Below are 68,854 nucleotides of genomic sequence, written 5' to 3'. Positions count from 1 at the left end.
ATTTCTCTTCTTGTCTCATTCTTCAGTGACCGTTCTTGTTTACTAATATTTTTCTCTTGTACAATATATTTTTTAAGAATAATGTTATACTTTTAACCTTTTTATGAATAAAGTCCAACCAAATTAAATAATAAGACTTGAAATAATATTAATTATAATTAATTTTTGTTATGTTAGACTAACTTGGCTGAACTTAGTTAACAAAAAGCTTTAAATATGTAACATTATAAAAAATATTAAATAAAATAGACAATATTTTTAATCTCTTGAAAATTTTTAACCAATCAATTATTCTCTGCTTAATTAATATTTAGAAGGAATAGATAATATTACCTCTATTTTGTAATGTTATCTTTCAATCAGATTTATGTAATAAAAAATTGAGCATTATAAATTATTTTAGAAAATATACCTAAATGAGTAAACTACTTATTATTTATCTCTCATATATTATTGATCAACTTAAAAATAGTAGTATATGAAGATTTTGTTTTGTATAAAATTTTACTAGCAATAATTAACGAGTTGAAAATTAAACACATAATTTGTGGCATTTTAGGATTATAACCTAAATAGTTACACCCTAAAATGACTTATGTGTTAAACGTGTTAAAATTTTAACACAAATTGTAAAATCTTAGGACTATTATATATAGGTGAATTCTACCCAACCTCCTCTAAAATAACATGTAAGTTACCCTTTATGATGTGTCACATTTTAATTGGTCATTACTTAACTATAGTTGGGTTATTTTGTAATTTATTATTTGAGATGGGTAATTGTATAATTTCTTAAAATATTAAAATTCTACCCCATTAATTGAAGCACATTCTCACGCAATCTCTTTCTACAATGCATCATTTCTTAACGGGTCGTTGAATTCCCATGACTCGTAACTTCCCTGTTCTTCCCAGTATAGCCAACGCAGACTTCATTGCTATCTCTTGTCCTCTCACTCAATCCCCCCCCCCTTTTTTTTTTTTTTTTTTTGCCATGAATCACTCTTTACCAACATCAACATCATTATTGGTTAGTTCGGTTATTAAATTTTTTTATTAAAAAAATATATATTTATTTAATTACAAGATGGAATATATATTCATATTTAAAATATAATATAATAAAATAAATCTATTTAAAATACTTGAAAGTATAATTAAAATCATGAATATATAAATATAATAATAAAATTTGTACTCTAAACAAGTAAACATATTTTTTATCATACATAAATTATTTAAAAAATAAATATAATATTAAAATTAATAATACAAATTTAAAATAATAAAATCCAATTTTTTACTGTATTTGTTATAATATTTTTATTCTTTTAATTTACAATTTATTAGTACTTTATTATTTAATTAATGATTAAACAAATTATTTTTATAAAAAATTATGTTTTGTATTATTTTATAGAAGAGACCAATATAGTAGTTTAAAAAATAAAGTAAAAATGAAATTTTAAATAAAAAATATTTAATATTAAAATTTTTAAATATAAAAATAATTTGTATAAATATTTAAAAGATAAATATAAAATATATGCATAAAATAAATAAAACAGATAAAATGGAAGTACTCATGAGAAATAAATAATTATTTTTGTCTCCTTTATTTATTTTAAACATGTATTTTATATTTATATCTTGAATATCTATATAATTTGCTTTTGTATTTAAAAATTTTAATATTAACTATTTTTTATTTAAAATATCATTTTTATATTAATTTTTAAATTGGTATATTGGTCTCTTCTTTAAGAGTATACAAAAAATATTTCTCATGAAAATAATTTGTTTAATCATTAATTAAATAATAAAATATTAATAAATTAAAAATTAAAAGAATAAAAATACTATAAAAATTACTTGTAAGAAAGTTGAATTTTATCATTTTAAATTTGTGTTATTAATTTTAACAATTTATATTTTTTTTAAATAATTTATGTATGATAAAAGATATGTTTACTTGTTTAGAGTACAAATTTTATTATTATATTTATATATTTCTGATTTTAATTATACTTTTAAGTACTCTTAATAAATTTATTTTATTATATTATATTATATTTTACATATGAATATATATTCCATATATTATTTTTAATGAAAAAAATTTAATAACCAAACTAACCATTAATTATATTGGTAAGGAATGATCCATGGTAAAAAAAAAAAAAAAAAGATTGAGTGAGAGGACATGAGATAGCAATGAAGTCGTGCTGACTATACTGGAAGTCGGTGCTGACTATACTGGGAATAACGAAGAAGTTACAAGCCATGGAAATTCAACGACTCGTTAAGAAATGATGCATTGTATAAAGAGATTGCGTGAGAACGTGCTTCAATTAATGTGGTAGAATTTTAATATTTTAAGAAATTATACAATTACCCATCTCAAATAATAAATTACAAAATAACCCAACTATAGTTAAGTAATGACCAATTAAAATGTGACACATCATGAAAAGTAACTTACATATTATTTTAGAGGGGGTAAGGTAGAATTCACCTTATATATAACTACACTCCATGATGATTTATTTGTTAAATGAGTTAAAATTTTAACAGATAAATTGTGTCATTCTAGAAAAACAATTTATGTATCAGCCAAATTGACATAATCATAGGATGATTATTTATACTATATTAAAAAGAGGACATTTTCATATAATTAATTTTGTTTCAGAAGATTCTAGTAATTTGGATTTATTTTAGTTTATTTATGCAACAAAGTCTAAAATTACTTGCACTAAAAAAATATAGTTGTCTGATAACAAAAACTAATCATATCATTATTTATACTAGAACAAAAATATTTAAATAATACTTGACTTATCTAACGCTAAATTTTAAATATATATATATATATATATATATATATATATATATATATATATATATATATATTAGAGTTATTCTTAAAACAGCAACAAATAAAAATATTATAACTATATTAAATATGTAAAATTTGTACGAATTCATACTATATTTTATTTTAAATATACTTCATTATCAGTTATTCATGAATACGAAAAACTGTAATAACTATCACATTAAGAAATTATGTTTACCTTTATGCCGCTTACCGAAAGATCATTTTCTCGGTTCTTTAATACACATAAGAAGGTTATTATAATGCACAATACGTATGAAATAAAGAGACATTATATAATGATATACAATGTTAATATCTATATTTAAAAAATTTAAAATAAGACATATAAAAAAGGTAGTATAAAACCCCTATTTCTAGTGAACTTCCTATATATATTCCAATGCAATTAGATAGTAGATACGATTCGATAGTGAAGAGAGACTTGTTCCACAGCTAGGCTTTGTGTATATTTTGATGTAGGTATTAATCTTTGACTAGATAAAAAAGAAGTCTCCATATTTCATAGTTTGCATAGTTCAGAGAGGATATCTTATCGAACAATATATGAGTGAAATTTGTAAATAGTTTGGCATAAGGTTTAGAGTGAGAGTAAGAAAGTGAGAAGAGATAATGATTTTTCTTATAATAAAGTGAAAAAAGTATATGAATGACAATTTATAGAGATAATAAAATATAGAAAAGATAGGTTATCTAGAACGTTTTGTATAAAAAAGATGAAACAGAATGAAAAAAGAAAAGACTCAAATAGCTCTTAGGTATGTACAGATTACATTAGAAAAATATAATTAGGTGGAATCTCCAATATAAATCCTCACTTTGCAAGTCCTATAAAATTTTTGCCCAAACACTTGTCCCGTTAAAAATCCGTTTCGAACAGGTTAAAGGGATGAATACCCACAAATTTAAATAGTGTTGTTACTTCTATCTATTTTATTCACTGCTAGTTACTATAGTACTATCAACTATGTGATATATTCAATCTATGCAAAAATGTTACTTCTGTATTAAATCTAGCGATAAAAATTAGTTATTAGCATAAAATATATATTAAAAATAAATTAAATTATATATTTTTATATATAAATATATAATAATTAATTTTAATGTATACTAATTAATATAGTTGCATCCAGAGTTCTTTTTTGGCATAGAAAATAAACCTTACATGTTAACATAATGCGACTAATTTTTTTGGTTATGGAAGAGGGGCAGGTGTTATGTCGGGTTATGGAATGAGGGGGTGCTACACCTAAATGTGGGACAGTTTTTGGTTCGGATTTAGTAGGAAGAAATCGGACCGTCCGAGTTCTTTGTTTTGAAAATTTTGTAAGCAAATCAGAGGATCCGTTTTGCTTGTAGTATACGAAATTCACGTAGAAGAAATCGGACTGTGCGAGATGTCCTCACTAAAACGGATGGTCCGTTTTCTTTGTTGGTTTTTTTTTATTTGGTTATACTAGTCCCTGGGTCCGATTTGTGCTTGAGAGAATTTTTTTTAATTTACAGTAGATGAAATCGCAGGGTTATACTAGTCTTTGGGTCCGAGTTCCCATCAGCAACTCGCAGGGTCCGATTACTATGTTCCTGATACCACAATCTGGTAAAGCTTCCTTCATCTCCATATCCGCGTCTTACACTAACGTTGCCTCCATAATAAAATTAATGTGCGACATAATGCAGTGTGTTAAATTGTTAAATGGAGCCGTCATGCTAGGAAGCAGGAACAAATTCAACGGAAAAATGTAGGTTTTCTCCTCTTCCGTTTTTTTTTTTTTTTTAAATATGAGAGATAACAAATTCAGACTCTATATTGAATAGTGTCACTACATTTTTTTAACGGCTTTGGTTTTCGGTAACGAATCTCTTTTTTTTTTGTCATGGGTCACCAATCTGAATTACCTTTGTTAACAGACCCAAAAAGGCCCTAAAGCCTTGTATTCAAACTAAGCGTAGCATAGCTTTAAACTTTTTTGTTAGTTCAATTAGTTGCAGTTTACTCTCTTGCTCTGTTGGGCCTCCAAGCCCATTATCACTTTAAAAGTGTGATGCACAGTAAAAATTCTTTAGTGCCTCAATTTTTTCACCGATATTTCTATACAAATAATTGATGGTTGGATTAACAGAATAGAGATATAATTGGTAATAATTGGTGACATTTATTCTTCATATTTTTCTCGAAATTTTTTATTTATTTATTTGGTAAATTAATTCCAAATATTATATAAAATTAATGTCATTGCCTAACTTATTTATTTATTTATATACACACTTAAACATTCTTTTAGTTACCGAACATAAGAGTTAACAAGGCCAAAAAACATCATCCCATTTTGCCTTCTAGAACCCTTCGTTTTCTTTCTGATCGATCACATCATGTTAGGTGGTTTAATTAACGTATTGATAGAACGATGCTATAAATTATAAGTTATTATAGTATAATCGGGGTTAGTTTGTGTTGTTTTTTCAACCCTTAATTTAGTTGCACGTACTCTAATTATTTTTTTCCTCGAAAAACTGAATGTGAAAAATGCCCTGATCAACACGTTAAAAAATTCAATGAAATCAAATAAAATAATGATGAATGTTAGAATGTTATCAAAATTTATTATTTTTATTATCAATTAGTTATTAATTTTTTAAAATATGAAATAAAATATGTTGTTAAATTATTAAATTAAAAGAATTAAATTAAACGAATTGAGTTGATGGTTAAATAATAATTTTTTTTAAATAATTTTAAAATGCAAGCTTAAACGTTATTATTGTGAATCACAAATTTTATATTATATATCGATGTAACATACGTTTTTTAATAGTCAATAATCTAGATACATGAAAGATGTATACATACATATTGACTAGACCAAAGTCGTAATGCATATATAATATTTAGATAAACAACAAAATATGTCATCTATATTTATGATTCGTGAGAGAATATAGTGATTCTTGCAATGCACGCTATAGCAGAAAATAATTAATAATCCTTCACTTTAATTTTGTAATCTAACTCTAAACAAAAACACCAAAGCTGCGTTTGTTTTTAAGAACAGGGCAGAATAAGACATTGAGAATAGGACAGGACAGAATACTGATGAACAGAACACAAAATTTTATATTTTTATATTCTGTTTGGTGATAAACTATAACAAATTATGAAAATTTAATTTATTTTTATTTTTTTTATTTAACAAATTTGAGATGAAAAATATAACAATAAAAAATATAATTATGAAAAATTAACAAGAATAATGAAAAAAAAATAAAAAATAAGTTATGTCCTTTGTTAATGTCTCCGTGTCCTTCCTGTTAGGAAAGACACAAAATATACTAATTTAGTGTCTCTGGATATATTGTGTTCCTGTCTTAGTGTCCTGTCTCTATAAACAAACGCAGCCTAATACTAAAAGAGACTCACCAATAGCTCCTCTATCGCAAAAATCAATTGTGTTTCACACCAATATGAAAAAATTAAATTTATCAGAATAATTATTAAACGGGAAAACGAGTTGTCTGGCCGATTATAGTAGTAACTATGTAATAATTAAACAACAATCTGATAATTACCGCTCAGGGGAGGGCACAAAACTCACCATCCAATTTTCATTGAATGATATGGTTTGGTCATATGAGAATATGGAATTAAATTATAACGCATAATGTGATGGTCCAAGAAAGGCAACTGGAGTTTGACATTCACATTCCCATTGTGAGAGTACGTTGACATGATGACCTAGCTATAATTTAATTAATTTATTTGTTTGATAAAATCAACTAAAAAACAAAATAGAAAATGAATCATCCCTAAGTGTGCTACAGCTCCTTATTACGCGCAATTAACTAAGGTCTAAGACTACTGAAAATGGAAGCATCTAAAGCCTCGGATCGGAGCTCCTATACCTCATCATATATACTCCATTTGTCCATTCATATTGTTTTCAACGCTCAACTCATCTACATAAATTCTCTTTTATGATGTGTAATAATGTTATTTATACAATTTAACACTACAAAAAAATCAACAGATAGCGGTGGATATTTAGTGACGATTTTTTTTAATCGCTGCTAAATAGAATCTGCCAGCAGTTCTTATGACGAATTTAGAGAGGACTACTAATAAGATAAAAAGATGAATATTAATATTCGACAAAAAAAAGTTCAATTATATATTGATTCTTTCTTTTTTCATCATCAGTTATAAAGCTAGCATTCTCCTTTTATGATAAAGAATTTTGCAGCTATTCCTATTTTTTTTTCAGAGGTGACGAGCTTATGAAATTTAAAAATTTTAACTTGAGTAACGTTGATATTAAATTGGGAGGATTACTTGTAAAGATATCCTGATGTTTAAGTTAGTAATGGTTAAAATGATAAAGTGAATCCTAAATAATATGTTAGTTGTTCTGAGTTTTTTTTTTTTTTTTCATTTTATCGGTGTAACGTTATTAAGTATTTATTGTATTTAATATATATTTTTAATGCCATAAATTAACACCTATACAGATTAATGACTTATTCGTCTTAATAACATATCTATTAGTCTTTATTGAGATTGTAATATAGTATTTTCATTTACTCAAAATTTTAATATGCTATCCTAATCCAAAACAGTAGTCTCGTCAACAAATGTTATATAAAAAAAGGTTTATTAATTTTTTTTTTAAGTTTTTTCAATTCAATTGTCATCTAGCTATCTCAAACTATTGTTCACAACTAAATTCTAAAACAAGTTTTTATATCATCTTATATAATAATATACTATTCCTTAAAATATATTATTCCATAAGGTAGCTATTATTAATTACGTTTTTGAGTAATTAATGTTTATTTACATGATTTATTATTCAATTTAATTGTAAATATAAAATTTATAAATTTCTCTTAAGAAAAAATTATTTATGTATTGAATGATTATTGGTAATTTAGGTAATTAGTATCTAGAAGAAATAATATTTTTTTAAGATATGGATGATTCATGAGTTCAAGAGAAAGCAATTCATAATTGATCGTATGTATTTATTTAATTATTCAATCACGTTAATTTTACATGTCATGTATAACATTCTAATTTATATTGGAGATTGATTTAAGTAGAAGAACAAATTAAAAAAAATCATATTTCTACTGTTATGTATGTATCAAATTGTCAACTTTTATGATTAATGAATATGATTTAAGAAATAATTGAAATTTTGATAAATTAATAATGTAAAATATTTTACAAAATTATTATTTAAATTTTTTTGTATAATTATTTGTTAAGTAATTAGTTAACAAATAATTATTTTTAGGTAATTAGTTAACAAATAATCAAATATGAGACCACCTTTTATTCCTCACTTCTTCGAAATGCAAATCATGATCGTTTAAATTAAAGAAGGATAGGTAGCCTTCGTGGCAGTGTACACTTAATTTCCTATAAACTACTTCGTTGACTGTTGCTTTTGAGTTTTGACCGCTTAATTCCCTTACTTTTTTACTTGTTATAATTCTAACACAAGTAATTGTGTCACTTTTTAACTTAATGTGGGAGGAGGAATGATGTAGAATGCAAATATGAAGTGTAGAAGTGTTTTATGCAATTAAATTGTTCGATTTTTGGGTACACAAATTGGAGGGTTTGATTACCTTAATTTTTTTTATAAAGAAATTAGATGATCTAATTTTTTTATCTTTAATTCAAAAAAAATTATTCTCACATCCATGTCTAACACCCACATTTTCCACAATAATACACAACACACATACTTATCATGTCCCAAAAAATGAGCCTAATTGTGTATGTATGACAAATATAATATTATATTGTATTATATTTGGGAAAAAAAGTTTTGTAGCATTGGGTACTTATAAAAGAAATGGTAATTAATACTACAGAAATTGGATAATTGCATAAATAAAGATGAAGATTTTACCATCACATGCTAAATTAAATTAAGTTAAGCCCTTTATGACTTTTTGTTAATTTATTTGTAATGACACGCATTGACTTTTAGTGAGGAAACACCTCCCCATCCTTCCGCCAAAATCCGGTTCGGTGATTTGACCAAATTGTCCTCATTCCGCGCACTCGTTGATTTGCAGGAATCGTAGTTTGTTACGCACCGCGGTTTTCAATTCTATTCTAATTCGCCCACACTCAACACAACATTTAAGTCCAAATTATTTGGATCATATCAACTCATAACTCATTTTTTTTTCTATGCTATGGCATAGTTTTAGTTCCTCGGGGCTTATCCAATAACATTGAGATTTTTTTTAATAAAAATTTAATTTATTTACACGTTAGAATTAAAATATGTTAAAAAAACTAAATTTTATATATTATCTACAAAAACTTCTTTAATTATTAAGTTTAATATATATACTAAATTAAATCCTCTTCATAATAACAAATAATATTAATAATTAATATACTACAATCCAATCATGCGGCGGATCCCAACTACCTTCCCCGCCGCCGCACGGCGATGACTCATTTGACTCACACTCCTTCCTTCCCTCTCAAACCACATAGCATATGTAACCGACTTAATTCAATTCTACACAGCTGATTAGAATTATCTTTGATTTTTTTTAAAGGATAAGTTGGTTAAAATTAATTTCATAAATTCAGGTGGATCCATTAAAATCAAGCATCCTATTTATTACTTGCTGTCAACTTTTGTGGATTATGGTGTTTAACTTTTCTTCCGCACTATGTTCTATTTCTACTAACTACATACCAAACAATTTCTCAAATTATGTTTCACTTATACGAGGTGGTCACGAAATTAAAGATTCCGCTTGCTATGTATGTGGAGATGTTCCAAAAAAAAAAAGAGTAACTTGAATAATCTAAGTTTTTTATAAAAGGGCAATTGGCCATTAACGTGTTGCATAAATAATTCCTCCTTGTTTAAGTAATATTTTTCATCCAAACCACCTAACTCATTAGTTAAAACAATAATTAGTATTAAAATATAACACATGATTTTTTTTGTAAAAAATTAACGTAACTAAACATAAACTAATAATTAATAGTTCGTTGCCGTTGAACCGCAGGCATATAATTCAAGTTTCCAACTACTATGATTTTTTTTTTTATTTTATGTTGCTGTTTAATAAACATTGATGTTTTCTCTTGTATGTATATAGTGGAACGTAGAAACTAGAAACAAATTAAATTAAAATTTTCTATAAACTATAATCTAACAATGTTGCAAGAACATCGACTTTGCTTATTGTTCCATTTCTCTGTATCTGAAAGAAGAAACAAATTAAATCATGTTCACACATTGCTTGATCGAAGAGTCGCTCACTTAATCGTACTACGTCATCTGTCTGTCCCTTTGCTAGCTGCCATATATAGTGATGAAATAGATAATAAAAAAAAAGGGAGTTTTAGATAACAAAAAAAATATTGTGTTTAGAAAATACATATACACCGCACAAAGGCTAAAAAAATTTGGATATGGAAGTATGATGAGTGTTATGCCTTAACGTGATAATTTTTGGTGTTTTATAAAACTATGGAAGGTACACAATTTAAAAAATTAAAAAATTTTGGAGTCCGATTTGTGTACTCCAAATTTTTTAAATTTTTAAACACAAATCGAACGGTCCGATTTCTGTATAATAGATCATAATTTAAATCATCCCACATTTTAAAAAAATACTACAGTAGATCATAATTTAAAAAAACTCCACTGTTAATCCAATATTAAAAATAAAAATGTGCCGGAAAAAAAGGATGGCGGCGGCGTAAAGGCAATAAAAAATTTAGTTGAGATGGAGTTCTATTTTGCTATGATTTTTACATAATTATGGAATTTTTTTTTGAAACAAGATTGACTGAAAATATGAGTTGTTGTTAGAAGAAAATATATTTTTTTTTCTGGCAAAAATAAAATTGTAAGATTCATTTATTTACTTACAATTTATTATGTAGTATATTCCACTGTTGTAATAGCTTTTTAAAGCGCCACTTATATTATAGCATTTGAGTGTTATGAAATGAAAGCTAAGGAAACATTCCGGAAGATGGCATTCCTACTAAGAAGGTCCTTTAATGGGAGAAAGTCAAGGAGGGGTAGACATGTCATTTTACCTAAACCCAACATCTTAGACTTGAGAATAAGATATACTCGGTTCCCCATTAATCCAATTATTTAAATCACTTTCAAAGGGTTTGCCAAACACCACAACCACCGCACCCCCCTATAAATAAAGAAATGGCACATAGAAGAAGAATAATTCCATTGCGTACAGGAGCTACACAAATCAAAGAGAAAAATTCAACACAACCAACAAGTTCTGCTGCCTAAACACTTTGTAATTTGTATCTATATATGTCACCAATTCTCTAAGGTTCCTCAAGAAAAAACAAACATTATTATTCTTTAATTCTTTTGGTTAGATGAAGATGACATTGAGTTCCTTGTTCCTGAGTTGTTACAAGGGTGGTGATCATTCTGATTACCCACCACAGTCTCCTAAGAAATCAAACAACAAAGTGGTGGCAACCAAGGGTCATAGTAGCGGTACTAGTACTACTAGGAGCGGTTCTAACAGAGTTTCGGTTACCGATTTGAGTTTTCCAAGCGCTACCACGCTCTCTGAGGAGATCTCCATATCTCTAGCAGGGACCAACCTTTATGTGTTCACACTCGCCGAACTCAAGATCATTACTCAGAGCTTCTCATCAAGTAACTTTCTTGGTGAAGGAGGCTTCGGACCTGTCCACAAAGGCTTCATTGATGATAAGGTAAGGCCTGGTCTTAAGGCTCAGCCTGTTGCTGTTAAGCTTTTGGATTTGGATGGAACTCAGGGCCACAAGGAGTGGTTGGTAAGTCAAGTCCCTTAGCTTCTTCTTTTGATTCATTCTGGTTTGTTTAGTAGTTAATTAAACCTTACAATTGTTTGTTCTGGTTTATGATAGACTGAAGTTGTGTTTCTGGGTCAACTGAGTCACCCGCACCTTGTGAATTTGATTGGATACTGCTGTGAAGAGGAACATAGGCTTCTGGTGTATGAGTATTTACCACGAGGCAGCTTAGAGAATCAACTCTTTAGAAGTAAGTTGTTGGGTTAATTAGTTACTGTTTAATTTGTTTGACTATAATAATGTATTTAATATGCTAATGTGTGTTGTGTTTTAATGAAATTGCAGGATACTCTGCGTCATTGCCATGGTCAACAAGAATGAAGATTGCTGTTGGAGCAGCCAAAGGTCTATCCTTTCTTCATGAACAAAAGAAGCCAGTAATCTATAGAGATTTCAAGGCTTCAAACATCTTGTTAGACTCTGTGAGTGTCACAATAGCATTATTATTATTATTGTTGTTGTTATTGAATTAACTTTCTTCAGAAGTCTATAAAAAAGTTTAAGAATAAATTACCATTTGTACTCATAAAAAATATAGACGCTGACAAATGTATCCATATAAGAATAAAACAACAATTGTAACCACGGAAGATGACCTTCGTGTGCCAAGAGTACTCAGACGTTAGTTATGTAATTGGTCTGTTAGCATACTCTTGACACACAAAAGTCATCTTCTGTGATTACAATTGTCGTCTTTCGTGGATACAAATGGTAATTTATTCAAAGTTTAAAATTGAAAACTGATGATATGATAATGATGATCAGGATTACAATGCAAAGCTATCAGATTTCGGGTTGGCAAAAGACGGGCCTGAAGGAGATGACACACACGTGTCAACACGAGTGATGGGGACACAAGGATATGCAGTACCGGAATACGTGATGACAGGTCACTTGACAGCAATGAGTGACGTGTACAGCTTCGGAGTGGTGCTGTTGGAGATGCTGACAGGAAGAAGATCAGTGGACAAGGGGCGTCCATCAAGAGAACAGAATCTGGTGGAATGGGCGAGGCCTGCACTCAACGATTCAAGGAAGCTGGGGAGGATCATGGATCCAAGGCTGGAGGGACAGTACTCTGAGATGGGTGCAAAGAAAGCAGCAGCCTTGGCTTACCAGTGCCTCAGCCATAGGCCTAGGAACCGTCCTTCTATGCCCGCCGTGGTTAAGATCCTTGAGCCACTCCAGGACTATGATGATGTCCCCATTGGACCCTTTGTTTACACTGTTCCAAATCATGATGATACCAACACTACCACAGATGCTCAAACTCCCAAGGAGCGGAAGAGAACTCACCATCGTAGGCATCCTCTCAAGTCGCCAAAGTCTTCACCAGATTCACACAATCACAATGCCGATGACAAATCCAATTAATTAATTCAGCTCCAATATTATACTGTAAAATGTAAAGGGTAACGGAAATGTTTGGTAACAAAAGAAAATCAGCTAAAAAATAGCCAAAATTTGGCTTATTTAGCATTCATTAATTATTGCGATAATTAATGAAGGCTAAATAAGGCAAGTTCTTGCTGTTTTTTTTGTCTACCTAACATTACTTGGTAATGTTAGAGAGAAAAAAAAAAACAGTCATAACTTACTTTATTTAGCATTCATTAATTGTCCCAATCAATGAATACTAAATAAGGTAATTTATAGTTGTTTTTGGCTGATTTTTTTTTTGTTATCAAACATTTTCGAAATGTAAATAATACATACATATATAGTTAAGTAATTTTATGGTCACTGTAATGAGCCTTCAAGCCAAAAGGAAAGCAAAAATTAAAGGAGAGATTATTATTATTAAATTAGAGTGTAATGGGGGCGTTTTGAAATTTTGAAGTAGGAGAAGAGAAGAGAGACTAGTTCAGCAATTGGACAATTATTTACCAACTACGATTTGTTGTGTTTGAATGAGTGAATGAAGTTGAAAACATATCTTCAAAGAAAACGAGTACAGCTAGATTACATATATAGCTGACCGGTTTGACCGGAACACATACATGTGAATAATATACACAACAATTTGCCAATCAGATCATACCCCACTGCTGGACAGCACTAACACCTGCCCCTCCTATATAATTATTAATTTTTTTTTCTACTTTTGTATTCTTATGCCATATACATACACTTCAATTAGTACATGAATTAAATAATGAACACGATTCAACTCGTCAACTTATTAACTTGCTAGCTATCTAGCTATATATCTTGGTTTTTGATAAATTATTATTCATGCAAATGAAATTCCTTATAGTAATAATTTATTCCAGCCATGCTCAATCAATCAAATAAAATCATAGGTAATTGACGATAGTATCTTTGTATCGTGTACTGCTAGGCCGAGTGTTATTAATTTAAATATTGACTTGATATGTTTAACAAGCTTCATTATTTAACTAATTTATTGAACGCTGTCTTTACTGTAAAATTTATAGTAAAAATTGTTACATAATTTAATAAATTTAATTAAATTTTTATTTTATAATTTTTTTATTATTAGTTTTACATAAAAATAATTGAATGTGAATTTTTATTATCTAACTAATTTATTGAAAGAGTTGTGTCGGTTGAGACTTGGGAGTATTATGAAGAGACAAAATAATGGGAGAATCTTTAATTTCAATAAGGTTTAATTGCCATCATGTAAGGCAGTAAGACTCTGATTAACCGAGCGAATTATTAGTAGGAAAAAGTATAGGTAGATTATGAAAATACTAAATAATATGAATAATAAAAATATTGGATATTTAATTTATTAGATATGTAAATAGTATTCTAATATTAAGATTTAGGTGAGTAATTTGAGAGTGTAGTGTATTTTTATTTTATTAGAGTAATTTTAGAATTTATTGTTCATATTATTCACAAAAAATATTGTTTACCTAGTAAAATAAGATAAATTTATTTTTAGTAATACTAAAAAAAAATTCTAAATTTATTTTATTATTTATTAATTTTAACAATAATTAATAAATATTAAATAAGATAAATTTTGATTATTTTTTATTAATTTTGTTTGTTAGCAAATATTTCTGTAATATTATATAGTGTGAACAAGAAGAGGGTTTGTAGATGAGAAAGATATATACATACATTATACATATGCTCCCATCATATTATGTGGTCCTCATAGTCATAGAGAGTAGCAATAATAGATACAAGAAGATGAAACCGTGCATGTCTGAGTGACCGTGTGATGCGCAAAAGCCTGGAATTCATCAATTTAAATATTTAATAAATTTTAGACACAATGAATAATAATATAATATCATCAATTAGCCCCTCGTCCCTAGCTACCACAAGAATTTATGCGGATATTTTCCAAAATGGAAGACAATATTATACTAATATGAAAATTAGTAGCCGTTGTAGTTGACAAATTAACAAGGGCTGTCTCTGCAATTCTGTGGGTTTCGAGAATAATATTTTATTTTATTTTATTTTATCCACTTGGGTAATTCTCTATTCTTATTTCTTAAATACGACAAATTAAACGCTTGGGTGATTGTCAAAGATAGATATTTGTAGAATGACATAATCATTATTACCTACCACAAATATTTAAATTTGATTAAGAGGCCAAGCCAGCTAATTAACCAGAGACCAATTCCTTGGAAAATTATACAATATAAATAATGTACACAATACTTTTTACTACTTCATATTAAATATATCTTGAGAGCGCTCATGCAATGCTCCAGTAAGCCAAGAAATATGTTGGCGGTGGTGGCTGCTGTGATTTTTTGGTTTCAGTGAATTTTGAGTTACTGTGGTGGCTGCTATGCTTGAATTTGTTGGTAAAACTATATATATATTTATGCCACTATAGTTCTGATATAGATCTAGAATTTGTTCTCTCTGCACGCATATTATTGTTGCATTAGTGGCTTTCTAGCTAGCTAGTCATGATTTTATGGTTGACTTTTGTTAATTTTTAATCGTCTTTTTGTTGATCACATTTTTATTGTATTGAGTATTGACATGTATTAATTTATGATCGTAGCGAAGCAACTACCAATTTTAAAAGATTGTGTGTTAGTTGCTGTGTTATTTACTAGGTGGCTTAATTAATAATTATATTGGATGTTGGTTGATCACTCTGTTCTGATATCAAACATACCCTTGAGGTTGAGGGATTGATGTCTTACTTTATTCAAAACTAATCCAAACGTGACTCTTATCATCAAATTAAAGGAATCAGCGGCCTTCTTGAATCTTGACACTGCAGAGATTATAGTTGCCAGCCAGTTGTCATAAGTGATAATAATATAATAATGAGTAATACTATACATCTAAGTCTTTTTATAAACTAAGTTGAACAATAAAATTTAGAATAATACTAGTTATAATTGATTTTTGTTATGTTAGATCAATTTAATTAAACTTAGTTTAACAAAAAAAATTTAAATGTATAGTATTATTCTAATATAATATTCACAAATTCACTCAAGTGCAAGGGGAAAAAAAGGAGGTATTGGGGGCTTATTATTATTAATCCGGTGCATGATCATCATATCTAACATTAGATATATATTAAGTTCAACATCAAATTAACATGTGTATGATAATGTTTTTCTGGCGGAAAACATGTCTTAAAGCAAACCAATTATAAATTAGCATAGCAGTAAATTAAAGGAGTGGAAAAGGAGTTGGGATCTGTATATGTAGGCGCACATAATCAATCAAACAACAATATGTAAGTCAATAATAATGATGAAACTAAGGTTCATATTCAACCATCTTATATATCCCCCACCGCCACACATATCATTATCATGATTTAACTCATTGCTTTCTTATATATTAACTCGTTACATGATTGGGTTATGCCAGGTTTCTTGTTGTTACATAGGAGATTTTAATAAAATAGTACATGTGGAGAAAAGATAAAGTACTGTTATTTTATCTCGGTCTATGGATAACTTCAAGAATTGAATACAAGATATGCACTTAGTGGATTTGTCACTCACTGATCGTAAGTTCACATAGTTTCAGAGGCGTTTTTACAGTCGTATAGATAAAGCTCTGGTTAGCTTAGAGTGGCTAGAAGAGTTTTACGAGACCCGGTTACGAGGTGGACCTAGAGACTTATCAGATCATTGTCTTATTTTAGTGGAAGACAAGAAGTTGAGGGAAGGTCCAAGGCTATTCCGAAGCCTAGATTCTTGGTTTAGACATGAAGGCTTTCTCAGAATGGTGAGGGATAAGTGGAGAGGATTGGGGGAGATACAGTTCACGGATAAATCGAAGGCTTTGACGACTCCGATAAGGAGGTGGCACAAGGCCAACTTTGGTGACATGGACAAGAAGATTACAAAGTTTGAGGAATAAATTAAAAAGTAGTGTATGATGGAACGATGGAGGTTAGAAGAAAGGCGCTAGTTACTTGTTGTGAGAGGTGGTATATGAGAAAAGAAGTTCACTGGAAACAGATGTCTCGGTCTAGGCAAGCGAAGGATATGGACAAAAATACAAGATACTTTCACAATATAGATTCAGCAAGAAGGAAGAATAATAGGATTGATACACTATTAATCAACAGCAGACTGGTCAGGAATCAAGCTAGAATAAAAATTGCAATTACAGAGTTATATAAGGATTTATATCACCAGAAAGATTCTCCGATGGTGGGATTCAGGGACGGTCTGGTAGGTAGGATAGACCAGGAAGATTCTATGAATTTGGAGACGCTGCCATCGGCTGAGGAGATCAGAGAGGTTGTATGGGATTGCGAGTCTTCTAAGGCACCAGGCTGTGATGGATACAACATGAATTTAATTAGAGTAAAGTATCGTTTTTGTCCCCAACGTTTGGGGTAAGTCCTATTTGTGTTCCTAACGTTTAAATCGTCCTATTTGTATCCTTAACGTTTATAAAAGTGATTCAATGTTATCCTACTATCAATTATACTAATAAATCAGATTATATTTTTCAATTATTCTCACTTGAATGTATTCATTCTCAATTAGGTCTCACTTGGATGTGGTTGATTTTAATATTTTACCCACTATTTGTGTTTAGATTCACTTATGTCCTTAGAAAAGTGAATTATGTAAATGTTGTAGGAATTAGTTTCAACATTTGATGAGCTCTTTTTCGGAGTAGATCATCGATTCTATCCCAAACATTTATATTCTAACTTCAAGAAGAGATTTTTAAAACTCAAATTAAAGCGCTCATGATGTGTAACTGACGGCAGGATAACATTGAATCACTTTTACAAACGTTAAGGATACAAATAGGACGATTTAAACGTTAGGGACACAAATAGAATTTACCCCAAACGTTGGGGACAAAAACGATACTTTACTCATTTAATTAAGAGGTGTTGGGGCGAGATTGGATCTGAATTCACGGCAGCTGTGATGTGATTCTTTCAGATATCCAGGTTACCGGCTAATTCCAATGTCACCTGGGTAGCGCTGGCACCGAAGTTCATTGGTGCAAGGGAGATTAAGGACCTACGACCTATTAGTATGGTTGGGTGTGTATACAAGGTTATTTCCAAGGTACTAATTAGGAGGATGAGATCTATGATACCAGAGTTAGTAGGGGAGACTCAGAGCGCATTTGTAAAGGGAAGGAAAATACATAATGGGGCACTTATCGCGAGTGAAACTGTAAATTGGCTTAAACTGAGAAAAAAAGAGGCTGCAATAATCAAGATTGATTTTCAAAAAGCATATGATAGAGTCAAGTGGAGCTTTGTGGACACAGTAATGCAAAATGTGGGGTTTGGACATAGATGGAGATCGTGGGTTATGGAATGTGTGGCCACAACATCTATGTTGGTTTTGGTAAATGGTTTGCCGACTAAGCCGTTCAAAATGGAAAGAGGGCTTAGACAAGGTGACCCACTTTCTCCTTTCTTGTTTGTCCTGGTTGTGGATGTGCTGCATGGAATGGTTGGAGAGGCAGTGAGGAACGGCCGCATATCACCTTTGTTGGTTAGGAGAGATAGTATAGAGTTCTCACATCTACAGTTTGCTGATGATACAATTCTGTTTTGTCCACCAGAAGAGGAGACTATCAAGAATTACAAGCGACTCCTGAGATGCTTTGAGTTGATGTCAGGGTTCAGTATCAATTTTGATAAGTCGAGCTTGATTCCAATAAATTGTGACGAACAATGGATCCAGCGTATGTGCCGCTTGTTGGGTTGTAAGCGTGATTCCCTTCCAGTTAAATACCTTGGAATCCTCTTAGGAGCAAATCCGAGGTTGGTGAAGACCTGGAAGCCTATAATAGACAAAGTGGAGGAAAAGCTCAGCCTGTGGAAAGCTAAAGTACTGAACAAAGCTGGAAAATTAGTGCTGATCAAATCAGTTTTAAATAGTTTGCCAGTGTATTATTTGAGTTTGTTCAAGATGTCGAAAGCTGTTGCTGAGAAACTGATTTCACTGCAGAGAAGGTTCCTGTGGAGTAAGGAGGATGGTAGTAATGGGATGGCATTAGTAAGATGGAAAGTGGTGTAGGCTCCAAAGAAACTTGGTGGGTTGGGAGTGGGAGATGTTATGATTCATAACACAGCTATGTTGTTTAAGTGGTGGTGGCGATTTGCGAAGGAAGAGTGCCCGTTGTGGAAGAAAGTGGTATGCTCCTCCAATAATCTAAATCCTAATGAGCTTCTCTCAACTCAAGTGCTACCTACTAGAGGCGGGCCCTGGAAGGATATATGCCAGATGCAGATAATGAATCAACATATAAGGGAGAAGATGATTACTGGCTTATCTATGGAGATTGGTGATGGGCCACGTACTTGGTTTTAGGAGGATGTTTGGTTACTTGGTGGACCTTTGAAGGATCGGCTCCCCAGGCTTTTCTCTATTTCAAACCAATGTGGATTTGTTATAGGGGATTGCGGGTTCTGGAACGGGTTAGATCGGATTTAGAACTTCCAATGGCGGAGAGAGCTCTTTCAATGGGAGCTGGAACTTCCGAGTCAATTACATGAGGCATTGAGACCTGTGAAACTAGTAAATAACAAAAACGATAGAGTGATGTAGAAATATGATAGACAAGGTGTTTATTCAACTAACTCATTTGTGCAGGTTTTGCAGTAGGAAATTATCCCAGAAGAGGTTACCAGCTACAGCTTCACTAAGACTATCTTAAAAGGTTTAGTGCCACCAAGAGTGGAATTGTTTACTTGGTTCGTCTTGATAGGGAGGGTGAATACAAAAGAAAGGCTAAGCCGGTTTAGAATTATCAGTAAGGAAGATAATGTATGTGTTTTATGTAATAACGATGTGGAGCATGTCCACCACTTGTTTCTAAGCTGTGATTTTGTTTGGCAGGTGTAGAGTGCTTGGATATCGATGCTATGCCAACAGTGGTCCTTTCTGGATTCGATGAAAGAACATTTCCTATGTTGGACTGAGGAACCAAGGAGAAAGGTGGATCAAGAACAACGATTAAGGTGCTTCTGCGCAATCGTTTGGAACATCTGGCTAGAAAAAAATAGAAGAATATTTCAGAATAAAAGCAAAGATGTGGAAGAAATAATCAATATGACGGTGGTGAGCTTCAACGAGTGGAAAGGTGTGGATCCCGTTAGTTGTTGATAACTATGCCGGAAATGACATGAGGTCTCTTTTTGTGATGTCATGTACTTTCTCTAAGTGATTATTGTATTTTCTGACTCTGTTTACTCCACTGTATTATGTTAAACTCCTTGCTTCAAAAAAAAAAAAAACTCATTGCTTTCATATGCATTCTTTGAGCTTTAAATAGTTTATCAAAGGTAAGTATGTGTATTACACAATAATTATTGTGATTTCTTATTAGTTGCATGTGTTAGGCCGAAATCATTCTGGACGTAGAATATAATAAAAATCCTGATATCTCCTGCTGCTTTTGCACTAGAGAGGCTATATATATCTTTAACTGCAACACAAACAAAAGATGGTCCATTATTTCCCGTGCTTTTGCCAAAAATTTAGTGTAAGTAACTAACTCAACCCTTCCTATGAGTAAAAATTAAACAAACAGAAGAAAAATATAGAAATTTATATTTAAGAGACAAATATGTATGTCTTCATAAGAAATGATAAAGAATAACGACCTTAGATGCACATATTCGTGTGTGACTTGTAATTTACAAATTATGATCTGATGCTACGTTGAAGCTGATTGTATGATGAGGAGCCCAATGGGCCAAAGTCCCTATTGACTAATGATTTAGTTTGCAAAACAAGATCTCTTATTTTCACTTTGATTGCATTATTATATTAGCTGCAGATCAGAGGTTTGCGGGGCAAAATATAAAACACATCGTCGCCTGAGAGATTCGAACTCTCGCGGGGAAACCCCATGTACTTAGCAGGCACACGCCTTAACCACTCGGCCAAAGCGACTCTTGTTGAAGTTTCGAACATATTAATTTACAAGGTAACAAGATTCAAACCAAATTGAAACCATATATATAAAAGTAAGTTTAAGTTTACCTAAAAATTAGCATTAGCCATTAGGTATTAAAAAGAAACCCGTACTAGTTAGTACATCAGCAAATAAAAATGAATACACATTTTTGCTTGTTAAGTATCAACTTTCCTAGCTATGTATAATACTATGATTATGGTTATAATTATATAAATATTATGCTAAGAATAACATCATCTAATTGTTAGAATAAATACACACAGTATCATCTGTTTCACCAACCTTAGATGATACTCTAAATATACATATTCTTTTTCAAGAAATAATTAATTAATTACAAAGGTACTTGTTATTTAACCCTATTTTAGAGGAGTTGCAATTAATTAATATCATTTTTGCTTTTGATATTCATGGGCCATGTATCCATGCATGCATCTCTTTTATTCAGCTGAACCCGTGAATTTGTGTCAGACAAAGAACACGATGACGTTTTATAGATATTTTACACAAGGGGACAAACCACTGAATGGGGAGATTACAATGCAGTGAATCAGTGATGAGGTACCCAGGTTTTTTAATTACACATAATTCAAATGGATTTTCCCCCTTAAACTAAATCAATAAGGCACAAATACACATATAATATATAATATATAATACACATAAATACAAAGTTATGCAGTGTATGTCTGTATTGTGTATAGTTCATCAAAGTTGTGGAGGCACACGTGCAATGTGTAGCTTTATGAACCACTTTCAGGTTGATTTTCATTAACATATCCATACATATTATTTAGTAGTAGATGAATCACATGCCCGCAAATTAATGTTTTGAATTAAATAATTACAATTACCGATGGCTAAAATTAAAGGAGTATATCTATCTATCTATGCATGTGCAACCTCAGAAAGAGTCAAAAACAAATGCAGGCACGGAACATTCTGATTTGTACCAATACCTACCCTGCCTGATCCTATCCTTCATCAGTTGAAACGAAAGCACTTATTTTTGCATTTCTAACTTGTTATCTGCAAGAATTCCATTCCATGCAGATGACAGATATAATTTAATTTATGATTTTTCAAGTTCAATAAAATAAAATAAACACGGGAATTGAAGATAGTTTAAAACCAGATAAACTTTAATAATTTTTCTCACTATGCTTCCTTTTATTTTGATTTTAACCGCATGAATCTGTTACCAATAAGCCAATAATGGCACAGCTTTCTCTGATGAGGAATAAATTGTATGAAACCAAAACACTTGTTCGTTCATTCAGTCATAATTATATGACTGCTGCATAGTGCATCATACTGTGGTCTGTCATTTCTTTTTACTAAAATTCTTGCTTCCACCACAATCCATAGTGCTGTACTTCCTTTCGAATATACTATGATTAGATTTCTAAGAGATTTTCTTTTTTAGAAAAGAAATAACTCTCATCCAAACACTGTTGAGCTTATGAGTGGGGCAAATTAATAAAGCATGCACGTACAACAAAATATCTCCTTGTCTATCTTATAACTCCTGCTCCCGTTTTGTATTATTTTTTTATTACAGTTGCCAAGTCCGTGAATGGAGAGGACAAATTAAAAACCCAATATTCAATATTTTATCACCAGCAAGAGTGTTTTTATATTTAGTTTGGAATTTGGATCAATGAAGTGTTAAAAAACAAAAAGGTTTGCTTTAATTTCATCCATGCATATCATAACGATTGAAGGGTATAATATTCGGCAGGCATGAGCGTATCAAAAGAAGAGATTTGGTTGAACAACGATTTGCGCTAATAAAACATGGTCTTGCATCACCAAAGAATGGCTAAGATTGGTGGACCCTCAACCATGACGCGTTTACAGCTGTTTTTGTTTAACCCATGCATAGTGAAGACAAAAAATTACTCTGAATTCTGAAATCTATCCCATGCACTACAAAACCATATATTTTCACGCTAATTATGAAATTGATGTAAGAAGGAAATGCAATGCAACATATAATAATTTGGACTCTTTTGAGCGCTAGTCAAAGTGATGTCAAAGACATGGCTACTTATTAGCAAGTAGTTATAACTTATAAGTGTATGCAGTAGTTGCATGAGGCATCATTGCAATGCAGAGCAATTAAATCACACCACTACCTTACAAAATTAATAATAGAAAACTTAGCCCTCATTGGCTAAGCTGCTTGCATTGTATATATATATATATATGACTGGGGAGAAGTGAGTTAATTAGCAAGAAAAAAGCAACAAGGCAGGCAGGGCATGGCCTCAACGTGTTCCATCTCCATGGTTATGATAGCGATGATGCTACAATGTCTATTATGTGAAGCGATGGCCACCAGCACAAAGAAAACTTACATAGTTCACATGAAACACAAACATCACAACCCTTCCAAGCGAGACTGGTACACAGCAACACTTGAATATCATAACTCCCACTCCGATTCCCTGCTCTACTCATACGAAACCGCTTATAATGGCTTTGCCGCTTCCCTCAGCAAGGACCAGGCACAGTTACTACGCCGTTCCGATTCGGTGCTTGCGGTTTACGAGGACACACGCTACACCCTCCACACAACAAGGACACCGGAGTTCTTGGGCCTCCAGAAGGCTTCAAACTTGTGGGAAGGCCACACCATTCAGGATCTCGACCATGCTTCCAACGACATTATCATCGGAATCCTCGACACCGGGGTGTGGCCGGAGACAAACAGCTTCGACGATTCCGGCATGCCTCCGGTTCCCACAAGGTGGCGCGGACAATGCGAGCCAGCTCCGGATTTCGATCCTTCCCTATGTAACAGAAAGCTCATTGGCGCCAGGACTTTCTCCAAGGGCTACTTATTGTCCTCCGGTGGCGGTTACATGGTTAGGGAGAAGGACCAAGTGTCTCCACGCGACCGTGAAGGACATGGAACCCATACTGCTACTACTGCTGCAGGCTCCGCCGTCCCCAACGCCACTTTACTTGGTTACGCCACTGGAACGGCGCGTGGTATGGCACCACAGGCGCGCATCGCGGCGTACAAGGTCTGCTGGACAGGCGGCTGCTATGCCTCCGACATTCTCGCGGGGATTGATCAAGCGATCCAGGACGGCGTCGACGTGCTCTCGCTCTCTCTCGGAGGCTCCTCCACCGCCTACCACCGGGACACCATTGCCATTGGAACCTTCGCGGCGGTGCAGAAAGGAATCTTCGTGGCCTGCTCGGCAGGGAACAATGGTCCTCGTCAGGGATCTGTCGCCAATGTGGCTCCCTGGGTGATGACCGTCGGAGCCGGAACCCTAGATCGGGATTTCCCAGCTTATGTTAAAATCGGAAATGGAAAACGATTCAGCGGTGTTTCTCTTTACGGTGGAGAAGGTTTAGGAGACGAACCGGTCGGATTGGTTTATTTCACCGATAAATCCAATTCGTCGAGCAGCGTTTGCTTGCCCGGTTCGCTGGAACCGTCGCTTGTGCGAGGGAAGGTGGTGGTTTGCGACAGAGGGCTCAATGCGCGGGCGGAGAAGAGTGCGGTGGTGAGAGAAGCTGGAGGTGTGGGGATGATACTGGCGAACACGGCGGCGAGCGGCGAGGAAGTGGTGGCGGACAGCCATCTTGTACCGGCCGTAGCTGTGGGGAGAAGCGCGGGAGATGAGATCAGAGAGTACGCTTCGTTGGATCCTAATCCAACGGCTGTGCTTAGCTTCGGTGGAACTGTTCTGAACGTGAGGCCTTCGCCAGTTGTGGCCGCGTTCAGTTCCCGTGGGCCCAATGGAGTTACGCCTCAGATTCTTAAGCCCGATATTATTGGGCCTGGTGTTAACATTTTGGCGGGATGGTCCGAGGCTGTTGGCCCGTCTGGGTTAACGAAGGATACTCGCAAAACCCAATTCAATATCATGTCAGGTACTTACTAGTTAGTTAATTTTGATCACGTGAGATGTCATTATTATTATAATTTGACCTGGGAATTGAATTATAGGTACGTCAATGTCATGTCCACACATAAGCGGATTGGGTGCGTTGTTGAAAGCAGCCCATCCAGATTGGAGTCCAAGTGCCATCAAATCGGCACTCATGACAACTGCTTCTACACACGACAACACCAACTCCCCTTTTAAGGATGCTGCCGGAGGAGACTTTTCAACCCCCTGGGCTCATGGTGCCGGGTATGTGAACCCACAAAAGGCATTCTCTCCAGGGCTTGTGTACGACGCAACCACCGATGATTACGTTGCCTTCTTGTGCTCCTTGGACTACTATACGCCTGAGACTATACAGCTTATTGTTAAGAATCCCAACGTGAATTGTTCCGTGAGATTTGATGAGGCGGGGCAGTTGAACTACCCGTCGTTTTCGGTTGTGTTTGGGACCAAGAAGAGGGCTGTTGCGTACACTCGGACGTTGACCAATGTTGGGGCAGCAGGATCCGTGTATGATGTGGATGTTGATGGACCATCCGTCGTGGCAATAACGGTGAAGCCCACAAGGCTTGTGTTCGCCCAAGTTGGGGAAAAGCAATCTTACACGGTCACCTTTGTGTCCAACAAGAGTGCTGATGATTACTCGCTTCTTTCCAAATTCGGTAGCATTGTGTGGAGCAATCAAGTGCACCAAGTTAGGAGCCCAGTTGCTTTTGCATGGACTGATGATTCGTGAACTTAATTATTCCTTCTATACCCAGTACTAAAAAGCTAACGTAGCAAACACAGAGTCCTTGCTATATATGTATGTAATAATATTATGATGTTCAATATAATGCTCCAACGAGTATTATATGCAGCTTATTATGCCTGTTTTTGTTCCCTCATGCCTAGCTAGCTAGTTTCAGATTTTGTTTTAATTTTTAAAAATGCTGTGTGTGTGTGTGCAATGTGCATATATATTTAGCCACTTCACAAATATGGAAACATAGCAATGACAGTTCTGTGGTCTGAACACCACCCTCGTGTGTAATCACTGTTTTCATTGGATATTTTAGCATTCTAGTTCTAGTTCTACCGCAGTAGATCTCTATAATAGGCACACAAAAGGGGGTCATTTTCTGAGTGAAAACTTACTCTGAATTGAATTTCTAATTTCTATATTCTTTTTTCCGAAATGTCTCATTCCAAACGATCTAAAGCCAGATTGGCTTCAAATCTGCGTACTGAATGAATGAAAAGACATTTGCTGAGTTCTGTGTCATTGTCAGCAATGCAGAAAAAAAGTAGTTCACGCCCATCACATATTTTCCTGACTTCTTTTCCCGTTTGATCACTTCATTGATCATCAACTTTCTTGTAGGACCACCGAGATTAAAACTTGGTAGAAAATAAAAGATAATAGGACAAAAAAGAAATCGCTTTTACACTTCTCTTTTCGGAGATAAAAAGTAAAAACTCTTATATGCTTGTCAAAGTTTTCAAGAAGCTGCCACTGCCATTCCTTACCATAAGTGCCCAAAGAATCTCATTGGATTTGCTAATCAAAACACTCAAAATTAAGCAATAAAGCTGAACAAACCATCAAGCCATATTTCAACGGCCATTTTTATAAATTTATACTATTGCATCTTCCATTTCACATGCAACACTGAAAAATGCTGACAATAAAGGACCAAATTTATCTGGCCCACAAATTACAAAGCAGAGCTACTACATTTGCTTCAACTAACTATACAAATACTTCAAAATCTAACTTAGCTTATAACATTTTATAATAAAAAAACTCCTTTATATTTCCAAAATTTATACTCTAACTATATCATAATTGCAAATTGAGCAAGTAATATAATATAATTTGAAAATCTAACAACAGAAACAGCAGAAAGCACTTCTCCAAAAGGACTTTGTACAGCAGCAGCAAGGGTGTACCTTGGGACAACTGGGGCAAGAACAAGTGCAGGAGCATTTGCAACTGCAGCAAGAAGGGCAAGATGGACACTGAAAACTGCAACTGCTTGGGAGAATGCAGCAGTTTCCGAAGCCGCAGCTACCTTGGCAGCATTTTGATTGAGGACAAGAGCAACTGAAGCAGCTCCTCCTCCTCCATTTACAGCACTTTGATCTGGAACAAGAACAGCAGCTGCTCCATCTACAGCAACTTGATTTGGAAAATGAGCAGCAGTTACTCCCTTTACAGCAATTTGATGACGAAGTGGGACACAAGCAGCAGCACAGCCATTTTGGCAAGGAGCAATTGATGGAGGGAAGACAATTGCAGCTGCAGCTGCAGCAACTGCATGGCCTGCAGCAGTGGCAGCTTGGTAATTTCAGATGTACAGGTAAGCCTTCACAGCAGAAGCAGCAGCAGCAGATCCAAGACAAGTTTAAACATGGCAAACCACTGTACAGTGAAAAAAAATAAAAGTTACTCATATGTTCATTTTTCATGACAGTAAATAAATAAGCATACTTGGACAGAGGTTGCTCTAGCTTCATCAATAATTGAGCTTAACAACTAAGGCATAACGGAAACTAATAATGAACAAGGTAAACCTATTACTCTTCAAAATTAGGGATGGCTCAGAGTTTCAATCTTCAAAGCTAAACAACATTAACATATTACTCATCAAATAACCTTGATTGTCCTTACATGCTAGTAGCCTGTTTATCTTTATTATGCTTTTTATTATATAAAATATTCAGTGGAAAATGGACTACAAATATTGCACCAGACAGCAGGTATCAAGAAATGAAAAATTACTACTGAAAACTAATTTTATATGGCACACTAGCACTTTATGCATTATGTATTAAACCTTTTTTTTTCCAATAGCAACTAAATTTTCATGCGTGAAATGTATTTTAGGTGCATCTCCCACATTGGTATCTACACTCTAAGTAAGAAGATGAAGTAGTAGTAGTAGTAGTAGTAGTACCAGAGCCACTTCCAAAAGCGGCATGACTTGCGATTCTTCTTGCTTCTGCTTGAGAAAGAAAAAGAGAAACAAAAAAAAAGTATAAAAACGATGATGCCATTTTGAAAGTACGAAAGAAAGATTGTGGAGAAGTAATAAGAACATTGATTACGAAGGTAAGAGAGGATCAGAGTTGGCGACCACAAAATCAGCAACCCTGCAGATTAAAGTAAAGAAATTTGTTTAGCTCGAAGAGTTTGATAACGAAGGAAGTGGAGAAGAGAGAATGAACATACTCTTTGCAGCATGCTGAAGCTGGTTGAAGGGCTTCAACATTTTTCAACTCAACCTGACAGATGCAAAGATACTTGTGAATAAAGAGAAATGGTGCAGTGCAGATACATGAAAAGTGAAAAGAAAAAGAGAGAGACCTCGAGAAAAGTGATTTCTCTGTCCAGCATGTGAAGCCTGGCGGTGTCGCGGCGCTTGCCGTACAAGTCAGGGGGTGACTTGGGGGAAGGTGGTGGGAGAGAAGGAAGGGAGGAAGAAGAAGCAGCAGTGGCCATGGCTTGGAGTGGAGGGATGAAAGAAAAGGGAATAGGCACAAGTGAGTGAGCGCAGAGAAGAAGAAGAAGAAGAAGAAGAAAATAAGGTTAGGTTAGGTGCGAGTGAGTGAGAGTGGCAGGGTGCAGTAAATTGGGTCCTCTGACATCCCCATACATAATTATGAAACACCCAGAACAGAGCCACCACTAAATTATTTCTTTTTTGTTTATTTACAACAAAAATAGCTTCAATTTGAATTTCAACCACCATTTGCCTTTGCTTGAAACTGAGCCTCAAGCACCCCGGCAACAAAACCTGCAAACTAAGCTCTACTAATCCCTGCTTAGCGCTGCTTAATTACTTTTTGACAATTTCTTAACTTCCTGAGGCCGCACGTGACGTCAATGCAAGTTACAGTTACATATTGTGATTTTTCAAGTAAGACATTTTTATTTTCTATAGGCCCAATAAAAGAAATTAAAAAAGAAACGGAAGCCCGGTATAAGAAATCTTCTCCATTTGGGATCGTATTCCGTGCCCTGCGCTCAGCGATTCTGTTCCCTTCCGTGATCACATTTATTTAATGAATTCTGGTAGAGAAGTAATGGAGTATTTGTACAATGTGTACAATGGGCTATGTATTTGATTCAATATGAGTTAAAAAATGAACATTTAGGATAAAATACTACTAATTTCTCAAACACAATACATTTATACTATCCAGAATAACCATCCGGATATCACAAATAATAAACATCTGATAACCTACTGAATTGAACATTCCTAAACCGCGATTGCAGAAAATAATAATACAACACAACCTCTACATTGCATTCTATACATATGATTCACCATTTGATGATCTATTACTTAATTCTCAAGACTATTCTAGATAAATACAATGAGCTTAACAAAGAGATAATAAACTGAAAATTGTTACAACAATGAAATAGATAATAGCTCTTGAGGAACGTGTTAATCTCTTAAGCATGTGCCTACAAAAAATAATACTGATGCAGCTTCTGGATAATAGTTGATGAAAAGCACAAGCAGATCTGTTACATTTGCTTCAACTATACAATTTACAAATCGTTCAAAATCTAACTTACATTACAACATTCTAGCATAACATGCAAACTAGCAACAATAACAACAGAAAGGGCGTACCATTGGACAACTGGGTAAAGAGCAAGTGAAAGGAGCATTTGCAACTGCAGCAACATGGACACTCAAGAGTTGAAGGGAGGAGACCTCAAGAAAGGTGATTTTTCTCTGTGAAGCAGAAGCTGTGGACATAGCATGGCAGAGGCAGAGCATGCATATATTTTTAGGTTTGTGATGTAATAAACATTTTCCTTAACATTAACATACATGACATAAAACTTGTGTGGTCCAATCCAAGGTCGAGTTTGAGAATGTTGCACTATGCTTCTTCCACATTTACGATACCCATCCATCCATCCATCTACTCACCAGTCACCACAAAACGTGCTCCACTTTCCTCTCCCAATGCTTACACTTTTTTCAACGTTAACCGGATACACAAGAATCGAATATATGGTCTTTTCCTTTTTTTGGATAAAAGCCACAACTTAACCCACTTTATCTTTTTATATATGCTTTATTCCCTCTACTTAAAACCTTGGCTAAACAATAATCCCATATAAATATATTAATTAAAAATGAAACTAGAGGAAAATAATATTTTACCTTTTAATTTTATATACTCGAGAAATTTTGTTCACTTTTTTAAGAGTTATTTTTTTTTGTCAAAAAGAATCTCGCAGATGGTTAATTAGAAAACAAGTTGATAAAACTTGTGTGTAAAAGATTAGTGAGTGAAAATTAGATTAGTATGCCTCTTATTTGTATAATTCATCAACCATGTTAAATATACTAAAATTAATCATCACAAATGAATTGAAATATCCATATATTTATACACAAATATATAATGAATGATTTTAGTATATTTATTTGTATAAATTTTCATAATATATAAATGAGTAAATTTTGAGAAATTATAACCTTTATCAGTTAGTTATACTATTTTCATTTAGTTGTGTTATTTAACCTCGTTAACTTTGGTTATCCAACAAACTTGAATTTTTTTTAAAAAAAAGGGCTAATGGATATCAAATTTAAGGTACAAGTAAATAAATAATGGGGTTGAAGGAGGTGTAGGGAATTTCAAAAGTTTGCATACATTTATTGTCTTTAAAACAACTTGGTAAGTATTTGGAATTGCCACCAATGATTGGGCCAATAAAATGTATAGGTTTTGCGTTTGAAGTGAAAAGCACTTAACTAAATGCTCCCATCCATGCTACCTAGCAAGCCAGCTAGCCACAACACAATATTCAAACTCACACGGCTGCACACAATTTCAACCCCTCTCTCGGTATCTGAATTACTTCGACTCTGTTCCTTATACACTAAAATCAACCACGAAATTAATTATAAATATAAAATATATATTAAAATATAAATACATACTAAAAATAAAATAAATCATACTTATATTTATATACAAATATATTGATGATTAATTTTAGTGAATAATTTTAGTATACGAATAATATTTTTAAATTAATATATATATATATATATATATATATATATTAATTCAGTCTATATCTCTTCCACAAGCAACCTCCTCGTCAATATTATCCATGCATCATGTCTTATCTCCCACGTCAAAAACTTGCCAAACCCTTCAACAAAACCCACCTTGATCTCTCTCGATCTTTCTCTCTCTTTGTGTGTGTATATATACATACATATACATATATATTGCAGTTTGAGAGACGCAAAGATGCTGCCTGTAATTAGCAAGTTGTACTGTCGGGGTGGTGAGACGGAATTCGTGGTAAGGATGAGGCCGCATGCGGTGTACGGAGGGGGTTTGGTGGTGACGGATTGTAGCAGCCACAAGGTTGTGTTTAGGGTGGATGGTTGCGGTGTTCTTGGTAAAAGGGATGAACTCATTCTAAGAGACGCTGACTCTGTTCCTTTGCTTCTCATGCGTCGAAAGGGTGCAGGATTCGTTGAAGCGCTCTGCTTTAATAAGGTTTGGAAAGGTTACCGTTTAGATCAGTTGGAACCCTCTGGATCCGTGGTGAAGAAGCAGTTGGTTTTCAGTTTGAAGGAGTCATCATCATCATCTTGTTTTATTTCAAAAGGAGGTGGCCCAATCAGAATCACCACTCAACCGAGGATTTTTAGTAACAAATCCTGGGATTTCGAGATCAAAGGATATTTTCCTGACAAGTGTTGCAGCATTCTTGATTGTCAAGGCAACGTGGTTGGGATCACCAAGGAATTGGAGACATTCAAGGATGTGTACCATGTAGTCGTCAATCCAGGGATGGATCAAGCCTTTGTTTTTGGTGTCATTGCTATCCTTGACTACATTTACGGCGAATCTACTATCTGCCCATCGTGAATCCTAATTTGAATTCAAATGTACACTCATGCATTCCTATTTTCTAACACCAAATTACAGATTAAATATTCTTTTGAATGAGAAGAACATGATCCCATGATGGGTTTGTCTTACTTTACTTAGCTTGTTTATATATTTAATTTGCTACTTTGATTAATATGATGTGAGTAAGTAATATTCTATGTATGGTGTGGAATGAATGCTTTCTATTTTGATTAGTTAATCTATTTTTAAAAAGAGTGGCTGAAATGATTCTTTGGTGACGGAGGGATGCTCTACAATCTATATACATGCATGCATTTTTTTCTTATTCGTTAAAAGAGAAAATACTCAATTTAATTCTTGAAGTTTCAATTGCCTCAATTTAGTCCTGATCTTTTCAAATTTTAATCACGTTAGTCCTGCAGTGGTTTCCGTCACAGAGTCAATTGAAAAGTTTGAGGACTAAATTGAGGCAATTAAAATTTTAAGGACTAAATTGAGGCTCGAGTGTAACTTCAGAGACCAAATTGAGTATTATCTCTAATTTATCATAGTAGTGATCATCACCAAATTTAACTCAATTCAATTTGCTGTGAGACTCATACTGCATGGGGAAAATGCAACAAGTACATGAATTAGTTTCAAAATCATATGTAATGCACATTCACCACTACAATTATTTTGTCAAAATTATAGATCAACACTTGGTCCAAAAATGTCTTGCTAATGTCAATCACTCTGTTTCCTTCTCTGTTTTGGGTCAAACACTATTGCTCTTCTATCACCGGGGATTGGTACTTATTTGGGTCAAAAAAAGCTTGGCCCAATGAATTAGACTGAGTGTTGACCAAAAACGCCAAGAAGAAGAGAGTAGAGCCAATGAGCAGTGGTGCACGCGGATCGGATATGACCAAAATTTCGATCCGATCCTCACTAAAATTATCGGATCGGATCCAATATCCGCAGTTTTTAAGGTTGGATCCGATCCGCCACGGATATTGGATATATCCGCAAAACACAAAAATATTTTTAAAATTTTATTTTTATTAAAAAATATCAATAAAATTCATTTTTTATTCTTTTAAATATGTTTATTCTTAAAATAATATTAAACATATTTTTTTTAAATAATAAATTAAAATAATACAACATATATAATAATTATTAGTTAAAATAAAACATAAAGAATATTTACTTATTTATTTATTTATTTTTGCGGATACGCATATGCGGATATCAACACAAAATCCGCAATCCGATCCGATTAGTGTGCGGATTCGATCCGATCAGATCCGAAAGCCTTGCAGATCGGATCCATATCCGCAATTTTCGGATCGGATTCGGATAAACACCGCGGATATGCGGATCGGATCCGATCCATGAACACCCCTACCAATCAGTTTCAGAATTCAGACTGACTATTCTAATTAAGGTTGTGAATTTGAAATTAAGATATTAATCAAGTGATTGAAGCAGGCAATCATGCAAGATTATGGTGAGGATTGCATAGAGTTGGTCGTACTGAATATACAAATTATTGAGATTTTTCCAGCTCTTTTTGTCTATAAGTGCTTTTGCAAGCTTAGATGAATTATGAAATTTGCCTTGAGCAATTTCCATATTTATACAAAGTCATGATGGCCTTCACTGGACTCTTGAATTATTCCCTGAAATTTTGGCATTGATGCTGATTTTACAAAGAAAAAGGGACTGCAAAGCCATGCTCTTCATCAGAGCTCTCTGGATTCTGTAACTTCTGATAACTTCCAGTGCTTTAATTTGATGTACCACGCTCTTGCTCTTGTTCATTTGTCATATTTTCATTGATCACTTTCTTGAATAAGTTTATCACAACAGAATAAAGGAGAGAGAGATCAATCTCACGTTTTGCAAAAGTATAATGTGTAACTACAATTAACAACTAAATGTTAATAAAGTGATAAATAATGTTGTTGCAACCTAAACATACAAGTAACATGGTTTGAACTTTGAACCCACCTCATGATAAGTGAAACTCCAAAATATGCAAATCTAGAGCAGTTAAGAAGTTCTTCTTGGACTTGCTGCAATGGTGACCCTTTATATGTATGTTTATTGATCTCTATGGTCAATATAATGTGGGGTCATAGAAAATCACATGATGCTTTTGCACGTTTAGTCCCTGTCCCTTAGCTAAGGTACTAGTAGAAAAATGGGGGAAAAGAGAAGTCTATGATGTTCTTTTTAAAAGGGCAGTATTATTGGGTTAAAATTGGATGTTTTTCTTTCAGAGTGGACTTGCACAAGAAATAGAACAAAGAGCACTATATGAGGGGTTAGGTAAGCTACCTTTTAAACAAAAGAGCATATATAATGGAAATTGTTTCTTCGTGACCCATATGAATAATAATTCAGTTTGACTAAATTACTTTGATGACTAAGAAATTGGATTATGGTGCTATATGTGAGGCAATAGCATTAGGAAAATTGGAAAAATGTTAAATATCTTGGATTCTTATCTTCGGCTAATTTTTTTTGTTATGGAAGTAGGAATAGTGATATACCTTAACATTGTAATTTTTAATATTTTTTAAAATTGTGGAAAGTACACAAATCGGAGGGTCCGATTTCATTACAGAGAGAGGGGGTACAAATCGGACCCAAGGTTTTCTGAAATCGGACCCAAAATTTTCTGCTAGTACACACATCGGACCCAGGGTTTTCAGTACCTCTAATCGGATGGTCCGATTTCTCTTGGACAACCATCATACGCCAGTGAATCACCATACACCCCCATAATTTAAGGTATACACCATTCTTTTCATCATATTAAAAATAAAAAGTTCCTTATGTTCTTTGAAAATCAAAAGTAACCTTTACTTGGAAAAATTCACTTGGTCCCTCAAGTCCTTTTCTTCTGCTGTTTTACTTTGTTTTTTACTACTTGCATTGCAAGTAGGTGAAAGTGAGAAAATTTCTGCTGAAAATGGGCACCGTTGTACTCTGAGTAATACACTTATTTATCATTATCATGAGATACACCACATTTTAATGCACACTTCAAATGGCTTTGGTGCATGCATGTGGCACCGTACACCGTTACGTCAATAAAAGTTTGTGTTGGTTTCTTCTGATTCTGGTTTTGAACCTGAAGATACCTATTTTAATGCTTTTTTGCTTCTAACAGGAGCTGCTTTTTTAACTTTTGTAGCATCAAACCAAACTAATCAATTCACAAAAGAAACTTCCCAGGGTTATGGCAAAGTGAATTGAATTGATATATAATATCTTCTAGATTCTAGATATCAGGATCGGTCAAGATCAAGATTGCATATCTGATCTTAGCTAAGCAATTAGCAATTATCGTAACACAATAAAACGTGACACCATGAGTAATTGACTCTTCAATATTTAAATGAACTACTAATTTAGTTTTTATATATATATTAGCATTAGATAATTATCAATAATCCACTCCAACAACAACACGTAAACACAAATATTGAAATATCTAATTAAGATGTGGTAGCAAAAACCTTGATTGTTATAAGAAACGTAGAGTGAATGAGATCCAAGTCTCCAACACAAACACGCAAACCGAAGAACCTAAAAGGACATCATCATAAAATAATAACAACAATTTGCAATGATAATCCAAATGGTTTGGGGGGTGTGTCCCCACTCACACTCGATCCCTTTGTCAGAACACACATAAACACCTGGTGGATACATCCGGAAGGTTCAGATCACTCTTACTCTTTTTCTTCTTTATGTCACTATCTATCCATACAGACAAGAAGTAAATTTCGGTCTCAAACTGATAAATAAAAATTACTGCTCGCTAATCATTCCGAATGTATCACCGTAAAATTATTGGTCTCAAACTGACATTATTTTTATTAATGTAGTAATATATGCTTAATTATCTGTGTCTCTTAATCACATCTCACATAGGAATTAAACCAATTATTATAGCTTTCATGTCCTAATTCAGATATGTAAAAGAACCAATTAAGTTGTGCAATTTATAAAAGGCCTTGGGGTTGAAGGAAGAGCCAGAAAGAAAGACTAAATACCTATTTTGATCCTTGAACTTCATGCTATTACTCAATTTGATCTCTGAAATTTAAAATTATCTATATTAGTCTTTTAGATTTAAATCCAACACCAATATGGTCCCTCAACTCTTTCCAGTGATGACTAGACAAACAAAGTACTGATATAGCATCCTTTCTATTACGGTGGATGATGAGTAAACGATGTCGTTTACCTTTGGTGCCCAAACAAGTCAGAAATGAAGAATATTGGAGGTAGAGGAGAAGAAAAATATTTTATTTTGGGTCTTCATCATTTCTTCTCTCTTTATATTCAAAGCCACGATATTTTTGACTTGTTTGGATGCCAAGAGTGAACAACGTTGTTTACTCATCATCCAACGTAGCAGGGAAGCATATCATCTCAGCATTCTATTTGTTTAGTCATCGCCAGAAAGATTCGAGGGACCACATTGGTATCGGGACTTGAATTTGGAGGACCAATATAGCTAATTTTAAATTTCAAAGACCAAAATGGATAATCACTTAAATTTCAGGGACCAAAACGGAAATTTAGTCAACAAAGAAAAGACAAAATGGAAAATTTTACAGCTTCATTGGAATGCATGCTTTGCTTCATGTACCTAAGTAGTTAAAATTTGGCTGGTACACTAATTAACTGGAGCCCTGAAAAGTTTAATACTCTTGCACCAAAAAACAACGTTGGGAATTTTCCGTGCACTTTCGTTTTCTGTCACCTTCCCCCTTTTCTTTTTTCTTTCTTGTATGGAAAAAGAAAGAAAGAAAGAGAGAATCTTTTGATTGAGTATGGTTAATAATGGGCATGCTGAAAATGGACATTAACAGCTAAGAAAGTGAGAATCATTAGTTTGGAAAGGCTTAGGAATTAAGATTCGTCATACAACTATAATGTGATCATCACTCATTGGATTGTAAAATTCTTTCTTTTTTAAAAAAGGATTGAGCCTGGAGTTTGCGCTGTCTTTTTTTGTTCTCATTCTAATTCAATACTCTTAGCTTAACTCATAAGCTTTGTTTTCACAAAAATAAATATATATCTAAATTACAAGAAGAAATTCATGGAATATTCAGCATATAAGAAAATTAAGAAAAAAACAGAGAAAATTAGAGAATAAGAAGGAATTAAAAGTTTGAAGAATTTGTTAACCAGTCTACATGTATATACAGTAAAGAAGAAGGATTAAAAGAAAGAAAGAAAGGAAGTAGTGGCGATTGGTGAAGTGATCGTAATCATGGAGTTGTGTTATACCCCTGATATAGATGAGAAGCAACTGTCGGATCGAAGAAGAGCGGCTGGTGGAGCAGTTTGAACACGATGAAGCGGTGGAAGTGCTCCGGTGGAATTGGTCCGGAGAGGCCTCGGAGAAGAAGAAGAGGAATCCAAACTTCTTCGAAGGATTCGTGCCATGGCGAAGAGAGGGTGCTCTGGTTTGGCTGAAGCTCTGAAGTCTCTGCAGAAAGAGATGTGGCGGTTGAGAGCTTCTTCGGTGGAGATGAGGGTGTCGGATCTGAGAAGCTCGTCCTTGACCGCCTCGACGCAGAGGCCGCAGAGCCAGCGTCCCTGGTAGCGCTGCCGCAACCGTGAAATGTACGCCGGCGTGCATTCTTCCGTGAAGCCGCATGAGTCGCATTTCACGCACTCTACTTCAACCGCGTTCACGTTTCCGTTACCGTTACCGTTACCGTTGACACTGTTACTACCTTGCTCACACTCTGAAGAAATTCCCATTCTCTTCATCAATTCTCTCTCTCTCTCTTTCTCTTCCTAACCTAATGTCAATGTCTCCCTTCTTTAATTATATAAATAACACAACACAAATATTATCACTTTTTTTCGTTTTTTAAACAAAAGGCGAAAAATTATTTGTGATGGACAGATGTCGGTAAGGAATGTGATTGGAAGGTACTAGATCACCTATGACCTGCCTATGTAAAGAAATATAAAAATGAAAGGAAAAGAATTTCAAAATTTCAATTCATTATTTGCTGCTACTAACATTGTAGGCATTGATTGATTGCCAATTACTTTAACATGTGAAAAACAGCTTTTTGTTTCAATGTATTTTATGAGTCCTTATTAAGAGTGATATAACTAACTGTAACTAATAGTAATAATACAAGCGCCTAGCGGCTCTGATCTTATTTATTTCATTTCATGTCACATGCAAAAGAGAGAGCATGGTCCTATCATAATGAGTCTAGAATCAATGGGAATGTGAATCATAATTCTGCCATACACAAGAATAAGATGCTGACACTACTGTTTTCGTTTCTTAAGGTTGCACACATGCTATACTACTCCTCAATGTAGTTTATTTGCTATATATATATACTGTTATATTTAATTATTATTTCCATCATCTTCAAATATTGTTCCAAATTAAAGGGCAGGTGGTTTGCTTAGATAGCTGCTGGGAGTTATTAAATAGCAGACTTAAATGTTTGAATAAAAGAGACTAGGTAGGGTTTGAAGGTGGCCTGGGGAATCCATTGCAAGCTAAGAAAGGGACAAGAGGAAAGGGAACTACCATCACAATGCATGCAGGACTTGGGAACTTGCAGCAGAAGATGACAAGAGTGAGGTACAACTCTCTGATATTAAGGGAATCTCTTTTACTTGTATTATTATTGGCAAGAGTCACAACCTACTAACAAATTTGATATGCATATCCATAAATGCTATATAGCTATACACATTTCATACTAACTACTAACATAGAGAGTGGCATGCATCCATTCATTATAAATAATATTTTTAAGGTCGTCAAAATGCAAATCAAGGGCAAAACTGGAATTATTGATTGTACTTGTACAGCTAAAGATCATGAGGGGGAAGTGATCTGGTCCAAGTGGTTTCATTGGTTGGTACTTCTTGGTCCCATCATTGCTAAACTCTTTGTTCATGTTAGTACGGTATCCTAATACATACATACATATATACCTAGACATACATATAAGCTTTTTTATGGTGGAGCCACTATGGCTGCACTACAAGATCCGTTGTTGAGAAAGTTGTGCTCAAAAGTATCATGTGTCTTTTGTAATCTTGTTCATGCAACCTTGAATAAACAATTGACATATTTTCTTAATGCATGCACTGCTCTTATGACTTCATTTTTCATTTTAACGTTTTTGTGACATACATAATGTATTTTACACATTATTTTATGAATACATCAAGAAAGTTAAAGCAACTTATCCCAATGAATCTTTGTCAAAGTGGTGAAAAAGATATAAACAAACTAAAGTATGTTATTGTTGTACCATCGTGAGGAGTTCTCGACCACTAAGAGAGAAAACACCACATCCAACTCAAAATCTTAAAATAGTAAATTAATGGGTCTTTCATCTTATAAATTTTTCGCTCTTCCTTGCTTTCTTCAATGTAAGATTAATTTCATATACTACTCCTTACACTTACAACATTAACAGTTATTATTACCCATAATTCTGAAATAAAGGAGTTTGTGCGCCACTCCATAATATAAGGATATAAAGTTGATTAAGGAGGTCAATGCATGGAGGGTAAATAAGTGACAATGGAAGTGAATGTGGTAACTGAATTCAACAAGATCAGAGCAGAATTTCTGAACACACCATATGGGAAGGTAATGATTTCTGTGAAATAAGCTTTGGAGTTTGAGAACCATTTTTAACTTCGGTAGTCTCAGTTTTCCAATTTCACTGAAAACTTATTTATTACCATTGTTGCAAATGTTCATCACCTTCCATTGAATGAATGATAACAAAGGACGTTTTCTTCCAATTTTCTATATTTTTAATAAATTAATTCCTTCACGTTACTCTTTTAAAATAGATTTTGTAAGACTTATTTTTTAAGTAGTGGCAGTGGCACAATCAAAGTAGCTCGAAGTTCCAGGCTTTTTATTTAAGAAGAGAATTATGAAAAATTTAGTAATAATAAACAGAATTTCCTGAATATTATAGTAGTGTGTGAGACTAAAACCATTTTAAGACCAAAAAATTAAACTAAGCAGTCTACTTGCTTCAATTGTTAATCATAAATCTCACATTATTAATATGGATTAATGGCATGTTCCCTTGGAAAGCGTTTCTCAACCCGAAAAAGAATGGTTAAGCAGTCTCATCATTATCTATATTCTATACGATAAATGCTCATAAATAAAGAAAATAAAAAATCTTTCCAAATTTAGAAATATGCAGAATAAATGTAGATTACTAAAGGATTATTCCTTTAATGATGGTCAACTTAGGAGAACAAAATCAGTTACTGTATCTAAAACTAACTATATTATATTTATATCAATGATTAAATCATAATTAATTAACTATAACCTGACATAATTCACCAACATTATTTTTTCTGTTGGTTAAGAAATAGCACATGAGCATGATTATATGATTATTTATATTGTTAAAAACTTAAAATAGTTAAAAAGAATAAAAGCATTTGCATATGAACTTTTGAGGAGTGACGGTGAAGCGTTGCCGCGAACTGCGTTGTTCTTCGTACACCGTACGCTCAGAGGTACATAGCTCCTTACCTCTCTTCTTCCAGGTTTTATTCTTCTTGGAGTCGGCGACATTGTTCTCAATTCGGCATCTAATTTCTTCCGCATTCGGCAAAGTTGATTTTTCTATTTTCCCTTTTTGGGGTGATTTTGATCTTACATAGAACAGGTACCGTTATTGTTGTTGTCTATGCTTGTGAACTTGCCAGATCCATTGTCAATTTCGTGCGAGATTTGCGATGTATAAATTATGTGCCATTGTGATAGGCGTATAGCTAGCTCCTGAACTTTGATTTGGGATTTTTTTTTTTACAAAGAAAAATTATGTTTTGATGTTCCTGAGATTGTGTCATACTTGGCTTACAAGATGGTACTTGCCCAGGTTTCGATGCAGAAAGTTTTCGAATTGGGCATAAAATTTTCCTCTTTCAGATTAGTAAGATCAGGGTAGAGGTCTAGAGGACGCGTTCAGGTTTAAGTTTTTTCCACAATTGGGAGGGTGGCTCTTGCGTGATTGGGAGGAAGGACTTCATAGGTTGAGATTGTTATTTTGGATTGGTGTTTAACTGTAAGGCAGTAAAATCTATTTATTTTGGATGATTAAGCTAATAAAAATATATGGTTAAGGTTGTGTATTTTTGTTCCTTTTGTCTGTTTGCAGATTGAGCTTAAAATGTTTTTAAACTAATGTTAGTTGCTGGATTGCTGGGTTGCTGTTTCAGTTTCTGGTTCTGTTTTCTGCATTTTAGAGTTATATTGAGCTTCTATTGCCAATTCTTGATGTGTGCAGTGTCCATGTGTTTGCTGAAATTGAAGCTCTCTGTTCTTGCTAGTGATCATTGTTTTTTCTTATTTTTGCTGATGCATGTCCACTTGACTTTTAGATGAGAGCTTGCTCTTCTCTTCTTCCTTTTTGTTCTTTTGATTTTATGTTTTATGTTTTTGCAGGATGAAGACAGGCTTAAATGGGTTGAAGGGTAAAGAAATTACTCTTATTACCATTGTTGTCATGTCTGCAACTATCATTTTGTGGAACTGGGAGAAAACACCCCGTCTTACTGCCCTTTTCCCTCCGCAAGATCCATTGCAGCTGTCTTCAGGTTTGCTTCCATATGTATATAAAATAGTTCTTTTTCAAAACACACCAATATGATACTCTATCAGTATGACAAATATTGTTTTATAGACTTGAACAACTATCTGGCATATATTTTTCTGCTGTATGTTTTTGCAATCTTTCTGTCAACGAGTAGAATTAAAGTATCTCTCGCCGCATTTTGTCCCTGTGGGTGATGAAGCTGGAAACCAATCTTTAGCTTCTTGTTCAGCATAATCTCATCTATTTGAAATTTCGATTAGAATATCCTTAATATATCTTTTTGTACCAATGTTTGATTGATAGTTCATGCTGCTTAAGAAAAACACTATTAGTACTAAGTATATTAATCTGGTCAGAATGCTGCACCCACTGTCCTGTTAAGCTTAGTTGATGCCTTGATGGGGGTTCAGTTGAATATATTGCTAGATGTTGGCACCTTGTTATATTGAATGCTCGATTTTTTTTTTTTGGTGTTTTTTTTTTTCTTTTGTCTTTTTGTGGTGTGGGGGATATAGCCCTTACCACAACCCTCTTCTTTTCTCTCCTTTAATCTTTTTAAGAAAAAGGAATCTCATTTTGATTTCTGCAGCTTAACATGTCTTTTATGTGATGGTGTAGAAATACTTTCAAGTGTGCCAGATGAAGTAAAACATCCTTCGTATGTATCAGATGAAGAAAAACATCCTTCAAGTGTGTCAGATGTAGTAAAACATCCTTCAAGAGTGTCAGATGTAGTAAAACATCCTTCCAGTGTGTCAAATGAAGCAAATCAGTCTTTCAATGTGTCAGATGAAGAAGTAGAACATGACAGAATTTCGGAAGCTGGGAAAAATCATGCTATACAAACTTTTCCGAATCCAACAGCGCATAAGACTGAAAGGAATGAAGCACAGGCGGAGAGAACTTCAAAACAAGAAGAAAATATAAAACATCCAACAAACGAAGATCCACAAAGAAGCTCTTTAATTAGTGGAGAAGACAAGAATTCAAATAAGGCTACAGAGAGTAAAGGTGCTGACTACTCTTCATTCATACTTATCATCTATTAACTCTAATGAAAAGTTTAGTTGCTTTGGAATGTTTTGATGGGTGAATCACACACACACACACACACTTGTCAGCATGTTCTATAGATTTTTTATCAGAAACATTTTTCTTTATTGTTTCTAAACGAAGAAGTTATGCTAGGAACAAGGATTTAGTTGTCTTTGTGTGATCTCAAGATCATGGATTTAAGCCGTAGAATCAACCACTGACATTCGCATAAGGTTAGGTTGGATATATTACATCCTTCAGGTGTCGGCTTACCTGATTCTGCGTAATGTGGGATCCTTGTGCAGCCCTTATTGTTTTTGGAGAAAGCTCGATACATTATTGTAAAGTTAAATTGGTTCCCAATTGTCATGATGTTTTCTAATAATAAGCTTTCTATTGAAGGATACCTCCTATATTTTTACCTTTTCTTTTGGTGTATTTTTAAGAAACCTTTTATAATTAGTTCAAGTTAGAATTTGTCTGTTTCTTGTACTCTTTCCATTTGTTACAGGTAGACTATTATCTTGATAGCCCTTAGCCACTATTTTAAACATGTGTAATTAGCAAACAGAAAAACATACTTTAGACTAATATTTGGATAACAAAATTCTCATATTAGACAAGCTGACTTATGTTGTACGTTTTTCTTCCGATATTATTGCATCTGTTGGTTTCTTCATTCATTAAAAGATTTATCAGATCATTATCTTGTTCAGGAGGGCGTTTCCCTGCACATTTATTGGAATGATGGGTTATTTATTTATAAGCACTGTTAACTAATGGATGTTCCCTCCCCAACTTTTTCTGCAGTCTGTAACTATGCAAAAGGAAAATGGGTTCTAGATGACAAGCGGCCTTTGTATTCTGGATTTCATTGCAAACAGTGGCTGTCAGCGATGTGGGCATGCCGCATGATGCAACGTACTGATTTTACTTATGAGAAGCTCAGATGGCAGCCAAATGATTGTCAAATGGAGGAATTTGAAGGTTCTAAATTTTTGACAAGGTATTCTCTATTTCTCTCGATTGTATTTGAATATATAAATTCTATGCTTACGTAATCGTGAGTCTACCCTCAGGGATTTGATGCTCAAAATTGTGACTTTTTGTTTCTTTTGCCTGTAACTCACTTATTCCAAAATGATTGAGGAATAGGATGCTCCTCAATGGACCTGAAAGAGGATAGGCAGCTTTGGTTGAGGCATGTGTTAGCATATTATTGAATGATTCCCTCAAATTATTTTTTGTGGTCACATGTGACTACTGCTTTTTGAGATGCCTTTACTCTTTAAGGCAGCTTTTGATATATAGAGGAACAAATTTCCCCTAATTTTCACATCTAGATTTCTTTCTTCATACTTGTCTATTTAAGTTCAAGTTCAACAGTAAAAAGGCCAACAAATGCATGACTAATTGATAATAAGCTTTTGTGCATTCAGGATGCAAAGCAAAACTCTAGCATTTGTTGGAGACTCATTGGGCCGGCAGCAGTTCCAGTCTTTAATGTGCATGGTCACTGGTGGTAAGGAGGCCCCTGATGTACAAGATGTGGGTGCAGAGTATGGATTGGTTCTGACAGAGGGAAATTCCCGCCCTAGTGGATGGGCTTACCGTTTCCCAAGCACCAATACTACCATTCTCTACTACTGGTCAGCAAGTCTCTGTGATATTGAACCAATTGACATAAACAACCCAGAAACAGAGTATGCAATGCACCTGGATCGGCCACCGGCATTTTTGCGCCAGTACCTTCACAGGTTTGATGTACTGGTTCTCAACACAGGTCACCATTGGAATCGAGGAAAGCTCAATGCTAACAAATGGGTAATGCATGTTGGGGGGAAGCCAAATACCAATAGGAAAATAGCAGTGATATGGGTTGCCAAGAATCTTACAATTCATAGCATTGTTAGTTGGGTGAATTCACAGCTCCCAAAGTACCCTGGTCTGAAGGCCTTTTATCGGTCCATTTCTCCTAGGCATTTTTTTGGTGGGGAGTGGAACACTGGAGGCAGTTGTGACAACACCACACCAATGTCAATAGGAAAGGAAATATTGGGTGAAGAGTCTACTGATCAAAGTGCTGCAAGTGCAGTGAAAGGAACAGGAGTGAAGCTCTTGGACATAACAGCTCTTTCTCAGCTTAGGGACGAGGCTCATATATCACGGTACAGCCTGACAGCACAGCCAGGCGTGCAAGATTGCTTACACTGGTGTTTGCCGGGTGTTCCTGATACATGGAATGAACTAATCTTTGCACAGATCTAGTTTGTTGTGTTGGAGAGTATTTGGTTGGCCTTAAAAACATTACCACCATTCCTTGAGTTGGAATGGGTCACTTAACTTCGAATACCATAGTTTCGCAGAGGATGTTGTCATGGGGTTGCAATGTATCCAACTCTTGAGGTAATATTATGAGATATTTGAAGCCGAAAAGCGCAGAGACACTAGAATATAAATTAAACACTAGTTGGCATGGCCCCTTGGAGTCCTCAGCAGAAAGGCCGATGACAAAGGTGCAGTATAGGAGCATTTGAAGAATGTTAGCGGAACGTGAGTTGCTATTGTGTGGTGTAGCAGCAGCAGTAGCAGCAGAGGTTCTGGTCAGTAGGATAGGAAGATACTGTTGCTCTTAGATTTGTCAAACCTTAAAGGGGTTTCAACTTTCAACCCTATTACACAACAATATGATGATATGTTATGTATCTCTCCCAGGCGGGATTGAGTATTATATGTGGGGGGTCCCTCCTTTTGTTGAATATTCTTTTTTATCCAACTCCTGCATATCCATTGACGCGTTTGAATTAAACAATACTAAATACTAGTTTGATTATCAGAAGTTTTCAAATCAGAAAATGCACGAAGCAATAGACACTTGGATCTCTCAATAATGGCAAAATAGATGTCAGCTTTGATGTATCTTATCCAAGGCAAAAAAGCACAGAAAGCGAAATACGCAGTCTCATAAATGTAGGCATGTAAGGAGTGTGGTGCGCAAATCTGTGAGACTGAGACCAGTAAGAAACAAACAATTCATAAATTTCAACGGTCAAGTATGGGAAATATAGACAATTGGAGTGTATTTATTAATGGAACGACCTTGCAAGTTAAGCATCACATGGACAGGACCCTCACATATCAAAATTTAATAGTAGCGATCAACGTCCCCGCTGGTCTATCTATTATTGTTAATAATGCTTAATATCATAATGAAATCGCGTAAACTATAGTAATATATCAAATCAATGTGTCAATTATGCAAAGTCATGAATTAAATTCAATTGCAAAAGTCGTTTTAACAACAATATCTTCTTTTTTCAACTGATTTATCAACTTATAGTTATGAAGTTTTAATCGAGTGAACACACAACACACAATTGCCGACATGGAAGAGGAACACGTGGCAGAAGAGGAACGGTCCAACAGACCACATAACGGAAAAACAGAAGGTGTGTAGTTTAGAAGAGCATAGGGAATAGGGAATAGGGGAGGGCCCCACCACAGCACAGCACTACTACACCATAACACAAGAACGTTATTACCCTCCTTTTATTTTTGCAAAGATATTCTGCTCCCTTTTCTTCTTCCAAACTCTTCTTCACCCTTTTCGTAATTCTTCTTCAAGCTTTATTCATTTCTCACACACTTTTCTGTATTGAAAACTCTAATGGCGGAGGATTTTTCCAGAGCCGTTGATGATGGGATCAAGCTCTCCAAGCGAATATACTTCGGCAAGGACAGGGCCGTGGCACCGCCCAATCCGGTGGTGCCGATGGCCAAGTCAGCCAGGGCGCTCCTTCCTTCGGGGCCCATGGTTTACGCCGTCATTCAAGACCCGGGGATCGTTGACAACCCGGACATTCCGAGCTACCAGCCGCACGTTCACGGACGCTGCGACCCGCCGGCGCTCATTCCGCTTCAGATGAACGCCATCGCCGCGGAGGTCGATTGCCACCTCGACACCGCGTTCATCACGGTGACCGGCGTATGGCGTGTCCATTGCATCATGGGAAGCCGAAGCTGTGATTGCCGTCTCGCTGTTCCCATGGGTTCCCGGGTGAATTCCTCTTTTCTCTTCTTCTTTCTGATCACTCTATTTTTTTTATTCATTTGGATGATTATTAAGTGTTTCTAACGTGATTTGGCTAACAGGGTTCAATTCTAGGTGTTGAGATTGAGGTTCCAAGGAAATCATATTCAACTCAGCTGGTTGTGATGGATGATGACACCAAGAAAAATGAGAGTGGCACTTCCCTTCAAAATGGAGGCTTTGTCAACTCTAATATATTTACTTTGACTATACCAAAGGTGAATCAATGCTTGCTCTCCTTCCAAAACTAGTTTTATTCTGATGCTGTTTACTTGTTAGTAACTGTGGCCTTCTGTCTCTGTGGTTGTTACAGATTGATGGGGGTACCAATTTATCTATTAAAATTAGTTGGTCTCAGAAATTGGTCTACACCGAGGGTGAGTACTGTTTGGATTTGCCGTATACCTTTCCTGATTTTGTCAACCCTGCTGGGAAGAGATTATCCAAGAAAGAGAAGATACAAGTCAATGTAAATGCTCTTCCAGGAAGTGAGATTCTTTGCAGGACAATGAGCCATCAACTAAAGGTGCATATTTGTTTGTGTGTGTGTTTGGTACGATCATAGTTGAACATTTGAAAGTTTACAAATTGTATGATGAATGAACCATTTGAACCTGACTTGTTACAGGCAATGAAGCGGCATGCTGGGAGTATGGGTTTCTTATATGATGCCGAAGTTCTCTCGTGGTCGAAAACTGATTTTAGATTTTCATATGCTGTAAGACTCAATCAATTCTTTTTTAATAAATTGTAATTCAGCTGTTGAAAGGTTATCTTATTGGAATAGCTATGTCTATTTAGGTTCCGACGAATTATATAAATGGAGCCATCCTTTTGGAAGGTGCATCTATGCATGATTTTGATCAGAGACAGATGTTCTACATATACCTTTCTCCAGGAGATATAAAGCGTGACAAGGTTTGTGTAATATCTGCAATCTTCATAGGTGTATATATTATCTTATTTTATATATAACTATTAAATTTTCTTTTTCTTCTCACTTCTGGTCCTACTCTATATGTAGGTATTCAGAAAGGATATAATATTTGTTATCGACATCAGCGGAAGCATGCAGGGAAAACTAATTGAAGACACAAAGAGTGCCTTATCTGCAGCACTCTCTAAGCTTAATCCCGATGATTCATTTAATATTATCGCCTTCAATGCAGAGAGTCGTCTATTTTCGAAAACAATGGAATTGGCTTCCAAGGATACTGTTGAAAGGGCCATTGAGTGGATTAATGTGAATTTTGTGGCTGGGGGTGGTACAAATATTTCACATCCCTTAAACACGGTACATTGAAATATTCAATACCATTTCTATGTGAATATTATTGAACTGTTATTAGGTACTGAATCTATTGAACATCAAATCAATTATTATCTTCTTCATTTCAGGCAATAGAGATGCTATCCAGTGCTCAAAGTTCAGTTCCAATAGTTTTCCTAGTTACAGATGGAACTGCTGAAGATGAGAGACAAATTTGTTCTATGGTAAAAAATCATATGGCAGATGGAGAGTCAATATGCCCCCGAATTTACACTTTTGGAATAGGTCTCAGTTTCTAGGCCTTGAACCTTAATCAGATCTTTCCAGTTGAAATAATCTGTTAGGCTATGACATCCTTTTTGTCCAAAAAAAAAAAGGGTTAAATCGTCTTAAGTTCTTTTTATTCTTCATTGTATGTTATATAACACCTTATTCAACCCCAGGTTCATTTTGCAACCATTATTTCTTGAGGATGCTAGCTGTGATTAGTAGGGGACACTATGATGCAGCTTTTGATGTAGGTAAGGTCTGAATTGACATTGTTGGTATGAAATTTTGAATTTGGCATTTTGGTATTTGTGTAGAAACTCTTCCTTTAGGCATTAAACAGGAAACGTTTCTTAGATTACTTTGTATGAATTTCTATTGTTTCTGCATTTATATCTAATTTGACAGCTGCCCTCTTTTTTTGGATTGCTAGATTTGGTTGAGCCTCAAATGCTGGCATTGTTTGACAAAGCTTCATCCCTTGTTCTAGCAAATATAACAATAGACATATTTGATGATCTTGATGAGTTTGAGGTAAAAACTTCTGGTACCTCGCTAGATTGAATTGGAAAAAAGTATGCTGTGCATGAACCTCTTTATAACGGCCTGTCCTGAAAATAATGACATTTATTATATTCCGCATACCCTTATTTAATGTTACACATGCTATTGTATAAGTAGAATGTTTGTCCAAAGAGTTTATGCCTCTTGCTTATGGAGTTATCTGCAATGTTTGTGATAGGTACACCCCTCTCATATTCCAGATCTTTCATCAGGGGGTCCATTGACTATATCTGGAAGGTACAAGGGAAGTTTCCCCGAAACTGTTAAAGTCAAAGGTATCTTGGCTGATCTCAGTAATTTTGCTGTAGATATGAAGATAGAAACAGCTAAGGACATGCCTTTACAGAGGGTAAAGTGTTCTATCACTATGTATACTTATTTTTAAAATTATACATACAATTTCTGGACAGGAGATGCCAAATTTGTAGAGGGTGCTTGGGGAGCTATTTAGTTATTGGTTCTATGTGAAGTTTTTTTTACTTTAAAGAATCTGTTTGCTCATGAAACAATATAATTAGTAGTTGCATCAAGTTTTAACCATTTAGAAGGGATTCCTCTTATAACCTGTCTTTATTATATTTTTCTGCGTGTTCACAAAGAACCACGGTCTTGTTTCCCTACTTCATATTTCTGTGGTGTGTCCATCATCATAAACTCTTGTCATCAGTTCTTCGTTTCTTGCATTCATCGTCTTTGGATCTTTAGTTGGATGCTGCTTTTTAAATAATGCGCATATATTTACCATTCTGTCTCCTTTCCGTTACTACTGTTTTTCTTTCAATTCCTCATTTCTTCTCTTAAACAGGTTTCTGCAAGAGATCAGATAGAGATTCTAACTGCTCAAGCATGGCTTTCAGAAAATAAACAAATAGAACAGAAGGTACTTTGTAATATATCACTCCACTTGGTGCATGGGACATTCAGTTTTATATTTCTCACTCCAATCCTTTAATTGGCAGGTCGCAAAACTGAGCCTGCAGGCTGGATTTATGTCCGAGTACACACGTATGGTAATACTTGAGAATGATCATCTAAAGAAAGTCAAGGAATCTGGGAAGAAAGAAGTACGTGTTATGAATATTGAGTGTTTTGTCTTTTTCATTTTCAAATTCTGTAGAAAAACATTGGTTTTAGACTAATACCGTTAAAATATCTTAGAGAGTCTTCTGTAATCATATCTCTTTGATTCATTGCAAACAGGCATCGAAAAAGAGCCAGCCCCAGTATGAGGAAAACGTCCAAGGGCAGAGGATGATTTTACTCCCACATTTAGGTGTTGGCTTTGGCAACTTGAAAGCAACTGCTGAAAATACTCCTCCAGGAGATGTATCCAAGGTACCTGAAGTGGCTGAAATATTTAAGGCGGCCTCAAATTGCTGTAGCAGGATGTGCAGTTACTGCTGTTGCATGTGCTGCATCGATTGCTGTTCGCGGATGAACAACCAGTTTGCAACTGCATTGACTCAGCTTTGCATTGGTCTAGGATGCTTCGGCTGCCTCACATGTTGTTCAGAGATATGCTGTTCCGGAAACGATGGCTGATGAAATCCCAATTTTGTTGTATGATGGTTCTTGTATTTTATTGCACAGAAAATTTCTCTTTGTATAGTATAGTTTTAGTTGTTCTGGCAATGTATATCCGTATATTACACATGCAATAGAAAGTTAATTGTACACTCGTAGCAAAAATAGAATATGAATATACAAGAGAGTCATTTTCCAGTCAAATATTTCCTCCTTCTTTGCTTTCATCGTTTTGTATTTGATTGATACTGAGTGCTTGCGATGGTTGATAAGTAATAACGAGCAGAGCCATGAGGCATCAAAGACAACATTCATTAGAAAGTGCAACCATACAAGGAAGGAAGCGTTTGTAAATTTATTATTAAAGAGTAGAGATTCTTCAGTTGAATACAAAGCTGGAAAACACTCATTTATTTATTTAATTAGGAGTAGGTATGAGTAATCACTCGGGAAAAGTGAGTGCAGTGATGAGTTGGTCCAGCTGGGGAAAGCGGGAGACGAGGTCAGAGCGCTTAGCAAGCTCAAAGTCCTGGAACTGAAACGCGGGTGCACACGTGCACCCTACCAGAGAGTAGTGCCTCTCACAGTCCTTTGCTTCGCCTCTCACGAACGACGACCCTTCCGGAGACGCGTTGAAATCCCCGGTGGGGAATGAACCAAACCACACGTTGGGAGGAACAGTATACTGCGGCACCTCATTCTCATTTAGGTTGGATCCCAGCTGGGTGAATTTGACACTTGCATCGTTCTCATTCAGTTCAACTACGGTTATGGGGTCACCGATGTAGTGGTGCCAGGTTTCCGCACAGGGTATGCGGTGCAGGCGAGACACGCTGCCAGATGGAAGCAGAAAGTATATGGAGGTTGATACAGGGCGATCAACTTTGTCTGTTACAGTAAATTCAATTTCAAAATCTGAATCAGAATGGAATACTGGAATTGTAAAAGGTCATGAAATACAAGAAAGAGTGCATTACATTGGGGTGGAAGCTGAGACTTGGAGAGTTGAACGGATCCGTCGCGGAATGTCTCGGTGTAGAAGCCACCTTCAGGGTGGGGCTGCAGATTCAGCTTCGTTGCCACCTGGGATGCCTTCAGTGACATGCTTGCTTCTTTGCTTTCTCACTGCCCTGCGGCCTGCGCTACCCGCTAAGCTGTCTTAACTTAAGTCCTTGCCTGAGACTAAGATCAAAGGTTGAGATTGTATCTTGGAGTAAAATATGTTTTACTCCGTCTCCAGTCCACACCTACCCACTTATTTTTATTTTTATATTCATATGCACACTAATGGTTAGACACGTAATGAAAGCAATAAAGGGTTTACACCTAGATAAACAATGTCTCTACACTCTACTTCCTTCATTTCGGCCTCTCGAATCTCGATTAATAAAACACCAAGGTAATGACTATCTAGTATTTTACCATTTGCTATTTAATATTATTTCGTCAAATTTTGCGGAAAGTAGCATTGTCAAGTACGAAATAAAAGTTTGAATCAATAATTTCCTAATATAACCAATCAAACCAAGATGGATAGCAAGCGTAAAATGATTATGTAGCATAAATGCACAAGGTGAGAACCAAATTATTTGCAAGCACAGCCCTTGATAATACGGAAGGTTACAACATAAAAATTAACACCAAATCAATACAGTTGTAGAGTCCAAAAGAAACTCATTAAAAAATGTGTCCCTTGCGCCATAAAACCAAAATGGGATTATTTACAAGAGTGAAATTATTGTGTTAGCATAAGGCACTCGAGCGCTAAGCCAATGAAGTGCCCAACACAGAACAAATGTGAACTTATCCAAACCATAAGTACTAGTAAATATAGCATCTCCTACAAGTGATAATCATGGTTTCATTGTTCAAGAGAAACATGATATGACCGCGGAGTCGAATATTATCTACGAAGAACTTTCCCCATAAACCCTTGAAATGTGTTCCCGAGTCCCGCACTCACAGCTTCTGCCAAATGCTGTGCCTGAGAAAATAAAGTATCACTGACTCTCAAGTCCGGAATGCACCAAGCATGATAGTAAATAATTCAAATTCCAAAACTCGACGGACAGATTCAGAATTACCTCTTGAATGGTTTTCTTTAGATCGAAAGCATCTTTCACTCGAGCATCCAGGAAGGCCCATGTATCACGGAAGTCTAACAAGAAACAAACGAAAGATGTATTAAGAAATGTCCTCACGTGTTACAACTCCACCAGATCAGAGCCACAAACAGCTAGTTATCCATCCAAATTGGACTTTATTCAATATAAGATACTATATTAATGGAGTGGGGTGGGGTGGGGCATAAAAGAATAAATTCCATCGCTTTCCCCCTGATTACATACTTTATCAAATTACCACATAAATTGGTTGCCATGAGAAAATTGGCTACTATGTCAGGCTCAGTTCAAGAAAATAAGGAGTTTGAGAGAACGGACATTGGAACCCAGTTAATATTTTTGGTCTATTCACATACTAAAAAAGAAAGAGAGGAGAGAGAGGGAAGGGGGGGGGGGGGGATCAAATGGAACTGAATAATCGATGAAAGATGTCACAGCATCATTGAACCAGGCTCCACGACAGTCGACAGAGTGATTAGCATAAATAGAAAAGCACAAAAAAACACAAAATAATGGATGGAAAGTTTAAATCAAACAAAAAATTCGAGAAAACTTGTATGCTCAGAAAGAAGGGGCAGAAAAACAAACCAGGAGAGGTATCTGTCAGCATATAAATCTCGGTTGTTGAGTATATTCCTGCCAGGACAGTGCGCTTGGCATACCAATCAATATCAGAAGCATTGTCACCTGCAGCATGCCAAATCTCATCCACGAGCATTGCCCTCTGCTTAAAACTAGTTGGAACATTCACCGGTTGTGCCTGTAATGAAATCGGTATTAGAAAATTAGGAAATCTTTAATCTCTACAATCCAGATACAAAGTTTGCTTAAGTACATTGGCAGACCTGGATGCTAAGAGCTTGAGGCCATGTTGATATATATGGCGCTTGCATTTCTAGACGAATTCTGATAAGCTTAGAGATACATTCACTTGGTGTCAAAGTTTTCAAACTCTCATCAGAGTCAATTCTATCGATAAGCTTTTGTAAGCAGTCATCCATGAAAAACTGGCACGGGAAAATTTTTTAAGACAAAAAATTAGTCATATCGAACAATTTGAACGAAGAGAGTCGCATGAGCCTTCCAAAATTATGGCAACCCATTGGACTGATTATACTGATGGTCTGAAAGACAGGAAATCATGCATTGAAAATTTATACTAATACATATCATTGACAACTCCTGAAATTGAAGCTAGCCAAAGGTCATATCTTAGATCTTACAAGGATATGCTATCACCGGATTTTTGTTTAGGAGATGCATGTATGCCATTATGTTCATAAAAGATTCCAGTTCATCCTTTACTTTTCCTAAAATGAGATGGTAAAATGGTGCATCATTATAATTAAAAATATTATGAAGCAGCTTAAAAACAGTATTATCTAAGCACAATCCTGTTTCGAATTTAAGGTGTGAAGCAATTTCAGGCAACCAATCGTGACAACATTTAACAGTAACGGTTAATGTAATCATGATGATAAAATAGTAAATAATGGAGATACCTACCTCAACCAGAGCGGCTTCCTTCCTCGGCAAAGAACCAACGATGGAAGGGGAGAGTCCAACATCCTTTGCTCCTGAAATTAGCGCAGCTTCAGTCCATCCCAGCTTTATCTGCAAAATTAGAAACACCGCAATTTCTCACTCAATTAATTCGCAACATAAATGAATTATTGAAATGAAAGAAGGATGAGAGAGTACGAACAACGTGAGTGAGGGAGGCATGGAGCACGCGAGATTTTTCGTCCTGGTACTTGTCTCCTCTGGTTCTGGGATCCTCATCCGGCGACGGCGATGGCGATGAAGATGGAGCTGAATCTGGTACGAGAGGGGTTTCAGGATGAACGGGAGATTGTGGAATAGGAAATGGTTGATCCTCGGATGTGGAAAAGGAACGATAGGGTATGAAGATCTGAGAGTGTGGAGGGCGCAACCGGAGGCGGTGAAGATTACCATGATAGGAATGAGTTGCAGCGGAGAATAATCGCTTCGCCGCCGTTCGGTACATTATTATTATTATTGTTATGATGATTGTTATTAAGGGCCGCCGTTCGGTGAGTGAAACACAGAGCCAGGGAAGGTGTTAGCAGATGTATTTGTTTGCCAAAGAAGATGAGACAACAGAATGGAGTGCCACGTAGATCACCGTTTTTGGCGCCACTTGTCGCACCTTCTGCCACCCACCAATTGCAACAATTTTTTCTTAAAAAAAATAAATAATACACCGAGAGTACAGTATATCCCTATTGAGTACTCATTTTCAAAACTTTTTCGCACCACTTCAGATATAATATATAAAAAAGTATATATAAATATATAATAATTAATTTGTTGATTAATTTTTTAGGTGAAGAGAATATTTTTATTTTCTTTGAAGAAATTAAATTTGCAGTACTAGTTGATATTTTTGTGTCCAGCTACTATGTCTAAAACGGCAGAACAAATGAAGGATGAGAAAAGAATAAAATAATAGCATTGAACATCATTAAACATATTTCTTAGTAGCTAACATTAGTTATAAAACAATTTACAAGAAATGAAAAGAAAAAAAGGAAAGGAAGGGAGGCCAAAAAAAAAAAAAAAGAAAGAAAGCTAAGTTTGAAGGCATAAAAGTGATTTACACATTGAATTGAGGAGTTAACTTTGCATGGTTGTTGTTGGTGTTTCCTTCCCTTCCTTTCCTAGGCCTGCACTGAAACTAATATAAACTAATTTGAAAATACAATAGAAATTAAATTAAAGCTGAAGTTCCTCTATCCTCCTAATGGCTTCCTTCATGGGAAGACGTCGTTGGGGGTTGGGTTCCGTGCAGTCAGCTCCAATGCGGACGAGCTGCAGCATCTGAGGGAGAGAGCTGTTGTTAGGGTGCAAGTCCGGGTCGATTAAATCCGCCTCTCTTTTCTCGGAAATGGCGGTGGACACCCACTGCACAACATCGGTGCCGCCCTTGCCATTGCTGTGATACTGAGAGGGGAACTTGCCGGTTATGATCTCCAGAATGATGATGCCAAGGCAGTACACATCGGTCTTCTGAGACACGTGTTTGTATTCGGTGTAGTCTGGAGTTTTGTAGGCAAACAAGGTTTGAATGGCGTAGTTGGGATTCATGAGCGAATGGAATCCATAGTCGCTGAGGAGAGGCTCATACTGGTTGGTGAGGAGAATGTTGCTGGATTTGAGGTTCCCATGGGGAAGCTCTTCGGTTGAAAATTCAGTGTAGAGGAAACTCAAACCTTTTGCGATTCCCTTGACAATGGCGAAACGTGTTGGCCAGGTGAGTTCGCCATGGCTGGATCCTCTATCTCCATGAAGCACATAAAGCAAGCTTCCTTTGGGGATGTATTCCGTCACAAACAACTTCTCCTCCTTGCGATAATGGTAAGCAAGAGGAGTCAGGATGTTACGGTTTCTGATCCTTCCAAACCGTCTCATCTCCGCGTCGAATATGTCTCTGCTCACCTTATTCATCTCCCTCATCCTCTTAACCACCACCGATATCCCGTTCGCCATCGCCGCCTTGTACGCCGACCCTAGTCCCCCGTTCCCCAGCACCTCCGCTGCCGCCTTCATCAAGTCCGTCAGCCCAAACACGCCCTTCTCATCGTTCACCATTATGAGGTCACCCATCCCCCTCTCCCGCCACCTCCTCTCTTTCCACCAATGCCTGTGCCGCTGCCCCCTTCTGATCCCTTAACGCTCTTCGCCACGTGCACCTGCATCACCTCCTCGTCCACGTGGCTGTTTCCTCTGCTCATCACGCTGAAGTTATCGCTTTGGTCCCGCCGATTCTTCACCAACACGAACACTCCCGCCAGAATCGCCGCCAGCAGAATGACAATCAGGATCTTCCAGAACCAACTCAATCCACCGCCGGCGCTGCCCCCAGAGCTCGCCGGCTCAGAAGGAGAGGCGTCCCCACCGCCGCATTCCTTGAGAGGCTTCCCGCAGAGAGCTGGATTCCCGGCGAAGACACTAGCGTCAAAGCCCGCCATGGATGGTGGTATTGGACCTTCTAGCTTGTTGTTGGAAAAGTCGAGGATTCTTATTGGTTGGGTGAAGTCAGGTAGAGTCCCTGAGAAGTCGTTTTTGTCGAGGCGCAACTCGGAAAGGAAGCGAAGCTTGGTCAATGATATGGGTATGTTACCGGAGAATTTATTGTCGGAGAGCCATAGCTTCTTCAAGGAGGCTAACTTGTCGAAGTAATCAGGCGGAATGGAACCGGAGAATTGGTTGGTGTTGAGGTAAATGGCTTTGAGGGCGCCGATCCTGTTGAGGTCGGGAATGGGGCCGGATAATGAGTTGTTGATGAGGCTGATGGTCCTGAGGGAGGGGATTTGCAAGAGGGCGTCGACGTCGATGGTGCCGGAGAGTCCCATGTTGGCGAGGTTGATGCCGTTGATGGTGCCCTTAGCGCAGAGGACGCCAACCCAGAGGGGGAGGGCGCAAGGGTCCTTGTTTGGGACCCATAAGGAGAGGGCAGGAGGGTTGTTGAGGGCTTGTTTGAGTTTGAGTAAGGCTTCGCCGTCGGTGATGGAGAAGGAAGGGAGAGGAAGGAGGAAGAGGAAGAAAAAGAAAAGAGCAGCGGCCATTGCCGAGGCGGGTAGAAATGGGCCGCCGCTGGGAGAGTTTGTTGTTGTTGTTTGGCAGCAATAATGTTGTGTTGTTGGAATTGAGGGTGTGACATGTTTGTTGGTTTACGTCGTTGCTTGTTGTGGGGGTGGAAGAAGATTAGGAAGCCCTCTTTCTTCATGCACTCCCTATTCTTAGTCATCTTTCTCCCTGGCACCCCATTTTATTCTTCACCCTTTCGTTGACCCCGTCAAACCCCTTTTCTTGCCTCTCCTAATCCTTCTATTCTTATATCATATATATTTATAATTAAGCATTTTTATCATTGCTTCCTTCTTGCTTTTCTACTAGGCATAACACATATGCTGCTTGGTTCTGCCATCACTAAGAAGCGCAAACAAGTAAATAAAGCCAACATTGTGAATTTTCGTTACAGACATGCCAAGATTGGTATGAGCTCTGCGTATATGCACTACTTTTTGCATGTATAAATAAAATAAATAAATAGACTTACTAATAAGTCTAATATCAATTGGCTTTGTCAACTACAAGAAGAAAATGATTTTGAGGAGGGTTTTCTGTTGGGCAATCATAGCCCATAATGCAATAATGTTATTGTTGAGGCACTGATATATATGTCTGTCCTGATCGTCTCTGTGCTAATTGATAATTAAGAATTATCCTGATATTCAATGGATTAAAGGATCAATAAAACAGCGTTAGTTGGAAGTTTAGAGATAATTATATATATAATTTTGTTAATTGTCATCATCCACTAATTTTATGAATCAAAAGAAAGGAATGTACCACCAGTTCACCAACTACATGAGCTGATTAAAGATGACAATAATGCTTGGTAGTGCCGCAAGAGAACATACGTCTAATTTGCTAATGAATTTAAATAACTATTTTATCATTTTAGTGTATGCATTTCGAGATGAAATTTCTTTTGTAATATACAACTAACTGGCCTCTTTTTTAACGTGAATAGTTGGTTTTTTAAAGAAAATATATAGTTATTTTTTTAATTTATAATTAAAAAAATCCTTGTTAAATATGACTTATTCCAGTGTACTTATATATTTTTAGAAATGATAATAATGGTTGTCATTGTTAAATATGATTTATTTTTTTTATTTATAATTAAAAAAATTCTTGAAGAAGTTATTCTTGTTGTCTGTATATTTTTGTGTACTTCTTGTAGATCTATTTACTATTTTCTAAATTAAAAATACGTGTTTTAAAAAAATTGATTGGAGTTCGCGAAAGTAAAGTGAACTTACTAATTTCTATAGAGTTAAAAAAAAAGAGAATTAAAATCTAAAAATTTTGTTTAGAAAAATAATAATTTTTTTTATTTTATTATAAAAAAAAAACCCTATTTTTATGTATAATTATCTTATGAAGATAAATATTCAATTCATTATTATCTTATTCTTTTATCTGTCGGCTAAGTTGATAAAAATATTAAGAATTATTCTATTATATTTTTCCTTTGTTAATTAAGGATTTTAAATTATTTTTACTTTCAAGGGGTTATTAATTACTTTGCAATTAAACAAAGTGTTGAAACTGGAAAATAATTATAAGAGTGATGATTTCGGTTTAAGGATCCATGATCTATGGTTTTGCAATTTTAATGAATAAAGAAAGAGACGCCATCATTGTCCGAGCGACCAACTGAGTGAGACACAGCTTCCCTTTGAATTCACTCCATCGAAGCAGATCCCAAAAGAGGGTCCTTCATTTCTCACACACTCACTTCACAATCTTGGATTCAGAAGCTCCAATCCCTCTGAAAATCAATGCTGGCAGACACCCGACTCGCCGCCGCCTGCTAAATCCAACTCCGTGTTCGCAATGATGGTGGACACCTCAACGCTTGGGCGCTTCCACCACCAAAGACTCGAATTCAAGCGCTGTCTCCCCGCAATCATAACCTCCCACAGAACCCTCTTCACCGTCCTCTGGATCGCCGCCTTCGCCTCCGTCTTCATCTGGCAGAGGAACGTTGTCGTCGGAGGCTTCTTCCTCTTCGGTCGGACCCTCCCGCCGCGCCCGATTCCCAAGCTGAGGCCGGTGGTTTTCAACTTGACCGATTTCGGGGGTGTCGGCGACGGTGTCACCCTCAACACTGAGGCATTTGAGAGGGCCGTTTCTGCGATTTCCAAGTTGGGGAAGAAAGGTGGTGGCCAGCTCAATGTGCCTCCCGGTCGCTGGCTTACTGCGCCCTTCAATCTCACCAGCCATATGACACTTTTTGTAGCTCAAGATGCTGTTATTCTTGGACTTGATGTGAGTTCATGCTGTTATTCCCAATTCTTAATATTTTTGTTGTTTGTGCTGCTTCATGTGTGAAATGAAAACTTTGGGGGCTCTGCTGATTTTACTTCTAGTAATTTAACAGGTCAGTCAGCAGAAATGATAGTACTGTATCTAACTGCCACAATTTTTCCATGAAGTGAAAAGTTCAAAATAGAACTTTTAATGATCGTCTGAGTATATCCTTATTCTGATAAATGACTAAGCTTTGAATGTTATTTTCAGTGAGGGTTCTCCCTTTTTTTAAGAATGTTATATTGATTTTTTTCCCCCCTTCTATTGAAGGCACTACATGCTGGTTTATTTATGTCTCTGACTAAATTTGTGAAGGGTACATAGGATTGTGAAACAGGATGATAGGCACAAAGTTCATGAATCTATTTTATATTTTTATGTCATAACGAATAGGCGCATGATAAGCTTGAAAACTTATGTGCTAGGATGATAGTAGTATAACAAGCTGTTAATTATTGATTCTACTTTCTTGAACACATTGCTCATGACTTGTGTTCCCATTATGTATGTTATTCGGTCTCGTACATTTTGGTTCCTATCTCCATGAATAAAGGAGATATACAAAATTGTGGAAATTACCCAAATATCAAGCTCATGAGTCATATCATAAAATTATGGGAGGGGGTGATAGAATGTAGGTTCAGATAGGAGAAACAGGTTTTGGAGAACCAGTTTGGTATTTTAGAGACCAAAGCTATATATCTATTAAGAGAATGATGGACAGGTATTGGAGTAACCATTGTGTTTATTAACTTGGAAAAAATATATGATAGGGTACTAAGAAAAGCCTTATAAAAGGTTTTGGACAAGAAGGGAGTAAGGGTTGCATATGTTTGTACAATTAAGGACATGTAAAATGGGGTTACAACATAAAATCTTCTAATTAACGCTTTAAATGGATGAATTTGACTTGCCGAATTTCTCTTTGATTAAGCATACACTAGAATCTAAATATTTCTGCCACTCTTGTAATTGAACAATATTTCTTACATTATATTTATCATCGTATTTCTTGGTGAACAGGATGAGAAGTATTGGCCACTGATGCCACCATTGCCATCGTATGGGTATGGGAGGGAGCATCCTGGACCACGATATGGCAGTTTGATTCATGGTCAAAATCTTAAAGATATTGTGATAACAGGTTAGGATTTACATCCTGCTTCCACTGTGTGAAAAAGTAGGTTTTGAACTTTTGTTTGTCTTGATCTATCAATATAAAAAAGTGTATTTTATGTACTACTATGTGACTTTGTTATGTAGTTAAGAACCTTAGATAGCAATACTCCAAAGGCTTAAGCTAATGGTGAACTATAGTTTTGTTGATTGATCTTTTGTTATGTTAAATTTTCATGTTGATCTGATTCATCTGTGGTAATAAACTGACAGGGCATAACGGTACCATAAATGGACAGGGACAAACCTGGTGGAAAAAGTATCGTCAAAAACGTCTCAACCACACAAGGGGGCCACTTGTTCAGATCATGTGGTCTAGTGACATTGTCATTGCTAATATTACTTTGCGTGACTCTCCTTTTTGGACACTTCATCCATATGACTGCAAAAACATCACTATAAGAAATGTTACAATATTGGCTCCTGTAACTGAAGCTCCAAATACTGATGGCATAGATCCTGGCAAGTGATATTTTTACTGAGTACAAATGTTTATTCATATCTTGATCACATAGGATTGATGATATTAGATTTATTAGGAATAGTGGATAGTTGTTGGGTTTTTGTCGTGCGACGGTATCTAGGGCGTTGGGAAGCAACCTAAGAACCCAAGCTATTCACCCATGCTTACTGTTCACACTTCTCCAAAATAAATCAACAGTTTTTCCACTTTTTTAAAGCATCAATGTAGGATAGTTATGTAGCTGGTTCCACCTAGTGGCATAAGATTTTGTTGTTGTTGGTTGAGGATAGTTTTGGTAGCTTAATCTAGATGGTTGGCAAAGAGTGAACTTGAAGAGGCCACATTTAAGTTGTGGATATATTTGATGCACTAATGTAGAGAAGCTCTATCCTGTTAATACTTTGAATTTTCTGGTCAACTGAATGATTTCTAATGACCAATATATATTCCAACTGAGTCAGGCAACGGATGATTAGTGAGTGGGTTGACCTCTGTTTGCAAGTGTCACCAAATCCATGAAGGATAATTATGGATTTTTGACATGGAATTTCTTTAATATGCATAAAATGTTTGTCTGTTAGTGGTCCAGTAAGATGCAAACAATTTAACCTTCCCCAGTTACGAAACCAATGCTAATTGTATCTATTAGCTTTGTTGTTATATGGCAAATTAACAAGCTTCAAATTCTTTTGCATGAACAGACTCTTGTGAGGACATGTTGATAGAGGACTGTTACATAAGTACAGGAGATGATGCAATTGCAATAAAAAGTGGCTGGGATCAGTATGGAATTGCTTATGGAAGGCCATCCATGAATATAATGATCCGGAATCTAGTTGTTCGCTCCGTGGTCAGGTTAATCCTTAACTCACGCAACTTGCACTTTTGGCATATCTTTCAACATCCTATTTTTGGATAGCAACTAGCTGTCTGACTGCTATTCTGCATAAATTTAAGAGCCAAAATGTAAATAAATCTGTCTTTCTGAATTACAATTTCTTTATGCATCTGGCCATGCTTTATCTATAATGTATCACTTTTGGTGTGTGCAGTGTTTACAAATTTGATGACTGCATCTTTGTTAGCTTCTCGTCATTTAGATATCTGACTTGTTTTTTGAAATGGAACAGTGCTGGCGTTTCAATAGGCAGTGAGATGTCTGGTGGGGTGTCCAATGTGACTGTGGAGAATATTCTTGTATGGGGTTCTAGGCGTGCCGTGAGGATTAAGACGGCCCCTGGGCGAGGCGGATATGTTCGCCATATTACTTACCGGAATCTAACATTTGATAACGTCCGTGTTGGAATAGTAATTAAGACAGATTACAACGAACACCCTGATGATGGATATGACCCTAGTGCACTTCCTGTACTCAAAGACATAAGTTTCACCACCGTCCATGGCCAGGGTGTTCGTGTGCCAGTACGAATTCATGGCAGCGAAGAGATCCCAGTGAGAAATGTGACGTTTCGGGACATGTCAGTTGGCCTCACCTACAAGAAGAAACATATCTTTCAGTGTGCCTTTGTCCAAGGGCGCGTAATAGGGACCATCTTTCCTGCTCCCTGTGAGAACCTTGATCGGTACAATGAGCATGGACAGCTAGTTAAGCATTCTGCTTCCCAGAATGTAACAGACATAGATTATGATTTTTGAGGTTTCAAGTTCACAAATTTACCGGCCTTGTTCCATCATCAATCGGATCCTCAAGTTTCTGTCTGTATCAGATCATGTTTTTGGAGTGTAACAGTCAAGTTAATTTTCTTTCTTTTTATGGGGAAGTTAAATGTTCTATTTCTTCTTCTTCTTTTTTTTTTTTATTTGTAACACTCCAATTTATAGCTTTATTAAGTAGAGTTGTATATACGGAAAATTTTCAGATGCTTACCTGTGTTTACTAGAATATACAAATTCAGAACTCGCTGCTACGTGCTATCATTCATTCTTGATTATTTATTGTAAGCAAGAATTACTCGTGTTACTTGAAGCATCATTTTTTGGCTTAGATTCATTGCAGCATTACTTTCCGGGTCAAAATAGTAGGTAAGGTTGAAGCATTTATCACATTCATGCCACTTTTTTCACTCCCAAGTCCAAGAGATACTTTCTTTTACCAAAGATAGGAGACTCGAACCCGCAACCTCTTAATTGAGTATGGAGAGATTATACCATTTGAACTATAATTCATTAGCAAATCCAAGAGATATTTACTTTCATTTTAAAGTGAGCACAAATCTAAAAACAGGTAGAGACATAAGCTACAAGAGATTCCGTAGAGAAATATTCAATATATGCATATCAAAAATGTGAATTAAGATGGACTAGTAGTGGATGAAGTGTCCACTATTTCTTCTTGTAACTCTAGAAGTTCAATACTTTGACTATATTAGAAAGTAACAAAAAACAATTATTTAATTAATATCTTAGTCAGTCCATAAAATTCTTTAAATAACCATGTTTGTAGCAATTTGGTCTAGATAAGAAACTTGTGCATATGATTTGGTCGCGCTGTCGCTGATTCAGAGTTTTGACTGGTCTGTGTCGGAATTTGGAAGGAAAATATGGGGCTCAATGTGGGTCTAACTCACATTCTATCTAGACGGAACACCATTGGACTCCAGACCCAGTCCATTGCCTTTAATTTCAAATATATTTGCTTTTTATCATCAACTTGGGTTGGTCGAGGGGTCAGCTCACTCACCTGCTTAAACAAGTGTCGGGAATTTGAACCCTGCCTTGTGCATGCAGTAATTCATTGGCCAGCGACAGACCTTTAAGGATTAGAAAATACCGTTTGGGTAAACCAAAATTAATACTAACTTTTTCCAAAGAAAGGAATTAACATTTTTAATAGAATATAAATTTTAAATAAATTTATTATCAACCTCAATTATGATTTTAATTATATGTATATTGTTACTAATTAAAATTATTATCTCGAAATTATTATTTCACAGTTAATAAGGACGTATAATTAGTTATTATTTAAAACAAGGTTTAAATAAATCTTTTGGTCAGATTAAATTACATAATGTTAAAACTTTTTGCAATTCAAAATTAAAATCTATTTATAGAGACCAAAACAAAAAAAAGTATTTCCTGTGTACAAATCTTATATGAATTTAAATAAATAAAAATAATCGACACATAAAATAATAATAAGAAGAATATTCTTTTGTAATTCTTTTTATATATTCCCAATTTTTTTATTTGTTATTAATCCATCCATTATTTCATTCTTAATCCTAGGGAAATAATTTCTCCACCTAAAATTTGTTCCCCTATTCTTTTTCTTTTTCCTTTCTTTTCTCTCACATGTTTCACACCATTAATCTTCTTTATCCCCTTTTTTTTCTTCTTTTTCTTCTCATAAAATTTTATATCCTCTTATGTTAGAAGAATAAATTTGCTAATAAAAAATCTGGTCTATAGAAGAAGTAAAAGATATTTTCTGGTCTCAATTTTAAAAAATCATCAGAAATTAGTGAAATTATTCAAATTTTTTATCCCTAAAAAAAAAATAGAAACGGAACAAAAAAGAAGTATTAGCTCGTTACTTTATTTACTGAGTCATTATTCTGTTATCCTTATAGTTTCGTCAAAATTTTAATTAGGTTCCTATACTTTTTTTCTTTTTAATTGGATCTCTGTACTATTTTTTTTTTTCAATTAAGTCCCTCTTAGTAATAATTGACTTAATTTTATAGGGACCTAACTAAAAAAAAAAATTGGTATAAGAACCTAAATTTAAAAAAAAAGTATAGGGACTCAATTAAAAAAAAATTTAGTACAAAGACTCAATTAAAAAAATATATATAAAGACCTAATTAAAAATTTCGCAAAACTATAGGATTAGCAGAATAATTAAACCTAAAAAAAATAATCGAAAAAATACTAGTGTTCGAAATTTAATATGAGAAACGACAACAAAATAATTAGAATCTCGGATATCAAATCGATGTAAATCATGAATCTGAAAAATTAATGGGGGGATTTAGTCCACTAGTGATTGATAATTGATGTAGTCATGTAGAGGTTAGTATTTGTAATTGTTGATAAAGGAGAAGGGTGTTTCTTAAAGAAGGATCAAAGGTGCAGTAATCATGAGTCACGAGTATCACGTGGACATTTTACAAGAAAAAGAATAATGAAATAATGAATGGATTGATGAAAAGTAGATAGATATATTATTAATTTATTATATGCTGAAATGCTGAATGAAGAAGAGGAAGAATAACAACTACAAGTGAACCACTCCCTTAAGACTCAGTCTTAACCCGTGACACCTCCTTCTTCATCATATTATTGTATTCATATTCTTTGCTTTGCTTTTTCTTTTCTTTTATTGCTAAATTCAACACATGTTCCCAACGCAACTATGAAGTATGAACTAACAAGTAACAACTCTTTCTTTTTTTTTGTTTGACCTATGTTTATTCTTTTTTCTTTTCTATAAATTTATAAATATATCTAGTTTGTTATAATGATCGAATTAACTTTGGTTTAACTAATCAAATTAAATTCAAATAAATCCAAAATAATTTTTATGAGAAATTAAATCTAATACTTTTAAATTATAAAATCACATATCCTTTAACTATTAAATTATAATTAATTTTGCCAATGAGTAATAGTTCAAATGGCATAGTCTCCACATACTCAATTAAGAGGTTGCGGATTCGAGTCTCCTATCTTTGGTAAAAAAAAAAAATTATAATTAATTTTACATTTTTATATCATATAAAATATATTTAAAAAGCACCGGTAATATTAATAAATTAAAGAAGGGCGACACTAAACGTCTATACCTACCTATGCCTTGTTAAGCAACCAAGCATTATATTATGAGTTATATATGTGTATTATATATGCTGCTAATTGGGTCACTCATAACAACTCACAGTTGTAAATCGATTAAATTAAAGCTGCAAAAGTTAATTAAGCGCGTTCTAAGGATGCATATCATTATGCCACGTGTATGCTTCTGCATGCTTATTCATTATTTAGGTGCTTGTAACTTCTTAGTGCATCAGCTTTTCTATTGTCTCCGCGTTTCCACTACGAGTGTGGTTAGTGTGGTGTGAGTGTTTTCTTTTTTAATTTGTTTCCTATCAAGACCTAAGAGAGGAAATTGAATAGCACTTTTAAGATGGGACATAATATATTGGAACATAATGTATTATCATGGTAGTTTTGTGTGAATTATGGCTGCATTTTGTTTATAGACACAGGATAGGACACTGAAACACAAAATTGTATTTAGTAGAGGAGATATGAACAGAGATAATGTGTTTAGAGATACTAAATTAGTATATTTTGTGTCCATCTTGATAGGAAGGACATAGAGACACTAATAAGGAACACAACTTATTTTTTATTTTTTATTTTATTATTCTTGTTAATTTTTTATAGTTATATTTTTCATCTCAAATTTTTTGAATGAAAAAAATGAGAATAAATTGAATTTTCATAATTTGTTATAGTTTATTATCAAATAGAATACAAGAACACAAAATTTTGTATCTCTATCTATTAATATCTTATTTTATCTTATTCTCAATGTCTTATTCTGTCCTATTTTTAAAAAACAACCGCAGCCTATATGTCTACAAAATAATGCACAATAATAAGTGAATACTTGTTAAATGTTGAAAATAATCTGAGTGTATTATTATGTGAGTTTATTCATGTAGGATCTAATATAAATGCTTTGGTGGAAGGATTTGAGGTGATTGCTCAATTCATGCTAGAAGAGTATAATATAACACCGGAACAAGTAATTTTCAATACAAATAAATCATGCTTGATCAATTGGACATACACACTGATGGTAATAGTTATTGGAGGTTAAATTTAATTAAAAGAAAATAGATTTAAGAATTTTGTATAACAATGTGTCAGGGTGATAATTCAATATATTTTTTTGAAAGAGTTTAGATATATACATCAATAATTGAAGAAATATAATTAATAGTGAACATTGTAATATAGTTATTTGGATACAATACTCGTAAATTGGTAATGACATAATAAGTTTATATGTCTAAATTAATGACTCTTTAATAATAATGTCGAAGGAGAATAATTAATTTAAGTGTATTAAGGTGTTTAAATGTGATAGTAGTATTTTAGTTAATTTTTATAATGTAATTGAACTGAATTTATTTTCTATTATTTTGGTGATTAAAAGTACTAATAATAATGTCAATGAGTAATAGCTCAAATGGCATAGTCTCTCCATATTCAATTAAGAGGTTACGGATTCGAGTATCCTATCTTTGGTAAAAAAAAGTATTAATAATAATTAAAAAAAAAAACTAATACGAGGAGTGTTAAGGGGCCAGCAACTTTTGTATTTTGTAACAATTAATCGGCCATCAATAGTATTTTTAATGGTATAAGATTACATCTAATGGTGGGAGATCACTCACTTTTCTTTTGATGGTTTAGTGCTGACCACAAAAATACAAAAATTACTGGCCTAGACTTTCTCTAAAAAACCTCCATGTGCGGATGTGCCATCATTTAACTAGCAAGAAGGTCAATATAACTTACCATATATGTGTTATTAATCATTAATCTTTGGACGACCAAAATAGAAGCATGACATAATGTTTGAGAGATACTTTTAACCCCTAATAATTACACACAAAATACACCATTCCATTTCCATGACTAGTCTCAAAAACAAAAGTGACTTGAGAGTAACATTCTGCAGCTCAAATTAAAATGTGGGGGAGGGGGCGCTGTTGCATGCCATGCAAAATTACAAATGCAGTTGCTTGCTTGTCAGTCCTCAGTCATCACATGTAAGTATAGCTATACATATATAGAACGTGATCAAAAAGAGAAAAATTCACAATAAAAATTAGTACTATAGGGCATTAATGAAAGAGAAGGAAGGAAGAAATTTGGGTGGGTGGTGTGAGGGCCCATAAGCCATAGCAATAGTGGGAAAAATTTAATACTCCTCATTTCCTCTACAACTTCTTGCGCGTGAATTGCGTAACTACGTCCAGTTTCACTGGGTAGATAACAGAAAATTTGAATAATGTAAATAATAGGCTGAAAATTTGACTCAATAAAAATTAAAAAAAAAACGGAAATTTGAACAATATCAACAAGTTAAACACGGTTTGCTCATGTAATCCTTGTCTCTATACTATAAATTATGAGAGTTATTCGGATAAAGATGTTGAAAACGTTTTTTTTTAAAGATATTTTTTAATAATTAAAATTTAACATATAGACAAATTAATTTGACCGAAAATGATAAATCAAATCTTGAACTGGTTTAAATTAATATTATTTTTTATAAAAAATGACTACAATATTCTATTATAGAAAATGACTAAAATACTTCTATTATATATATTAATTTTGAAAATTTTAAATTTTAGTTCTTTATTTTTCTATCGTATGATTAGAATTTAGAATTTTTAAAATTAATATATATATATATATATATATATATATATATATATATATATAAAATAAGAGTATTTTAATTATTTTTTATAATAAAAATATTGTAGTTATTTTTTATAAAAAAATAATATTAATTTAAATTAATTTAAAATTTAATTTACTATTTTTTTAATTAAATCAATTTGTCTAACAATAATAACATAATTTAATTAACTATATATATTAAATTTTAATTATTAAAAAAAATTAAAAAAAAATATTTTAGACGCATTTATCTAAGTAGTTAGCTAAATTATAAAGCACCTCGCATGCATTCATGTGTTCGACGAACGCGGCCGTAAAATAAAAGGCACAGGAACAACAGGAAAAGCCAACCACAAAAGTGTACCGCTTCCGTTCTGCCTACG

At 34.8% G+C, this 68,854-nt stretch overlaps 10 protein-coding genes, 2 long non-coding RNA genes, 1 other non-coding gene and 1 pseudogene across 16 annotated transcripts; 7 read left to right on the top strand and 7 right to left on the bottom strand.

Annotated features, from left to right (window-relative positions):
* Positions 1–10,864: 10,864 nt before the first annotated feature.
* LOC112740777 (serine/threonine-protein kinase RIPK) lies at positions 10,865–13,573 on the top strand. The gene is made up of 4 exons (XM_025789379.3): positions 10,865–11,729; positions 11,823–11,958; positions 12,054–12,190; positions 12,534–13,573. The coding sequence occupies exons 1-4, from the start codon at positions 11,301–11,303 to the stop codon at positions 13,140–13,142; spliced, it is 1,311 nt and encodes a 436-aa protein (XP_025645164.1). The 5' UTR covers positions 10,865–11,300; the 3' UTR covers positions 13,143–13,573.
* Positions 13,574–15,300: 1,727 nt separating this feature from the next.
* LOC140178795 (uncharacterized) lies at positions 15,301–17,706 on the top strand. The gene is made up of 2 exons (XR_011871722.1): positions 15,301–15,568; positions 16,605–17,706. It is a non-coding gene; the product is annotated as an uncharacterized lncRNA (long non-coding RNA).
* A 3,339-nt stretch (positions 17,707–21,045) lies between these two features.
* Positions 21,046–21,127, bottom strand: TRNAS-GCU (transfer RNA serine (anticodon GCU)). Its single transcript has one exon. It is a non-coding gene; the product is annotated as a tRNA-Ser (tRNA).
* A 1,984-nt stretch (positions 21,128–23,111) lies between these two features.
* LOC112740771 (subtilisin-like protease SBT1.8) lies at positions 23,112–26,096 on the top strand. Its single transcript, XM_025789370.3, has 2 exons — positions 23,112–25,046; positions 25,123–26,096. The coding sequence occupies exons 1-2, from the start codon at positions 23,417–23,419 to the stop codon at positions 25,797–25,799; spliced, it is 2,307 nt and encodes a 768-aa protein (XP_025645155.1). The 5' UTR covers positions 23,112–23,416; the 3' UTR covers positions 25,800–26,096.
* A 540-nt stretch (positions 26,097–26,636) lies between these two features.
* On the bottom strand, positions 26,637–29,952 carry LOC112740773 (uncharacterized). Of its 2 annotated transcripts, none has more exons than XR_003813298.2 (5): positions 28,413–29,837; positions 28,278–28,330; positions 28,145–28,198; positions 28,003–28,047; positions 26,637–27,467 (listed from the first exon to the last, which is right to left on the bottom strand). XR_003813298.2 is itself a non-coding variant. In XM_025789376.3 (5 exons), exons 1-5 carry the CDS (start codon positions 28,545–28,547, stop codon positions 26,930–26,932), a joined length of 816 nt encoding a protein of 271 aa, XP_025645161.1. In that variant the 5' UTR covers positions 28,548–29,952; the 3' UTR covers positions 26,637–26,929. The 2 variants fall into 2 exon arrangements, 1 of the variants encoding a protein (XP_025645161.1); XM_025789376.3 differs by having other exon boundaries at positions 28,154–28,198; positions 28,413–29,952.
* A 1,215-nt stretch (positions 29,953–31,167) lies between these two features.
* LOC112740774 (protein LURP-one-related 6) lies at positions 31,168–32,129 on the top strand. Its single transcript, XM_025789377.3, has one exon. The coding sequence runs from the start codon at positions 31,343–31,345 to the stop codon at positions 31,970–31,972; it is 630 nt and encodes a 209-aa protein (XP_025645162.1). The 5' UTR covers positions 31,168–31,342; the 3' UTR covers positions 31,973–32,129.
* A 1,246-nt stretch (positions 32,130–33,375) lies between these two features.
* On the bottom strand, positions 33,376–34,158 carry LOC140178794 (uncharacterized). The gene is made up of 2 exons (XR_011871721.1): positions 33,953–34,158; positions 33,376–33,862 (listed from the first exon to the last, which is right to left on the bottom strand). It is a non-coding gene; the product is annotated as an uncharacterized lncRNA (long non-coding RNA).
* A 2,861-nt stretch (positions 34,159–37,019) lies between these two features.
* LOC112740775 (uncharacterized) lies at positions 37,020–37,747 on the bottom strand. Its single transcript, XM_025789378.3, has one exon. It carries the CDS (start codon positions 37,745–37,747, stop codon positions 37,253–37,255), a length of 495 nt encoding a protein of 164 aa, XP_025645163.1. The 3' UTR covers positions 37,020–37,252.
* A 596-nt stretch (positions 37,748–38,343) lies between these two features.
* Positions 38,344–45,395, top strand: LOC112740772 (protein trichome birefringence-like 16). Of its 3 annotated transcripts, none has more exons than XM_025789371.3 (5): positions 38,344–38,591; positions 41,451–41,602; positions 42,220–42,612; positions 43,447–43,642; positions 44,076–45,395. In XM_025789371.3, the coding sequence occupies exons 1-5, from the start codon at positions 38,545–38,547 to the stop codon at positions 44,902–44,904; spliced, it is 1,617 nt and encodes a 538-aa protein (XP_025645156.1). In that variant the 5' UTR covers positions 38,344–38,544; the 3' UTR covers positions 44,905–45,395. The 3 variants fall into 3 exon arrangements, with proteins under 3 accessions (XP_025645156.1, XP_025645158.1, XP_025645159.1); XM_025789373.3 differs by lacking the exon at positions 38,344–38,591 and adding an exon at positions 40,360–40,671; XM_025789374.3 differs by lacking the exon at positions 38,344–38,591 and adding an exon at positions 40,383–40,519.
* Positions 45,396–45,959: 564 nt separating this feature from the next.
* LOC112740768 (uncharacterized) lies at positions 45,960–50,555 on the top strand. The gene is made up of 13 exons (XM_025789366.3): positions 45,960–46,693; positions 46,789–46,944; positions 47,040–47,252; positions 47,355–47,444; positions 47,528–47,644; positions 47,751–48,020; positions 48,125–48,281; positions 48,440–48,517; positions 48,697–48,797; positions 49,006–49,176; positions 49,633–49,707; positions 49,787–49,891; positions 50,028–50,555. Exons 1-13 carry the CDS (start codon positions 46,304–46,306, stop codon positions 50,367–50,369), a joined length of 2,265 nt encoding a protein of 754 aa, XP_025645151.1. The 5' UTR covers positions 45,960–46,303; the 3' UTR covers positions 50,370–50,555.
* An 87-nt stretch (positions 50,556–50,642) lies between these two features.
* LOC112740770 (uncharacterized) lies at positions 50,643–51,864 on the bottom strand. The gene is made up of 2 exons (XM_025789368.2): positions 51,329–51,864; positions 50,643–51,239 (listed from the first exon to the last, which is right to left on the bottom strand). Exons 1-2 carry the CDS (start codon positions 51,453–51,455, stop codon positions 50,794–50,796), a joined length of 573 nt encoding a protein of 190 aa, XP_025645153.1. The 5' UTR covers positions 51,456–51,864; the 3' UTR covers positions 50,643–50,793.
* Positions 51,865–51,925: 61 nt separating this feature from the next.
* LOC112740769 (uncharacterized) lies at positions 51,926–54,706 on the bottom strand. The gene is made up of 6 exons (XM_025789367.3): positions 54,180–54,706; positions 53,981–54,088; positions 53,320–53,481; positions 53,063–53,234; positions 52,436–52,509; positions 51,926–52,335 (listed from the first exon to the last, which is right to left on the bottom strand). The coding sequence occupies exons 1-6, from the start codon at positions 54,480–54,482 to the stop codon at positions 52,255–52,257; spliced, it is 900 nt and encodes a 299-aa protein (XP_025645152.1). The 5' UTR covers positions 54,483–54,706; the 3' UTR covers positions 51,926–52,254.
* Positions 54,707–54,925: 219 nt separating this feature from the next.
* Positions 54,926–57,605, bottom strand: LOC112740767 (pollen receptor-like kinase 3; annotated as a pseudogene).
* A 994-nt stretch (positions 57,606–58,599) lies between these two features.
* On the top strand, positions 58,600–63,012 carry LOC112740766 (probable polygalacturonase). The gene is made up of 5 exons (XM_025789365.3): positions 58,600–59,338; positions 60,404–60,524; positions 60,770–61,018; positions 61,721–61,874; positions 62,150–63,012. The coding sequence occupies exons 1-5, from the start codon at positions 58,904–58,906 to the stop codon at positions 62,673–62,675; spliced, it is 1,485 nt and encodes a 494-aa protein (XP_025645150.1). The 5' UTR covers positions 58,600–58,903; the 3' UTR covers positions 62,676–63,012.
* Positions 63,013–68,854: the final 5,842 nt, after the last annotated feature.

Source organism: Arachis hypogaea, chromosome 14 (genome assembly GCF_003086295.3).
Source record: "Arachis hypogaea cultivar Tifrunner chromosome 14, arahy.Tifrunner.gnm2.J5K5, whole genome shotgun sequence".
NCBI classification, from domain to species: domain Eukaryota; kingdom Viridiplantae; phylum Streptophyta; class Magnoliopsida; order Fabales; family Fabaceae; genus Arachis; species Arachis hypogaea.
This window is presented reverse-complemented; position numbering and strand designations above follow the sequence as displayed.

What these genes read in the sequence shown, in the direction of transcription:
- LOC112740777 (XM_025789379.3), top strand. Translation starts at nt 11,301, where the DNA reads ATGAAGATGACATTGAGTTCCTTGTTCCTGAGTTGTTACAAGGGTGGT. An exon ending in AGGGCCACAAGGAGTGGTTG is followed by an intron (nt 11,730 to 11,822) that starts GTAAGTCAAGTC and finishes GGTTTATGATAG; the next exon opens with ACTGAAGTTGTGTTTCTGGG. An exon ending in CAAACATCTTGTTAGACTCT is followed by an intron (nt 12,191 to 12,533) that starts GTGAGTGTCACA and finishes AATGATGATCAG; the next exon opens with GATTACAATGCAAAGCTATC.
- LOC112740771 (XM_025789370.3), top strand. Translation starts at nt 23,417, where the DNA reads ATGGCCTCAACGTGTTCCATCTCCATGGTTATGATAGCGATGATGCTA. An exon ending in CCAATTCAATATCATGTCAG is followed by an intron (nt 25,047 to 25,122) that starts GTACTTACTAGT and finishes ATTGAATTATAG; the next exon opens with GTACGTCAATGTCATGTCCA.
- LOC112740773 (XM_025789376.3), bottom strand. Translation starts at nt 28,547, where the DNA reads ATGGCCACTGCTGCTTCTTCTTCCTCCCTTCCTTCTCTCCCACCACCT. An exon ending in TCTGATCCTCTCTTACCTTC is followed by an intron (nt 28,048 to 28,153) that starts GTAATCAATGTT and finishes TTTCTCAAGCAG; the next exon opens with AAGCAAGAAGAATCGCAAGT. An exon ending in CGCTTTTGGAAGTGGCTCTG is followed by an intron (nt 27,468 to 28,002) that starts GTACTACTACTA and finishes TTCACTGTACAG; the next exon opens with TGGTTTGCCATGTTTAAACT.
- LOC112740774 (XM_025789377.3), top strand. Translation starts at nt 31,343, where the DNA reads ATGCTGCCTGTAATTAGCAAGTTGTACTGTCGGGGTGGTGAGACGGAA.
- LOC112740775 (XM_025789378.3), bottom strand. Translation starts at nt 37,747, where the DNA reads ATGAAGAGAATGGGAATTTCTTCAGAGTGTGAGCAAGGTAGTAACAGT.
- LOC112740772 (XM_025789371.3), top strand. Translation starts at nt 38,545, where the DNA reads ATGCATGCAGGACTTGGGAACTTGCAGCAGAAGATGACAAGAGTGAG. An exon ending in CAGAAGATGACAAGAGTGAG is followed by an intron (nt 38,592 to 41,450) that starts GTACAACTCTCT and finishes ATGTTTTTGCAG; the next exon opens with GATGAAGACAGGCTTAAATG. An exon ending in TAAGGCTACAGAGAGTAAAG is followed by an intron (nt 42,613 to 43,446) that starts GTGCTGACTACT and finishes CTTTTTCTGCAG; the next exon opens with TCTGTAACTATGCAAAAGGA.
- LOC112740768 (XM_025789366.3), top strand. Translation starts at nt 46,304, where the DNA reads ATGGCGGAGGATTTTTCCAGAGCCGTTGATGATGGGATCAAGCTCTCC. An exon ending in TTTCACATCCCTTAAACACG is followed by an intron (nt 48,021 to 48,124) that starts GTACATTGAAAT and finishes TCTTCATTTCAG; the next exon opens with GCAATAGAGATGCTATCCAG. An exon ending in AGGAATCTGGGAAGAAAGAA is followed by an intron (nt 49,892 to 50,027) that starts GTACGTGTTATG and finishes CATTGCAAACAG; the next exon opens with GCATCGAAAAAGAGCCAGCC.
- LOC112740770 (XM_025789368.2), bottom strand. Translation starts at nt 51,455, where the DNA reads ATGTCACTGAAGGCATCCCAGGTGGCAACGAAGCTGAATCTGCAGCCC. An exon ending in GTCTCAGCTTCCACCCCAAT is followed by an intron (nt 51,240 to 51,328) that starts GTAATGCACTCT and finishes TTACTGTAACAG; the next exon opens with ACAAAGTTGATCGCCCTGTA.
- LOC112740769 (XM_025789367.3), bottom strand. Translation starts at nt 54,482, where the DNA reads ATGTACCGAACGGCGGCGAAGCGATTATTCTCCGCTGCAACTCATTCC. An exon ending in ATGCCTCCCTCACTCACGTT is followed by an intron (nt 54,089 to 54,179) that starts GTTCGTACTCTC and finishes CTAATTTTGCAG; the next exon opens with ATAAAGCTGGGATGGACTGA. An exon ending in AGGAAGCCGCTCTGGTTGAG is followed by an intron (nt 53,482 to 53,980) that starts GTAGGTATCTCC and finishes TTCCCGTGCCAG; the next exon opens with TTTTTCATGGATGACTGCTT.
- LOC112740766 (XM_025789365.3), top strand. Translation starts at nt 58,904, where the DNA reads ATGATGGTGGACACCTCAACGCTTGGGCGCTTCCACCACCAAAGACTC. An exon ending in CTGTTATTCTTGGACTTGAT is followed by an intron (nt 59,339 to 60,403) that starts GTGAGTTCATGC and finishes CTTGGTGAACAG; the next exon opens with GATGAGAAGTATTGGCCACT. An exon ending in GTTGTTCGCTCCGTGGTCAG is followed by an intron (nt 61,875 to 62,149) that starts GTTAATCCTTAA and finishes GAAATGGAACAG; the next exon opens with TGCTGGCGTTTCAATAGGCA.